The sequence below is a fragment of the Henckelia pumila genome, chromosome 3 (genome assembly GCF_033568475.1).
Source record: "Henckelia pumila isolate YLH828 chromosome 3, ASM3356847v2, whole genome shotgun sequence".
Taxonomy (NCBI): domain Eukaryota; kingdom Viridiplantae; phylum Streptophyta; class Magnoliopsida; order Lamiales; family Gesneriaceae; genus Henckelia; species Henckelia pumila.
The window spans coordinates 180,346,750-180,400,890 of NC_133122.1; the positions used below are offsets into that span (position 1 = coordinate 180,346,750).

Consider the following 54,141-nt stretch of genomic DNA (forward strand, 5'->3'; position numbering starts at 1 on the left):
AAAATTCATTGAGAGATCCAAATGTAAAAGTTAATAAAATAGACAATATAAATGTTCAAAATATTAAGACATTGTTTGGTTTGATGTATTATTAATCTATGTATAACTTATCCCAATTAACTTCGCATTATTTTCGTCATATTATTTATCTATTTATTAATTAATAATTTTACATCAATTAAATCAAATAAATTATAATATATTCATCAAATCAAATAATATATTAACAATTTTTTTTATTTATTTTTAATTTATATTATATTACTTATCTATAAATTATTTATTTTATCAAACAAACCAAACGATTAAGGATTCATTTAATCGATCGAGTCTCCCTATAAACGTGGCCGCGCAAGCAGTATTTGCCATTCTCAGGCCTTCCCTCTCCTACTACCATTCTTTGGTTTCATTTTCTCCTCTCCTGTTTTTTTGGATGATAGTTTTCTCTTTCAACTTCTCATACAGTCTTATTCAGCTTCTTTCTTGGCGCATGCGGTTTGTAATTTTTTTTTTTTTTTAAAACTTTGTACACAAAACTGATTATTTTCTTCTGGGATATTTTTACATGTATCTGGTTTGCGTAATCTTGTGCATTCATGGTTCTTCTTTAAACCTGATATAATGAATGAATTCTTTGTGAAATGAAATCACAAGAATGGGGGTTGTTGTATTGCTAGTACCAGTTAAGAAGAAATAAAAATTAAGTTGGAAAGTTTAGAAAATATTCAGGATGTATGTTGTTATTGTGGGATAGTTTTAACTTTCTGGGGTTGAAGAAAAAAACATTAAATGGCTGGGGGAAGTGACTCATCATCTTGTCAAGCTAAGTTAGAAAATGGGTTTTGCAAAGAAAATCAAAAGATGACAAATTTTGAAAAGAACAATCATGATGAAGGCAGCCAAGCCAAAGTAGCACTGCCACCTGTGATGAGGCATTGCATCAGCCATGAAACTTTGGCCAATACCATTTCATTGGTATGTAAGTACTTGATTTCGAAGGCAGATTTTTGTTTTGAAATGTGGGTTGTCTTTGTTATTTGGATTGATGTCGAAGAAAATAGATTTGGGATCTGATGGAATTCGCTTCTCGTTGGATTGCTTCTCAGTCATTGGGTTTGATATTTTCAATCAAATCCAATTGCAAGTATTATTTGCGACTAGGTTTCTTTTTTGGATTAATTATGATCTTGTATGATAATGTTAAAAAGTCTTTTTACTTCTACATACACAAGTAGATTTCGGTATATTTGGAGTTTAGATTAGCTGGATTATACTCTGTTTGAGATTAGGCTTGCTTGATTTGTTGTAAGATTTTATATGCTGAAGCATTTTTGTCCAGCATCACCAAATGGACTGAATTTTGATTTATTTGAATGTTTTTAGAAACAAACAACTGAAATTGGTTTAAAGTCACCACCAGGGAAGGCTTCTGTGTTTCTACCGATGTATCGTTCAGGAAGCTGCTCTGAGATAGGGCCAAAGACATTTATGGAGGATGAGTACATCTGTGTAGATAACCTACATGAACATCTTGGTACTGCTAATGGTTTTCCTTCGCCTGGAGCATTTTACGGGGTATGAACTTATTTTTAGCTTACATTAGTTCTTCATGTTAAATGGAGAAACCTTGTATAAATTCACTATAAATAATTCCTGAGGAATAACCAAAATCATTTTTGAACAAGTTCACCAAGCCCTATTCATATCTATCTCAATTTATTATGTCAACTTCAACAGTCTTGTTTATGCGTTCAATCACAAATGTTTAGGTGAAACGTTCCTTGATTGAAAAGAAAAGGGAGTGATCGACTCTTATAACATGGAGGAAAATAAGCTCAAAGAAAAACCACCAAATCCATGTCATATGATAATTATTACTTCAACAATTTTTACATCGTGGTTAGTTGATCTTCAGGTTTTTGATGGTCATGGCGGCGTTGGTGCTGCGTCTTTTGCTAGAAAAAACATTCTTAACTTCATCATGGAGGACTTACATTTCCCGGATGGGGTTGATAGAGCAATCAAGAATGCTTTTGTGAAAGCAGACAACGCATTGGCAGATGCCAATAACATTGATCGCTCATCCGGGACGACCGCTCTGACTGCTATTATGTTAGGAAGGTAATGAATCAAGCTTGTGTTACTGACATTGTCGTAGATCTAATTTGTTGCAACCTTAAAATATGACAGTATATTTTTAGCCATTCAAATGACTTGTCCACAAAATTGTATTGATCCTTGCACCTCCATTGTTTGTTCTGTCACAATCAGGACCATGGTAATTGCTAATGCTGGGGATTCTCGAGCAGTTCTTGGGAGAAGAGGGAGAGCAATAGAATTGTCGAAAGATCACAAGCCCAACTGTACATCCGAAAAACTTAGAATCGAAAAGCTAGGAGGAGTTATCTATGATGGCTATCTCAACGGCCAACTATCGGTGGCACGAGCTTTGGGTGACTGGCATATGAAAGGTGCTAAAGGTACAAAATGCCCCTTAAGCTCAGAACCGGAGATACAAGAGGTTAACTTAACCGAAGAAGACGAATTCTTGATAATTGGCTGTGACGGTCTATGGGACGTCATGAGTAGCCAATATGCTGTAACCGTGGTAAGGAAGGCGCTGATGATGCATAATGATCCTGGGAAGTGTTCCCGAGAACTTGTCTGTGAGGCACTCAATCGCAACACATGCGATAATCTCACGGTGGTTGTGGTCTGTTTCTCACCCGATCCACCACCTCGTATCGAGATTCCTAAATCTCAGAAGAGGAGGAGCATATCAGCTGAAGGGCTTGATCTTTTAAAGGGTGTACTGAATGATGTTTGAAACAAATGGAGGCACCACAGGTGAAAGAAATTTTGTTACATATGGTTTTATTTTTTAAAAAACTATTAGATTTGCAGAGTAGTAAGTACCATGCAGAGGCGGAGCCACCCCAAAGGCTGGGGTGGGCTCTAGCCCTGGCTTAATTTTTATTATTATTATTAAGTATAGTGATATTTAATGTTAGCAAAATTTGGTCCAGTCCACTTCAACATTTGGCCAACCCACTCCAAGCATTATATTAACACATACCAACTTTAATATTTGATCTAGCCTATTGCTCTTTTTTTATGTTTTTTTTTCTTCGGCCCACATATTGTTAGATTTTTTAATTATTGATGAAATCATAAAATATGCTATTGAAATTGAGATTTATTTAAATTACAAACTAAAGATTTAGATCTATAAAATCATCAATCAGAGCAGAATATGATAAGAAGATTCAATTAGTGAAATAAGAAAACTACATAAAATGTTAAAGTTATATAAAAACACCTGCATATTAATTATTTAGTACCCGATTGTGTATTCTGATTTTTAAAAGAAAAAAGCACGATATTGTTTTCAAGTTGTTCGATGAAATGTTTGAGATGTGAAATTGAGTATTTTTTAACTTTCACATAATCTCAATCCAAGTAAGCAAATTGTAATTAAGCTATGAATTTTTGAGTTACTAAAATATTTATCTCTTTCTCTCGCTAATTCCACATGAATGGTTGGATTCTAGAACATGGTAGATGTTGTATAAATTCTAAAAGTTTCTACATTAATCGTGTCATAGACATGTGTATAACTCTGTAGAATATACTTGTATATACATGTAACTTGTATAGAATTATGTAGAAGGAAGGATCTATAATCGTGTAGATTGTATGAAGCTCAACTATAAAAGGGTGCAAGCCCTCATTTGTAAACCACCAAATTTGAAAGCAATACACAAAATATTATTCAAGCTCTCTTGTGTTCTTACACAATTGACAACTAAATAACCATTTAGAGCTAGTTGGCTAGTCCCTATTAAATTTTGTACAGTAGTTGTGATTTTAGAGTAAAACAAAACTATGTTTTCATTTTTTTAAAACCAAAAGCTAGCACATCGATTTGTAAGAAATATTCTCCAAGTAATGATGAGATCTCAAACCATGATGAACACCCCGCTAAGTATCAAAGAGTGAAAGAGTTGATATTAATGTTAGTATTTATGTTCAACTAGATCCGGCAATGCGTACTCTAATATGACAATATCCTGTCAATGAAATAGATGCTATACATGTTTATCAGCCCAGGATAAAAAAAATTTCTGGCTACGCCCCTGGTACCATGAATCCCCATGTTGAAACCGGGGATTCAGTGTATACATGAGTAGATTGTTTAAATTCACAGCTAATAATGTATCATTCCATTAGTTGTAGTCTTTTCATCAGCTAAATCTTAAGCCAATTGTTTGCTCTGTAATTGTATCATACAATTGTAACAAATTCTTTTCCAACTAAAATAGGTTATTTTGTTGAAAAAATAAATTATTGAAGGACAAATTTATTAACGATTTTAATTAATAATCAATAATTATTAAAAATACACACACATACATGAGCTCTTATGATATCGTTTTACAGGAGTTTTTATTCGACTTAATCAATAAAAAAATATTAAATTTTATTATATAAATAGATTAAATCGATCACGATAAATATGCGTGGATAAAAGCTAAGAGAAGAAATAAAAAAAAATTCAAAAAAGGAAATAAAGTCCAAAACAAGGCCCAAAGATTGGAACCCATTCGGATAGTCTTTCACTGTGCCCGCTGGGATTCTGACGATGTCTACGCTGAAAGAGATTCTGACCCGGCGGCCGGTGGTGGCAACCATCCGACTCACCGTGCCCGCAGGCGGAGCAAAACCAGCTCCGCCAGTAGGGCCGGCGCTAGGTCAATACAGGCTGAATCTGATGTCCTTCTGCAAAGACTTCAATGCCAGGACCCAGAAATACAAGCCCGAAACTCCCATGGCCGTCACCATTACTGCTTTCCAAGACAACACTTTCGAGTTCACCGTCAAATCCCCCTCAGTCACGTGGTACCTGAAGAAGGCGGCTGGAATCGAAAGCGGCAGCAGCCGCCCCGGTCACGTGAGCGCCTCTACGATCACCCTGAAGCACGTATACGAGATCGCTAAGATCAAGCAGAGCGATCCCTACTGTCAGTACATGTCGCTGGAAGCAATTTCTAGGTCGATTATCGGGACTGCGAATTCCATGGGGATTAAAGTTCAGAAGGAGCTCGATTGATTTTCAATACGTGTTTCCAGTTATTTAGTTTTGCTTCTTATATTCTTAATTTGGCCCATTTTTTATAAATGACTATTGGTTAAGAATCTTGTTGGGATTTCAATTTTTGTTTCAGAATTAGCTAAAATGGGTGCCCAAAAAGATTTGAACTTTACTAGTTTTTTTGGTGTTTATGTGTGTGTGTGTTTCTTGCAGCGTGTAGGTTGTTTTCTTTGTATAGATTTTGCAGCCAAATCATGGATTCTGAAGTGGTGGAAAAGTAATTCTTTGGGGTTACAATGGGATAGGCATATTCAAAGAAAAATGATATAGATGCCAAAACAGGGATCATAGAATTAGCAAAACTGAAACTTTGTTCATTTGATAGTTTGTGTTAGTTATTCTGAAAGGCTATTCATCGTCATCCCTAAGACCACTATAAGCATCCCGCTTCCCATTTCTAAGACTTGTTTGTCTCCCGAATAAGCTATTCGATAATGGAATTCGGTTTTGTGGTCAGTTAGATTTTCTTCATAGAATGTTTTGATTTGAGATGAAAAACTTGCATCCCTTAGTTTGTTCGGTCATCAACGTGAACTTAATCTAAAGCCAAAGTGATCTCTTCTAAAAGTGTATGAAGCTGTTTGCTCAGTTTTGCGAAGAAAAAGCTGTGAAGCTTTTCCTAGAATTAATCTCAAACACTACTCCAATACAATACAAGGTTGCTTCTACTTTTTTCAAACTAGATTCAGGTAGTTTGGTTGGTTATAAGAATTGTACTGATATGATGTGCTTTTAAGATTCAGAGTGTACATTCTTCGCCTTGCTAGTCTTGTTTTGTTTCTATATGAATTTTTTGCCTTGTTCATGAAATACTCTGGCTTGATTACGCATTACGGGTTGTTGAAAGACTCGGAAAAATGGGTGATTTCCTTCTGTGGGTTCTGCCGGTTTCACTTGTTGCAGCCTTTGAATCCAGCTAAATTTTGAAGTGGAATACTAGGTTCCTGGTCATCTTTAGTTGCACATTCTTGTTTTTAAAGTGTCATTTATTACAGCTGAAGCCGCGCATTTGGATGAATCCTTGTTGATTTAAGATTTTTATGGCTCTGCAAATTATTGGGTTTGAATTTTATTCGAGTGCTCATGGATTGCGAGCAGGCTTCCTTGTAGAGAGAGGTTCTCATTAACGCTTGAGTTAATGAATTTCTCTAAGTTGTACTGAGAAAGTGTAGTAACGGACTGGGAAATCCTTCAAATGTGTCATTGTTGGAAAAGGTCCATCATTGTCAAAATTAAGGATCTTTTAGCAATTGTGACAAAAGTTAACTGTCAGAGAATAGTCACATGACATTCAAATATTGATGGATTATAAAAAGCTTTATATAATTATCATATCAGTATTATTATAACCATGAATTCTAACCTTTGTCTATTATAACCATGAATTCCTAATTGTCAAATTATTTAACCATTAACTAAATAACTTTTATTTGATCATGATTTTGAAATGCAACATTTTCAATTTCTTTCATTTGTTTAATCTTTGTATTATTATTATTATTATTTTTACTTTTGAACGAATGTCATAAATAAAAAAAACGGTTCCTATTGTCCTGGTCATTAAAGAAATTAAGCTCTAATAAAAATGATTAAATAAATGTGCTTCATGGATCCAGCAATGCTCACGCAACAGAGCAGAATTGATGAAAGGAAAATTGCAACCGAACCTTTGGGCAGCCGAACGGAAAAGAATATCTGAAACCAATCCGAGATTGCAACCCTCAAGTTTACTATACGAAATAAATACAGTAGCAGGAGTGAATGAACAAACCATCTCAAACACCAACATACAGAGGTCCCATCATAATGTCACACAAATTTTACAATCGAACAAGTTCATAATAATGAATAATATATTATACTATTTATCAACAAACGAAAAAATTATCCGAGGGAAAAAGAAACCAAGTGGTAAAAACATAGAAGGAAAAATGAACACAAATTGAAGAAGCAAACTGCCTCATCTGAAACAGTAATCCAAGAAACAAGCTCTAGAGGGGGAGGGGAAAGAACGACAAAATTGCAACACTAAAATGCTTTCCAACTATCTGAATCTTTCTTCGGTGTTTGACCCTCAAGAGATGTCCTAAAAGGCTCGTTAGACCCGAAAGGATCTGCAGCATCATCAAACGAAGGGAAACCGTGACCATAGTCAGAATCCCGAGTACTCCGCATGGAATCAAATCTAGTAAACGTGTCTCTTTGAGGTAACGAGCCAAAGTTATAATCAGAATCTGCCGTGCTCCGGAATGAATCAAATCTTGCGAAGGAGTTTTCTTGGGGTGGAAAGTATCCTTGATCAAAGTCAGAATCTCTAGTGCTTCGCATTGAATCAAATCTTGTCAAAGACTCACGAGAACCAAAAGGACCACTGTCGCTCATGTTGAAGGAATCGAATCTTGAGAAACTGTTGAATGAATATGGCTCTTCAGAAGCTTCGCTGAACCCTTTAGGAGAAGTGTTAAAATTGTACATTGGTGTGCTTGGAACTGAATCGGCAAATAGAGTATTCCTGGAAAACATGTCCCCGTGTGGGGAGCTTGCAGAATTATAGAGTGGTGTGCTCGGAACTGAATCAAAAAATGGACCCTGCTTTGGAGTGTCCATGCCTGTAGACCCAGTTCTAATTGGATTTAATATGCTGGCAGAGTTATAGAGTGGAGTGCTAGGAACAGAATCAAAGAATGGACCCTGAGTTGGAGTCGAGTCAACTGTCCTAGATCCAGTTCTTATTGGGTTTAATGCCCAGTCATCGGGACCAAATAAAGAACTTTCACTACGTCTCTCAAGGTCAGAATCCTGGATTGGAACAGTATGGAGACAAAGTTCAGTGAGCAGCAGCATTTGAATAAGGGAACTATTTAAAGAAAGACCAACTGGAAATCAAAGCACTTTTAATTGAATAAATACCTTGGGAGTGCCAGGGTTGAAATCCCATGCTGCAACAGTATCATAATGGGAATCAAAAGAACCCCAACCTGGCTCATCAAAACCTTTCTCCCCAGAAAGTACAGATTCAGCTCTACCATATCCACTGCAAGTATAGAAAAAATGCCCGCAACAGTTTTAGCAGATCAAAACAACTTTGTATAGAGTTCAGCTCTAGAAGGTCACTCAAAGTATTCAAGTAGAAATATGTAAAAAGCTGAAAAATCTACGTTAACTAGGAAAAACATTATGAGTTACCCTGGGGTGTCAAATCCATGTGGCGAGCCATTTATATTTACATCCTTCATCAGTTTCAGTTCTGGCAATTTGTGTGATGGGCTATCAAATGCACTTCCAGATGGACTGTCTGGTGGACTTCTTACTGGTTGCTCCAAGTTTTGATTGTTTGGCCTCTCACTCTGAGCTAATCTCTCCCCAGAATCATGCACGTCTGATTTTTTATCGTCTTTAGATGGTGACTTTGTGGAACCACTATTATCATATGGAGTAACTTTCTCTCTAATCAATGCAAATTTTGGTTTGGGAGGTGCAATCACATTTTCCACATCAAGCGTAAGCTCTTTGACATATTGGAATCCTGGATCAAAAAAGAAGGTTAGGTGACAAATGAATAAATGCCAAACTGCCACAGATATGTTTAACATGTTCAAAATATGACTGTATAGAGCACTAAAAGAGTACCTTCATCTTCAAACTTATCCCAGACATCATCCCAATCAGCAGCTGTTCCTTCAATGCCAGGTTGCCAACCTGTAAGAGAAATTCAACCGAGACAAGCATTAAACCAGAATCCATTGATAGCATCCTTCACAATATAAGCATTAAATCAGAATCTGTTGATAGAATCCTTCACAAGATATATTATCATTTCAATGGAATATACTATTCTTTGACTCCTGAATACTTTAATTTAGGATATCATAATAACCAGATAAACAGAAACGGTGTTACAGGATTCAACACATATTTCATCAACAACCTGATTAACACCTACGATTAGTGACACATGAAAAGTGGCACTCCTAATATTTCAATTATGACCGATGGTGGAGAAAATCAGATACGATCCAGTCTGCCCTTAACGAGACATACCAAATGGAAGCTCAACGAGTGAGGTTGGTTTTCCACGCAACCCATAAGTTTTGCACCGTTCATTCAAGGCTTTCACCAGTTCCTCGAGATCTGACTGGATTTGATTTACTCGTTCCTGTAGCCACACATTTCAGACTCTGAAAAAATTCATTCTCATTTTGATGAAACTAACAAAAGGTATATTACCTGAATACCATCAGCATTATCTTGTTCCAATTTGACAATTGTTCGGTATAGTTCCATTTTTTTATCCTACACACAGTTATCAAACTGACATTTTTAAATTAAACATTCAAAAAGCATGGAAAGCTTGCAAGACATAACATAAAGGGTCAAAAATACCTGAATATCACGAAATGTAGCTTCTTCAATGGTTAATTTAGATGCCACGTCACCAACCTGTTTGTATTTTTCTTCATATTTCCTTGCTAATGAGTCAGCCTAGAGAAAGGTTCAGTTAATTGGGTCCAACAAGTATCAGTCATCACAGGGAAAAGTACATCGTCTTTAAAAGCAATACCTCTTTTTTGTCAGCTACAACTTTCTCGGTGATCTCATTCAAACGATTATCGCATCTGCTTTTGTACAGTATCTAGCAGAAAATGGCAGCATTAAAAAAGCCCGTGTATGATGCATTTTCAATGGAAATTTTTCATCTTCCCAATGTATATAGCTAGTCACATCCTAGAAAAGAATTTTTGGCTTGAAAACTTGATTAACGTAACATGGTATATCTTATTTTTGAAACTCAAAATCAAGACAGGTATAAGAGAACTTGTAAATCTGACCAAGGTCATCAGAAGATTCAATAGTGGCTCCCTGCATCAGATTGAGCCAACATTATCATTGTGCAACTGATATTAAGAAAACTCACAAGTTCTTGCATCTTGGTTTGATAATACTGAATTTTCTGTTTAGCTTCTAAAATATCTTTTTCCAAATCTGCTACCTGCAATAAAAATGATGAAAAGAAACTGAATAAGCAAAGGTTCATGGAGACATGAAGAGAGTGATTTTTATTTCATTTTCTTCTCTTTAAACTAGTATAGGCATACGCCAAAACTGTAGGGATACGTAATCCTACTGGAAGATACAAACTGGATATTTTATCATCAGTTTAACAGCAGACATTTAACTCAACGTAAATTCATGGAACTACACAAATAAGAATTAACGATTAATTCAACTCAACATCCATAATAATGCACATAACCTATCAATACACAGACTGGACGAAGCAGGCCCAGAACAGGGTCACAAGGCCATTATCCAAATTGCGCTTTATAGTTTTCACCACGACAGATCTATAGTCCTGTCGGGTACAAAGAGTGGGAAAACCTTAGCATCAGCATCAAAATGAATTTTTATATCATTTGAGTCCAGGCATACCTTACTGCTTACAATAATACAGACAAAACGAAAGCACAAAATGATAGATAAGCTATACGCCTCCAAAACTCAGCCTTGAAAATGTTGATCATCCTCTACATTGACACCCAATAATTATGACCAAAGAAAGATCAACATGCAAGCGAAAGGAAAGTAAAAACACGACACAGCTTCTGAAAATAGACAATGAATTCTCTTCGCATTACTCTCGTGAGAATCAGCTACACTGGGCGACCTAAGAAATGTACAAACTAGTTATCCAAAACAACAGTACGAAGTTCAAAAATCAAGAATAAGATCATAAAATAAAACTTCAGACTGCGAGCCTATTCGTGTCTCTTAGTTTGTAGATCATTTGGTCTGATGGGACAAGTAAATTCAACTACTGGAAAGAAACTAATGCCTCGGATAGGAACTAAATGGATTAGATAATTAACTCAAGAACTAGTCTCGGAGCATCCTATGGTATAGCCTGTGAAAGATACAGATTTAAAGCCTAAATTCATGGAACGATGCATAGATAGAGCAATAGAGATATACTGCAAAAATCATCCTCGTGATAAAACACTCAAGGGACTAGTCTAACACTTCACGCCAAACATGCAATGTTTGAGTTTATTTTTGAAGGGCTACGGTTTGATTCCTCTGATTTTCTGAGTTTAATTCGAAAAGTGAATTCCATTTATCAAATATCTACATGATTCGCAATTGTGATATCAGAACTTGACAAAAGCTCTGTGATGAAGTCCTTACAGTCAGGTAAAGTTTATTACTGCAGTCAACTCAAAGACTAAGAGAAACAACTTGCAATCTAACTCAATGAGGCCACCAAGATGACAATACATCTCCAAGAGAAAAAAGTACCACGAGGTAATCATATTGATCTACTTCTGGAACATTAGTAAGAATTCACCATGGAAACGGGCAAAGACATGATGAGAACATATCCGCAAACAAGTATCATAAATTATTTACTTGACCAACATCCCACGCTACTTTCACAATCCAAGGAAAAGAAAAGAAAGATGGAAACACAACCACTATGACCACCGCCATATACTCGTAATGTATAATAACATGCATAGCATTTGCTTGATAAATTCAAAATTCCACTATCTTTCAAAGCTAACTAGCGGTTTCTTTCCCACAATGTTTTAACTATACTAGTAAAGCATGCATTTTGACAGTAAATCAATAACAGTCATAGATCATCAATCAAAAGGTTCTATAAATATACATATATCAGTATATCACATGACCTACAATGCCATATCTAGATTATAGATATACCAAAGTCCCAAAATCATCAAGTTGTAGAATCAAAGCCTGAAATCATGGTATGAATTGTCACTCAGTAGCTAAAAAGGGAGGAATGATAATGGAATGGCAAAGGAGAAAGCGAGTCCAGAATATCTGGAAGAAGTAACAATCACCTGTTTCTCTGCATTCTTTGCCTCCTCAAACTTTTTATTCAGGGAATCCTGCTCCTCTGTGCTGAGTTGATCTACAAGATGCTTCTCTAGATCGGGAACTTTGGGCTTTTGTTGGACTGGTGCATCAGGCTGGGGAACAGGACCTGGACGAGGAGGCCTGCCTCCACCAACAGAAGAAATTGGTCGTGCATTCCTAGCCCCTGGGGGTTGTTGGAAGCCTGATTATAGATGCCAGTTTATCAAGGGTTGTGAATAAGATTCATATATAAATGCTCAAGATTTGACGTGTAAAACATTAACCAGCAGGAGGTCTCCAAGATGTATTGCCATATGACGCAGCAGGTTGACTGGAGGCAGACAATGTCTCGTCAAATATAAGATTGGGGAGCGCTGCTGGAATAGGCCGCCCTTCCCTATACCGTTCCATCAAATAGAGAGCAATGCAGAATTCCCTCAAAGAAAGCATGCTATCATTGTCTTGGTCAGACAAGTCCCAGACCTGCTTTAAGACCTCTATTAAAACAAATAAAACAACAGAAGTAAGATAATGAAAAAGTGCGTCAATTAACAAAACAGAAAGTTTATAAGTGAAGAACCAGGATTGCACTCAGCCTCGTTGCTACCAGCAATAAAATTTAAATTTTAGCTTTCAAAATTTGAAATATAATAATCTTACATCGACACCATACAGAAGTAAATAACAGATTGAAAAGGATAGGACGAACATAGGGAATTTAAAAATTCATGTTATTTGAAACATTTTCTCCCTGAATTCTTCTCCTTTTCAAATAAAAGGGGTCAGGAGTGAAATGATGATGAATCTAATTCACATTAATTTGGAACTTAGGCAATAAAAATCATGATATTTGGAGAATAAATAGAGGAGTCAATTTTCCTTGTTACAAGCCCATTATTATTGTTACTGGTCTCACAATCTTGAACATCCATTTTTTCTACAATGTGCTATTGAACTATAATTCTGTCCGCTGCCAATTTTTTTTAAAGCTTTCAGCATGGCTAAATAAACTACAATCAGTGAATTAATTGCAACAACACTTGAGCATGCAGGTTGTAGCTTTTCACGAAAAAATTAGTTAATAGCATGACGAAGCTCATGTAGAAATATATAACTTCCTAACCAAAAATATACGCTACCAAAGTAGCAGGTAAACCAGGCCATTTTTACTCATTACAGCTTTGTCATCTTGCCCCAAAATAACCTCAGATGGACAAGTCTAAAATAATTTTTCGAATGATAAATATTTTGTTAAATTCCGCACTGATGGAGGTTCTTCCAAATAACAGACTAACATGTTTAAACAATTTGGTATATCATCTAATGAATGAGAAAGATGACAAATTTTCAGGAAAATTATTCTTATGAATTGATCAAAACATAAATCAAAGTATATAACACTTCAGAATCAATTTTATCAAAAACCAAACACTACTTTTTATTGAAAAGCATTTATTCTCCAGGTTCAATATCAACAGTTAACTTCACATAATGAAGAAACAGTCATGTGAAAAAGGTGTAACCCAGTCCAAAATCTAATCTAATCTAAACCAGAAAAAAGTCTAATCCAAATCATAGGACTTTGATGAAGCAGAGCATACCTCGTGGTAGCCTCCAACTCAGGAATAAGTTACGCGCCTGTTCACCAGTAATTTTCCCATCTCTGTCAGTGTCGACTTGCACAAATACCTTGCTGTACTTTTGAACATCTGATGGAGTAATCTTAGGCCATGGGGGCTGAGTTTGAACAGAAGTAAGATTTCCAGCTGGAACAGGAGGTACAGGGGGTTTTTTAGCAGAGATTTGTTGGTTTGCTTTCCCTGTGGACTGGAATTGTTGAGCTTGAATAGCTGGAGGCTGAGGAACAACAGTTTGCTTAGTAGGTAGAGTTCCAGCTGACGAGTCAGCCATGCTGCCAGCAGAATATGCAATAGCTGAGGGGTTCTGCTTTGGTTCAGAAGGTGTCACCGAGAACACATCCCCAAAAACTGAGTCCGGAGAGAAGCCGTTTCCAGAAGGTTTATGTTGTTTTGAGTCTTCCTTTCCAACCTGGGGGCCCAAGAAAACCGTATCATTTGGCTTGGATGAAGAAGTTTCCGCCAACCCAGTCATTTCTGAAGGTTTTGATTGTGCAGCAGATGACATAGGTCCAAATCCACCCTCTGTTGTGGAAGAACTTAGGTTTCTGTTAGAGACTTGAGAGGAAATTCCAGCAGAGTAAGCATTAGTACTACCAGAAAATGAATCAGAGGAGCTAGGGCGATGAGGAACAAAACTAGAACCTGACCCAGTCAATCCTTGGCTTGAAATGCCTGGTTGAGACTGGAAGCCATAACTAGGAGCTGGGGGCTGAGGTGGCCTCACGAATTGGCCTTGCTGAGATTGAAATCCACGTGGACCACTCACACCAATACCTTGATTAGAGATTGGAGTGGCACTCAGCTGCGTAGGAGATGCAACAGCCGTCAAATTTGACTGAGGACTAGGAGTAGCTGCAAGATTTATCTCCGGAGCAGGGATTTTAGCTGAAGCTGGACCATATAAAGCAGCTTTCACAATATCTGGGGTCAAATCTCGTTTACTTTGTGCCACCGTAACAAGTTTCAAAGCATTATAAAATTCCGAACGACCTAGGAAACCAGTTCTGTTTTGATCAGCATATGTCCATATCTGCACAAAACCCACTGAAGTAATGTTACGGAACAAACTACAGAAAATATACTCAAAAGGAAGACATCCAAAGAACCACAAGAAAATTTAATGAATCTAGGCCTAAATATTTCATTGTCACAGTTATGTTAAAGTTATAATAGCTCCACCACTCAAAAAATAGGCAAATCCCTGCTGTAGCTATGCAGGCATCCACCCGCGATCACAATTCATATGCCGCAGGAATAAAAGGATTACATAATAATCTATAGTAAATGTGTTCGCAAGAGCTAAAAGCCTAAAACCATTTTACTAATTCATTCAGTTGAACTATTGGTACGGCAGATGAAAAAATATGTTAGGCAACTGGCATCACATCAGAGAGTAAGGAATAGCTGTGGGGCAGTAAACCGCAACAGAATCTGGCAAAAACCAGGACTACATAATGAAAGACAATAAGCAGTGCCCTTTCAAATCATAAATTTGTGTTTGAAATCTCTCTCTGTCCCCAGGCATTATGGACAAACTATATAGCCCAAAGTTTGAGAATTATTTGACAACTTCAACTCACATGAAAAGATAAGAGGGTAATAGCTTTGTGTGGGAAGAAAGGGAACGGACATGGTTCCTTTCTTACAAGCACATCCTCCCTCCCTCTGTAAGTTGCAAAAGAAGTTCTCTCAATTAGAAGTTTGTGCTTTAACCCCAGTCAATTAACCCTTCAATACCTTCAACATTATGTATATTCCTTTTACATAACAGTTACAATTACAATTATCAACCTCCAATTCCTGGCTATTACCCTTATCTGTACAACTCCTAACGGGCCTAGAGTGATAAATAGAAAAAGATAGATAAAATGGGGACAGATGTTCATTAAAAAAAAACAGAAGCAGATGGGCATGATTCTCCAAAATCAATTCGTCCAGCTCCGAGTTCTAACTCAGATGGATGGCTGAAGTAAGGCAACATAAAGGAAGCAAACCCATCAGAATGAAACCACATTACTCACAGTCAAAGATATAACTTTGAGCTGATATGTAACAACTAACAATTTGAGATACGGGATTTCATTACAATACGAACAAAAGAGACCCCACATTTCACATAAAAGGCAACGCCAACCAACCTTTTCTACAAGCCTTGGTTCTCAAATTTGAATTAACCATAGTTTTCACAGTGGATAATTTACTAGCCCATCTACCTCAAATGGTAAATACAATTTCAGAAAATAGTTCCTCAAAAGTAACCAGAGATGAAAATGAAGATAAATGTCGTGGTTGACAAAATTCAGATAGCAGTAAGTCAGTGTGAATTTAAAATTACTAAAGCAGCAAGTAACAAGTAAACAGCGAACGATGAGATCAGAATCAATGAGGCGCCACGACTGTGATAGATTATTTCACAGAAATAAATGGCAAATGAACGGATGGACCTGTGCGAGAACTCGTTGGGGTAGATTGGATGCTTTGAAGAAGGCAACAGCCTCGTTTCCGCTAATCCGACCATCTCGATCCGTGTCCGCCATCTGAAAGTAAGCCTCGAATTTTTCCATGATTGCACAGCGGATCTGCGAAATGATCTCAGCTTCTCGTTTCCCCCGAGGAGTAATTCACAAAGTAACTAGGCGAAATTGAGAGGGATTACAAGAACCCTAACATAAATTTCAGAAAACAAATAGGGGTCAATCAATCAATCAAAATTCAAAACCACCCGGATTGCACCATTTACATACGGTCACATTTCAAGGAGCGCAGCGAATCGATTTGAACGGGAAGATTTTAGCAGCAAATCGGGTAATGAATGGGCAGATCGCGGAGGATTCAAAGGGCAAAGCAAGTCGATTCGTGTTTTCGGAGGATGACGTCAGAGCCGTGTGGGTGGTTTCTATGTTCGTGTTGGAAGCACAGCTCGGCACTGTGCATCGGCTTCGAGTTCGGGATGGATGTAATAGCATACTTTAATAATGATTTTTATTCTTTTTCGATTCCAAATAAAAATAAATAATAATAATATTTTACTTCAATTTTTTACATATACGAAAGTAAATTTGCTTGATTTAATATTAATTCACAGATAATTTTTATTGTGTTTCTTTGTGATTTTGTTTTTCTATTTTATTAAATTTTACTCGTGTATCTTTTCATTTCTTGTAATTTAGTTGATTTTCATTGAGAATGTTTATGAAACATTGACATGTATAGTTATATTAGCACAATATCAAATTGTTGCACGTGATGTCGAAATTGTCAAACAAATTAAATATAGCGTTGAAGATTAAAATTTAAAATAAAAGATCCAAAAAAAAATTAAAAAAAAACATATAAACAAAAATGACATCTTCAGATATTACTTTATTTTTAAGTTTAGTTATATATTAATATTAACATGACTACTTAACACTCTTCTCATTTAAGTGTTGTGTATGTATCGCCAATAAATTGATTTTAATATTGGATTGAATAGAAAATTTTACAGAGTGTGTTGGATTTTTTGTTCCGACGTGTGAGTGCAATTGCCCATATCAGACATTTATCATTATATGATGTTTAAATTGTTATATGGGTTGAAAGGTTTGATGTTTAGTTTCTTACACTATTTGAAAAGTTTGACATGTATTGCTATTGTAATAACTTGTATCTTATTTTAAGTCAATGAGATGTTGAACATGGTCAAGGGTGACTGACTAAACAAATCAAGGGATTTAGTGGAATTAAAATGTGAATTCTAGGCTTCGGAACCACCGAAGTGTAGTTCAAAGGCAGCGAAATAGACCTTTGGTATGATCGGATGTATGGCAAGTTCGGAAGGTCCGAACTCTCCTACTTCGAAAGCAACGAAGTATGCATGATTTGTTCGAAAGCTAAGGGACAGTTCGAAACCTCCGATCCCTACCAGACAAGTAAGCCGATGAGTTTATGATTATATGTAGGTCGTGTGGCAGATCGAAATGTTCGAAGTCCCGATCGGAGCTTCCGAAGCCAGTTGTCAGTTAGTTGTCCATGCATCGGTGACTCATCCATTGCATGCATAGTTCGGAACGTCCAAAAAGAGGAGTTCGGAGCATTCGAACTCGGACACTTAGATACATGTCAAGCATGCAGAGTTCGAAAGATCCGAACCCGAGTTCGTACCTAGAGTTGTCAGACGTACCGCCTCGCCCTGCGGCCCATTTAGGCCCGCCTTCAAACAGGTCACTAAAACCCCAACTCGTACCGCCGTGGGTTGCGGGTTAGGCGGGATAACCCGTCAATTTTTTTAAAAAATAAAATAATACAAAAATAAAAAAAAAACAACATTAATATTTGGAATTGAAAAAATATATCAATAATGTTACACAATAACAAATAATAAATGTCACAATCAAACAAATCATATAAAATTTTGATGTTAACTATTATATTTTTGATAAAAAATCATATACCCAAATAATATAAATAGATGGTAATAATACATCAAATATTAATTTTAAATTTAAAAAAAAAACAATATTTAAAAATAAGTGTTTTTATGCCAATAATTATAAAAAAGTGCAAATTTTATTTTTTACAAAAATTGTCGGGTCGGGCCTGCCCTCCCCTTCCCAACCCGTGGTCCGTTTGGGTTGGCTCATTTAGCCCACCTCCAAATGGGCCAATAAAACCATAATCCAACCCTTCAATTTTTCATGGGACAGGTTGGCCCGACGGAGCTGACCCATTTTGACAGCTCTATTCGTAGCGTCTGAACTCCATCTATAGATAAAGGTATGCAACTTCATTTCAAAGGCACATTTCTCTAAATTCTCTATTGATTCAATCTATCTAGTGGACTAGTCATACTATGAGGGTCCGACGATAGTGAGGTATTTCTGAAATAGCGGCAGAGTTGTGATTAGAATCAAGGACTATCGACATCAGCGGTCTAACGACAGACGAAGGTGTGATCCGAGAATCCTATTAAAAAATAGAAATATTTGTTAGCTTAGTAAAGACTTCTAAAACATGATTAGTGATATGATAATTACTTGACTATATGCTTTGAACCTAGACCCTGATTGTGCTCGAATTATCACGTAGAGGCACGTAAAGTACTGATCGAGATTTTCAGCTGATGCATACTTATATGTTGCATTTATGTGACATGATACATGTTTTACTGTTTTATATACATAATACATATTCACATACACATTAAGTCGTATCTCTTTCGAGATAGTCTTTCTCGTATGATCGCTCAGCCATACACCCATTATATTGTCTGACAGCGGGAGTTTCGAAGATGACACAGACTGATACTATGGTGATCTAGACGAGTGTGTGAGCCACCCCGTGATTGAATTCTCAGATGTTGCCATATACTTATTGGCGCATAGTCTGAGCAGGACTTGGTAGTTGGCCAATTACCTAGTCATCTCATGTTGAATGCATTATATTAGTTTTGTATACTCATACCTTTGTACTGAGTGATCGTCGCTCGCATCCTTGGTGTTACCTTGAACACCCCATTCCACAGCGCATGTCTCAGATTGGACGAAGCGGGAGATCGAGACAGAGTTAGCTGCAGGACTAGGGGCTGTTGGGAAGTTATCCGCATACAATTAGTTTTTATTAACACGGTTGTATGAATTTTTAGTATCGATTTTATTCCTTCGGTTTATATTATACTAAGTTTTAAGTTTCCGCAATAAACTCTGTTATTTAATTATTTTGGTTATTAAGCTAATTGCATATTTAAGACTGCTAGTTAGTAGTTGATTCGGACTGAGTCACTACAATTATAATCAGTTATAGTTTTCACAAATACTCATTTGATAATGTCTTTCGGTAATTTTATGATACAGATCTCGTATTCAACATGATTCATGAATAAAGTATTACTTTTAATGTCAAAGTGTTATAATTCATTATAGATATGAGTCGAGTCGACACGTTTCACGAAAATAATTATGTGAGACTGTCTCTGAGAAGACCTGCTCGATATTTTTTTTGCCTATAAATAATCTCTTGATGATAGTGTTACGGGAATGTACGTCTTTTCTCTTTATTACTTTTGTCACGTGTTTATTCATGTAACGCTTAAAAAAAAAAACACGCACACACACACACTTTTTAGTGTTTTTGTAAAATGAAATAAAGGTTTAACAAATATTTATAGTAAGATTCTTAAACTTGTATGTATATGTGTTTGTCTAAATCCGAAGTATAAATTGTATAATAAGAAATTTGTATCGAATGTTTTTTTTTTTTTTAGTTTCATGAATCTATTCATCATGGTATTTTCCAATTCTTTTATGACAAATGTGCTTGTGTCCACCTCTAATGCCAAGTATAGTAGTGGTTAACACATCACAATTGGATAACATATAATAGGAACATGACGAATATCAAGTATAAGACCTTGAGTAATTGGCCAATTCTTTCCCTCTTAGAAATCATTAGTTTATTCGAGTTTTTTTTTTAAAAGAAAGATATCATTTATTTTGTACAATCTATTATTCTATACCATATCATATCATTTCCTCCGTTCCACTGATATAAAACATAAGCAAAGTGTATCCACCGTTCTACTGATATAAGCACAATTTATTTCTCATACAGATTAAGAAAATATTTGAAAAAAAAAAAAATTTATAAAAAAATTTTCATTTTATTCTTATTTAATAAATATTTTAATATAATAAAATAATTTTAAAATTAGTTAATGATATTAGTTTAATAAGAATAAATTGGTAAAAGAGCATGAAATATAACATTAAATATGAAACTAGACTATATATTTATGACAAATGAAAAAAAAAAACGTAGTTTGTAGCCTAAATGAGGAGGAGATATATAGTATATTTGATAAAGAATATACCCCTTAAAATAATCTTCTCGTGTCTTATTTCTTTTAGTTTTCCTTTTATATCTTATCTTATAAAAAATTAAAAATTACTTTAAAAAATCACCTTTTGTTATATAATTATTAAATTACTTTACTTTACAAATTAAATAGTTATTTCTTTTATACGGTCAATGTTGGAAATAACCTACAAAAATAAGTTTCGTATAGTCTATAGACATATATTTTAAAAAGTTTTTAGTGTTTTACAATCGAAAAAACTTAGGCCATGATTCTAGAATGGAATAAGGCAAGAATGAAATCAATTTTGGAATGAAGTAAGAATAAGAATGAAATCATAGGTATATTTCATTCAAATTATCGGTACCAACAAAATGAAACAAGAATAAAATATAATTATCAAATAATTTCTTAAATAAAACTAAAATGAAATTATTATTAATTATCAAATAAATTCTTAAATAAAATTCAAAATAATAACGATTAAAATGTTATTGTTATTATTAAATAATTAAATTTATAGATATTAATACTTTATTAATTATCATACAATTATTAATATAAATTTTATTATTATTAGTATTTTTAAAAACATAATTTTATTTCATTAAAATATTATAATAATTATTATTTAACAACAATTTTTATTTTATTATTTAATTTTGTATTATTGTTACATGATTATTAGTTATAATTAAATATTATCATCATTATTCATTTATCATTACATTTTTATATTTATAAATGATAGTGATGTGTGATAATATTATTATTTTCGTGATTATTATTATTATTATAATAAAGATATAGATTTATATTGGTGAAACTAATAAAGAAAAGATTAAACATGGAAGTAGTGGGAGTGGGAATGAGCAGATAGATGTATGACTATTACCATGAATATGAGAATGATCATTTCCATGGGAATGTACATTCCCGTCCATTTTCCAAAAGAAAACCAAGTATTGATGTAATGAATGAGATGAGAATGTCTATTCTATTCATATCTCGCTCTCACCTATCAAGCATGTCCTTAATGTACACGTTTGAACAAAAATTTTATTTATAAAACGTTATTATAAAAGTGTTTTTTAAAAAATTTTTAGAAAATGTTTTTTTTAAGAATAAATATGTTTCTCGACAACTATTTTATAAATTTTTTTTTAACATTTCAAAAGTAATGTTCATCTTTGTCTTCCATAGTTACATTATAAAAACATATCTCAAGTGTTCTTTAAAAATTATACTTGGTGAACACTTTTTGAAAAATATATTTCAAAAGAATTTCACAAAAAAATAATCCAAACACATACTTTGAGTTTTTTAACTTATAAAACATTAAAAACGTTTTTAAAGTACACGTCCAAACGAAATCGAAATGTTAATATATTTTTATATAATAGTTATCCAAAGTCAAAACACATATTTATTATTAATAAAAACTTTTAAAACATTTTATAATTTTTTTAAAAACATTTTTTTTATATAAAAAACCGTTTTATAAACACTTGTTCAAACAGAGTCTAAGTATATATATATATATATATATATATATATATATATATATATATCTTATTGTCATTTGTAAAGTCTTTTTAATTAATTAATTTTCGAATAATTGGTAAAGTTTGAGATGAATTTATTATTCCTAATTTAATTCATAACAAAACCAAAATTATTGCGTAAATTAATCATTTTATATGATTTTCTTTTTTGTAACCTTTTGATATTTATCTTATTTATCAAAATGTTTACTTTCTGATCGTGCCCTTGATATTTTTTTGTTTTTTTTAAAATTTTACCATTTTTTTTTGTTTTCGATTAAAAAAAATACAAACACGTAAAACGTAGACAGAGGATCACTAGTTTAATATATGCATATACATAGACACATGAACAAGTTAGTTGCGTACAGATGATCACTTTGTTTAAAATAAATTAGTGATTGTGAAAACTAATTATTAATTTTAAAAGAATTATAAAGAGCAAAAGGTGGAGAGAGTCTCGTCCGGAAGGCCACCTTTCACCTCACTACTTCCAGAAATTATTAATTAATAATTAATTACTAATTATTATATGTGATGACAATTAATCGAACAGAAAACGCATTTAACGCAATAATTGTTATTCTTTTTAGCTCGCTCCTCCATTCCCACTTTTCCTCCCGATCTTCATCTACCATATCCAACCAAATTTAGGCATATTATATTTCAATTTTTGGATTGGGGATCCATCATCAAATCAGTAGAGAGGGATATTCGATCGCCTCGTTGTTGACTGGGGATTTGTTGATTCGCATTAGCTACGACCATGTCTGGTTGCTCCTCGTCGTCTTCAGGATCCGAAGAAGAGGATGAAGGAATCGATTCGTACAGAAAAGGTGGGTATCATGCGGTCAGAATCGGCGATTCATTCGCCGGTGGTCGATACATCGCCCAGAAGAAACTTGGATGGGGCCAGTTTTCCACCGTTTGGCTCGCCTACGATACTCAGTCGTCCGTGAGTGCTTCTTTTTAAGTTGCGGCCTTTTGGTCCCTGTTTTATCGGGATTGTTGATTTTCTGTCATCTTGCCTTTTGGATTTGTTTTTCCGAGTGATGCAGCTCGAATTCCTTTTCTGTTTATGGGTTGATTTTTTGTTAAATTAGCTCGGCCTATTAGCTTGACTTTCGATGTCAGATCGAATCTTGTTCTGGGTGGTGTTGTTGCCTCCAGTGATCCGTCCTTAATTTATGATAGAACGAGTGCGACCTAGAAAGTTGACTCTCTAGCATATTTGATGAGGTGGTGATTTTAGTTACTTCTGAGAAGGAAATGTGGCCACCTTCAAAGCATCAATGTAATATAGTGGCTATTTAAGTTCTTACCATAAATGTAGTTGAAAAGGTATTAGTTGGTGCCTCCTGTATGATCAATTGGGCACTTAATAACCACACCTTCATTGTAACATGTCATGTTTTGTACCAGCTCAGCAGATATGGTTTCCTATTCCTGCAAGAAACTTAGGGAAGTAATAGGAGGCCTCAATTTGTTTATTTATTTTATTTGTTTTTTTTTTTTGTGTAAATTTTTTCTTCACGAAATTAAATAGTACTAATGGAAGCATTGATGTTAATTTATTGTACAACATTTTAATCCCTCATTGGTTCTGCAAACTATCACGGCGTGGCTAAGGAGTTTGAGGCCTTAAGGAGGAATGACCTAGGAAAAATCTATTACGGATCAATGCTGGTAATATGGTAGTGTTTATACTTCTGGCTAGATCAAGGTCTATGCACTGAATGTTGAAAGGTGGATGAAAACTTTAAAAGTGGGTCGCATAATATTTTCAAGGAAATGCAATGGAAGCGTGTAGGGATGAGCTTGAGATCTCTCCTATTTAGGATGACCGACCTTTTGAATCTGGGTTCTCCTCTTAGACAGTTCGACTTATAGTCTGATTTATAACCAAGGACATTCATCCCACCAAAGAAGCTTGAAATCTGCAGAGAATTGTTGTGGCTTAGCCGCTTAGAATTGGATATGGTGAACAGTTTTTAAATTGTAACGATATTCGTCACTTCCTGATCAACTTAACATAATTTATCGTACTTCTGTATGATTTACAGTTCCAGTGGCATGTTTGAATGTTTGATGCCACACCTTTGTGAATTTTCTAAAGTTTTGTTTGTTTGGTTTCTTATAGAAATATGTCGCATTGAAGATACAGAAAAGTGCACCACAATTTGGTCAAGCTGCTCTTCACGAAATTGAAGTCCTTTCTGCTGTCTCTGCTGGTGATGGCGCAAATACTAAGTGTGTCGTCAACTTGGTGGACCACTTCAAGCATGCAGGCCCAAATGGCCAGCATTTATGTATGGTCCTGGAATTTCTTGGGGATAGTTTATTGCGCCTCATCAAGTATAACCGCTATAAAGGTCTTGAATTCAATAAAGTGAGGGAGATATGCAAGTGTATTTTGACTTCTCTTGATTACCTGCACAGAGAACTTGGACTTATACACACAGACTTGAAGCCTGAAAACATTCTTTTATATTCAACCATTAATCCTTCTAAAGATCCAATTAGGTCAGGAATGACTCCAATTCTTGAAAGGCCAGAGGGTAACCCCAACGGGGTAGTGTCCATAAATACTATTGAGAAAAAACTAAAACAAAGGGCAAGAAGAGCAGTTGCAAGGATATCAGAGAGGCGAGCTTCCATGGGAGGAGTAGGAGTGATGCCAAAACCTGCTAGAAGCTTAGAAGGGATCGACATAAGATGTAAGGTTGTAGATTTTGGAAATGCATGTTGGGCTGATAAGCCAATTGCTGAAGAAATCCAAACTAGGCAATACAGAGCTCCGGAAGTCATACTTCAATCTGGTTATTCGTTTCCTGCTGATATGTGGTCTTTTGCTTGCATTGCTTTTGAACTTGCCACGGGTGAGATGATGTTTACTCCCAAGACTGGACAAGGCTTCAGTGAGGATGAGGTACTGCATTTAGATTTGATTTGATTTGATTCTAAATTGCTATTGCGTGAATGAGATGTCGATCGAAAGAAACCCATATAGTTTGTGTAACTTACGAAGTTTGTAGTTATGTTTCTCTTTCAGAGATAATTAAAGAATTCTATGTTTTGATGGACAAAAGTATTCAACTGCATCTAGAACTCTTGATTCATTTGTAATTGCTATAAATGCTTTAAATTTTACTCTTGAACTTGCAGGTTAAATGTCATTTGTTGCCATTTTTGAAAAGTTGACTTGGCTAGTTTTATTGTCCCAGCACCTTACTTTAAGGAATAAACTGAACATTGTTTGCTAATTTCAAATCCTCACTGTCTTAGGCATTTCACGATGTTTCATCTTCAAGCCCCCAAAAAATTTGTTGATGAGCTACTTTTGAATCCTTAACATTACTTTAATTATTTATAAACTGGAACGACCATATGTGATCGCACTCAATTTCTTGTATGATACTGATGTGTGATGTTGCAGGATCACCTCGCTTTAATGATGGAGCTCCTTGGAAAGATGCCACGAAAGGTACATGCATATTGTTCTCTATACTAGTAAACTACGTTTTCGACAACTGTTGCTCAGTCTGGATTCCTACTGCTGAAACTTTAGATTGCCACATGTGGAGCACGGTCCAAAGATTACTTTGACAGATATGGCGATCTGAAGAGGATCAGAAGGCTAAAATACTTGACGCTTGATCGACAACTTGTTGAAAAATTTAAAATATGTGGCGACGATGCTCGTGAATTTGCTGATTTTCTCTGCCCCATTCTTGATTTTGAGCCTGAGAAGCGACCAAGTGCACAACAATGTCTGCAGCACCCGTGGCTCTGTGCCAACAAGCAGAAGAACAATGAGGTGAAGAGTGAATCTAGAGTTGAAAAGCTTAATATTTGAATGACCCACACCTCCTAATTAATTTCGCTAGCGATGTCGGAAACAGATGGTTTGCCACATGTATGAGTTTCTTATCGTTTATTTTTGGATGTTGCCAACAAAATCTTGATTGTATTTGATTTATTTACTAGCTACGAGGTAATACAGCATATGATTTGAAAATGATTACACGTTAAAAACAGACAAAGAAACTGATTTTCAGTTCGAATATGATACAAGATTTGTATACATACATGATCCATACCTCTGTTCTTAGAGGTTAAATTTGGTTTTGCCCTTTCATAACGGGAGAATACGATAGATTGAGGTTTAGCATAAGGGTGAAAAAAACAAAAGAGTTATGACCTTATGATTTTTCCTAAAATCTAAAAATTTTACCAAACTTTTGTAAGGACTCGTTTCGATTTTTTGTATCCAGAGTATCGACCAAGCCTCATCGCAAACGTTTTAAATGGGTTTATACACTCGAATGATTTAACCAGAGGATTTAAATAGAGGGTAAACTTGTGTTAACTCTCCAAATTCAATACTTAAGCTTGTATGAGAAAAATATATCTTTACATGTTCACAAAAATATGTTTTTGCACTCCTTATCATAACATATTTTTTTCACGAGTGAAATAAATACAAATCATTGAAAAAAACAGTATTAATATATGATATTTTTTAAATATCAACTACTTTAGAGATGTTTGGATGAGCTTATTAGCTCTCCAAAATAGCTTATAAGCTGTTTATGAGCTTATAAGCTCTCCAAAACTGTTTGGTAATTTTTTTTAGAAACAACTTATAAGCTGTCAAAATAAGTTGTTTGATAGCTTATAAATTTTTTTTAAAAAAAGTAGATACACTCTTACGTTTTAAGAAAAAATCTTTTTTTAATATTTTATTTCCCACTATTATCCTTTTATATTTTCATTTATCTCCAACATGTCCTTCGCATATGATTTTTTTTATATTTTTATACGATATATTGATGTAATTAACCTAAATAATATAATTGGGCATAATGTTGAAAATTAATAGCACGTGGACATAATTATTACGATGCAATTATTGAGTAATTTTAAAAATATTATAACTTTAAATATTTTTAAAAACAAATTCAAAGCATAGATTTTTATAAATTAAAATATAAAATAGTATATATATAATTTAAATAATGTTTTGTTGATCATTTTCTTATAATTTTTAAAAAAACTAAACTATTAAAATATTATTATTGAGTAATTTTAAAAATATTACATATTTTAAAAAAATATTTAGCGTACGATTTTTATAAATTAAAATATAAAATGGTTTTTATTTAATTTTAACATTTATCATAAAATTTTAAAATTATTTTCGTATATATATATAATATTTACATCACCTTCATATTATTATACCATTTTGGTAATTTTGACAATAAAAAGATCTTATAAAACCAAACACATCAACATATTTAAGTTGTTTAAAATAATTTCATCCAAACACTTTAACAACTTATTTTTAAATTAGAGGGTGTTTGGGAGAGCTTATAAGTTGTTTCAGAGCTTATAAGCTATTTAAGTTTGTTTGGTAAATTTTTTGTCAAACAACTTAAAGGCTGTCAAAATAAGCGGTTTTTAAAAAAGTAAGGGGAATGTACTTTTTTCAAAAAAGATCTTATTTTGATATTTTACTTCACCATATTATTCTTATATATTTTATTAAATTCTCACAACGCCCTCTGTCTATTTTTTATACATAATTTATCAATTTTTTTTCTAAATTAAAATTAAAATTAGTTTTATTTTTGTAATATATGTTTAATATTTATAATAAATTTAAAAGTATTTTTAAATGTATGTTACTATTTAAATTATTTTTATAGTATGTTACCTATTTTGATAATTTCAACAATAAAAAGATCTTATAATACAAAACACATCCACATCTTTAAGTTGTTTAAAATAAGTTCATTCAAACACTTTAACAATTTATTTTTAAAATAAGACCTGACAGCTTATAAGCTGTTTTTAATAAGTTTAGACCTAACAACTTATAAGCTCCTAAAACAGCATATAAGCTCATACAGCTTATAAACTGTTTTTAATAAGCTTAACAAAACACTCATAGTACAAAAGACAAGATGAGGCGAAAATCGATTAAAAAAACATTGAAAATTAAATTTTACCATGAATAAGTAATATTATAACATTTTTGTCTTCCTTTTTTTTAATAATAATTATTTAGGATTATTAAAAAAATAATTATTATTTAGGACAAATGAAAAATTTACCCTAAATACAATTTGATGGATCTTTCCCCTTACCATTTGTGGATACCACATCATCATTTCAATATTTTATCTTTCAAATATCCTATATTTCACAATCAAATATCCGACCAACCAAATATTTATGGATCAGATCCCACAATAACTTTATTATTATTCATTTATTTTTTATTTAAATAAAATGATTTATAAGTTCTAATTATTTCTTTAATTAATTTCATTTATACCCAACTTCCCCAATAACTTTGTCATTAATATTTTTTATTTAATATTGATTTTTTTAATTTTTTTTGAAAATTATATAATATAATTAATTTAATATTAATTATTAAAAAAACTAGGATAGTACAACATGGCAGTAAAAAAAATTGACAAATTACAAATTTTAATACACCAGTGAGGACACCATTTTTTATACCATTTTTACGCTCATTCACGTTTGCTTCAGATTTCTTATTTCTCATGATCCACCCACTCACCCACTCCACGTTTCACAGAAACTACTTTTTTTTTTCAAACCAAGAGAAATAACATTAAACCAAATCCTGCAAAATTACAGAGGAAATAAAAGTAGGAGAGGGCGTAGCCCTTCCTAACAGACCAGACATGGAAATCGCTTCCCTAGCCAAAACATGGGCAGCCTGGTTCGCTGATCTATACACAAAAACAAATTGACAAGACGAGAAATCCCTAGCAAGGATTTTACAATCATCCACTATTAAGCTTAATCTAAAAGAATCAGACTCTGAAGAATTATTTAACGCTTCAATGACCAACAGAGCATCAGATTCAACAATGATATGAGAAAAGTATAAACTTTTAAGCCAACTAAGAGCTTCTCGTATACTCAAGGCTTCTGCTACCGTGGCGTTAATGTGTCCCTGCAATCTACCATGAGTAGCAGCTACCACTACCCATAAGTATTACGAAGAACGCAACCATAGCCAAAATGAGAATAATTATCTATCACAGCAGCATCAACATTACACTTCAAAACATTTTCAGGAGGCTTTATCCACCTTCGAAACCCAAGCTGTGAAGTAGAAGAAGAGGGTTGAGCACCCACCTTAACCATTAACCATTGAGAGTGGATATTAAAAGCCGATTGGAAAATAACAGTAGCTAACTTGCACCTCCCATTCCAAACCACGTCATTTCTATTTTGCCAAACACACCACAAAATAGTTGCTGCTAAACCAATCTTGTTAAACTCACAATTGATAGCTAATTGATTCCACCAATCTGAAAAAAAACAACATAGAAGAAAGATTGCTACCTATTGGAGAAATGCTCCAGACATTTTTTGCAAAAGGACACGACAACAAAGCATGAAAATCGTCCTCTGTTTCATCATGACAAAGTGGGCACCACTCTGCCACCTCCACCCTACGACGCTGCAACGCTTTCAAAGTCGGCAAGCAAGAAGAAAGAATACTCCAAATGAAGTTTTTGATTTTTGCCGACACATTCAGTTTCCAAACCACCTTTCAATTGATACTGTAGTGGCCCGTAACCAAATGAAGAGATTAAGGAACTAATCGTATTTACTTAAGTTAAGTTCGGAGGCTCCATTGGTGAGTTCGGACGGTCCGAAGTTCGAGTTCGGATCCGAAGAGTGGTTCGGACGCTCTGAACGTGCTGCCAACAGTTGTCATGGATGACGTCATTGTGCTAACGTAAGCAATGACGTATTATCGGGTTCGGACGACCCGAAGTCAGGATCGGACGATCCGATCGTGTTCGGACGCTTCGAAGTCCAGTTCGGACGATCCGAACTCCGTCTATAAATAGGAAGGCCGAGATTCAGTTTTGAGCACACCGATCACCTCTTCTCTCTCGTTTCTTCAGTCTTCCAGCTTAGATCTAGGGCATTCTAGGCGTCCCGTTGGGAATCTGAAAGTGGCATAGCAGTCCAGGTGTTGTAGCGAAGTTGTGGCCTAGTTTTGAGGCATTCGACAGCAAAGGGCTAACGACGAACGAAGGTATAGCTTTTGCTTCCTAAAAATATTTAGGAGTATGCTTTAGCTTAGTTACGGCTTTTAGAGCGCTATAATTATAGTAGTATCATTTGGCAGTGTAGCGCGGATTGTAGGCGTAGACCTAGAGCTGGTAGAGCGCGCCTAGCATTTGAGGTACGAAAGTACTGCTCGAGATATCCTGACTGATTATGCATGTATTATGTGACTGCATGATTTATATGTCATTGATTTATGCTGCATTCATTTGCATATTGAGCTATCTCGTTCGAGATGCCTATAGTAGGGTTTTACCCTATCCTGTTAGTGGTTGGACTTCCATCGATTTGGGTCCGGCATATCCACTGGTATTTTGGTATGGGAGCCACCTCCTGCAGCGACGGCACAACGTGCTACATACCAGGGCACGGTCTGTCTCTGTTATCTGATCCTTGACCTCGAGTTTTTAGGAAGTTCACTTTGCATGCATGTATACTCATACTCTCGTGCTGAGCGTTTTATGCTCATGTCTCGTACTCTGTGATTCTGGACACCCTATTCCATGGGGCAGGTTTGCGATTGGACGAGGCGGGTGGATCCAAGAGGGGCTAGGCAATGGTTGATCAGCTGGAGCTTCGTTTAGGTTTTTATTATGTTGTTTTGGGTTTATACAGCTATTCGATTTGGTTGTATATTATTTTGGATATTTACAGATTTCTTTCCTTGGGATTGTATAAATGTTATGGTTTCCGTAGTTGAATTCCGATTTCTATTTAATTAAGTTAATTGCATGCCTAAGTTCTGTTTAGTAGGTGATCCGGATAAGGGTCACTACATTTATGGTATCAGAGCATGCATAATATTCTTGGGATTTAGATTCTGCATAAGGTAACCGTGAGGTACTTTTGTAGATGGCGAACTACGATGACCAGAGTAGCCATGGTAGTGGAGGTGGACGTTGGGGAGATGACGATCGTGAGCGCCGTCGGGACCGTCATCATCGTCGTCGTGATGAGGAACGTTTTAGCATGCGCCGATTCTTATAGATGGCACCTAAGCCCTTGGTTAGAGGTGAGTCTTCGGAGGATGTGGAGAACTGGTTAGACTGCATGGAGACGACTTTTCAGACTTTCCACTGCACCGAGGAGCAGAAGATGGAGACCCTTGGCTATCTTCTGGATGGGCGAGCTCGTAGGTGGTGGAGGTTTACTTCTGCACCCTTTGTTACGGCGAGAGGAGTGGCCACCTGGGCCGAGTTCCGCACAGCTTTTCAGAAGCCGTATTTTCCTCCTGCACTCCGTCAGTTGAAGGCGGGCGAGCTACCGAGTCTGCGACAGGGAGACATGTCTATTGACGAGTATCAGCAGAAGTTCTTTGATCTGCAATCCTATTGCCCCGAGATTGCTGACAGCTCTGAGATGAAGTATAATCTGTTCCTTCAGGGCCTTAACCCTGAGATCCATGATCATGTGACGGTCGGTGATGACATGTCCTACGAGGGTTTGGTGAGCCGTTGTCACCAGGAAGAGGACAACATTTGGCGGAACAGGTCTTTCTCTCAGTCGAAGCCTGCTAGTTCTTTGGGTCCCCGTGCCCAATCTTTCAAGAAGTCCGGATCTACTTCTTCCTCTGGTTCTGAAGGTGTTGTTCGCTTTGGGAAGAAGGACAAGTGCGAACATTGCGGAAAGAACCATCCGTCAGACAAGTGCCATAGAGCTTCTGGAGCTTGTTTCCGATGTGGAGAGGTTGGTCATATCCGGAGGGATTGTCCACTATCTGGGGGAGGCGATTCTGGTTCAGGATCAGGTTCTCAGGCCACCGTTCAGCAGAGGTCGCAGGGACAGCCTGCTGGGAGTTCTCATTTGAGGCCGCGGGCTTCTGGTCAGGTGTTTGCCTTGAGGCATGATCATGCTGTGGAGGAGAATGAGAAGGTCATCGCAGGTACATTTCTACTTTATGGTATACCTGCTATCGTACTTATTGATACTGGTGCATCTCATTCCTTCATTTCTGCACGTTTTGTTAAGAGGCATAAGTTACCATGCATTGCACTAGATGTAGTAGTTTCTGTTTCTACTCCGACGGGTCAATCTGCTTTGGCCAAGAGTTTAGTGATGGGTTGCCCTTTAGAGTTCGAAGGGAACATTTTGTTGGCGAATCTCATGGTCCTTGCGATGGACGATTTCGATTGTATTCTGGGGATAGACATGCTGACTATCTATCGAGCTTCAGTGGACTTCTATCAGAGATTAGTACGCTTTCATCCGGATGAGAGTGATAGCCGGTTTTTCTATGGTGAGGGAGCGCGACCCCCGATGCCTTTGGTACCAGCTGTGAGAGCCTGTCGAGCTCTAGAGTCTGGCGGGGAAGGCTACCTTATCTATGCAGTTGATTTGTCCGCTGAGAGTATTGTGATAGAGAGTATTCCTGTTGTGGATGAATTCCCAGATGCATTTTCAGATGAGATTCCGGGTTTTCCTCCTGCTAGGGAAGTCGAGTTTGGCATAGAGTTGATGCCGGATACTTATCCTATTTCTCGAGCACCGTATCATCTGGCTCCGTCAGAGATGCGTGAGTTGAAGAATCAGTTACAAGATCTTTTGGACAAGGGGTACATTCGTCCTAGTGTATCTCTTTGGGGAGCTCCTGTTCTTTTTGTAAAGAATAAGGATGAGTCTATGCGGTTATGCATTGACTATCGGCAGCTAAATCGAGTTACTGTGAAGAACAAGTATCCTTTGCCTCGTATTGATGACTTGTTTGATCAGCTGCAGGGTACTTCGGTTTACTCCAAGATTGATTTGAGATCTGAGTATCATCAGTTGAGAGTCCGAGATCAGGATATAGCCAAGACTGCATTCCGTACTCGCAGCTACCACTACCCAGAATACAATCGAAATCGTCCATCGCAAGGACCATGAGATTCGCCAACAAAATGTTCCCTTCGAACTCTAAAGGGCAACCCATCACTAAACGCTTGGCCAAAGCAGATTGACCCGTCGGAGTAGAAACAGAAACTACTACGTTTAGTGTAATGCATGGTAACTTATGCCTCTTAACAAAACATGCAGAAATGAAGGAATGAGATGCACCAGTGTCAATAAGTACGATAGCAGGTATACCATAAAGTAGAAATGTACCTGCGATGACCTTCTCATTCTCCTCTACAGCCTGATTATGCCTCAAGGCAAACACCTGACCAGAAGCCCGCGACCTCAAATGAGAACTCCCAGCAGGCTATCCCTGCGACCTCTGCTGAACGGTGGCCTGAGAACCTGATCCTGAACCAGAATCGTCCCGCCTAATGGTGGGTTGCGGGTTGGCCCGCCAAAACCCACCAATTTACATGTAAGCCCGCAGGGTTAGCCCGTCCCGCCACTTAAAAATGTCGCAGATCTGTGTTTACTCCGGCAATGTTGAAGATCTGCATTGACGTGGGTTGAAGCGAATTGTCTATCTTTGTGCTCAAAGTGAAATTTTCACAGATTTGCAGGTTAGATTTAAGTTTTGAAATCTTTTAAATTTTGGGCGAATAAATTATTGTCATAGCTTGATGTATGTCTTACAAATTTAAAAGGTTGAATTGATGGAATTATTTGAGATTTTTTATGATTATAGAGGTGGTGTTGAGTTTTTGTGCATTGGGTTAGTTTTACAGATTAGCGTATGAATATCAATTTTTTCGTCTGTTGTTGGGAATGCAGTTCATTTGATCAACATTTGTGATAGATTAGCTGATATTTCGTATTGTTCTCGATTATAATGTTTTAATTCTTAATTTGGGGGTTTTAGTGCTGTATTATTACTGTGTTTGAAATTATTAGAATTAAAATCTAGTACTCTAAATTTGTTATTTTGTATTGTTTGTGTGTAATATATTAAGAAAGAATGTATTATGCTTCAATTTACTGTATTGAAAAGCATTTTTCTTTTGTAGTTTGAGAATGAAATCTGAAAGTGGTCCTTGCAATCTTTTGTTTTTGGGTTGCTGTAAATTCAAGCAACAGTTGTTTGTCATCTCAATCTTCAGTGGTTGTAGCTTGATAGATGTTTTTGCGAGTCTGAGCAAAAAATGTGCAAAAATATATCCGGAATCCATTATTCTTCAATATGTAGCTCCATTGCATAAGATGCTTGTGTCTTTGAATGATGATGATGATATCCTTAATATGATTTATCTTCATATATGTGTAAAGCTTACGACGATTGAATTGAGGGCAGAGAATAAAAATGAACACTTCAACAACTTGAATGATGGGAGGTAAAATACATTTACTATTATTTCCCGTATTTTCATTCTCCTATTTTGATTTGTTTAGTAACATGTTTAATAAAAAAATTAAAGGTAAAATATTGTAGATTGCTTTGTATAAATTATCAATTAGCTGTTTTAAACCAAGATTAATTTTTAAAAATTTTGAAATTTGTTTTTGTGGTTATTGTTCTTTTTTATCTTATTAATTGTATATTAAACTGGTAAGGGTTGATGAGGAAGACACGCAGTCGAAGAATGACAACGAGGTTGAACAGCCCCCTTGCGCCAATACTATAGATGCCTGGATTAATTGTATTCGTGGTGTAGGACAAACATTCAAGGGTGCTGGTGAATTTAGGAATTATTTGAAAAACTTTTCTGTTGGCACAAGACGTTCATTTATATAATTTAAAAATAACAGCGAGAAGATTATTGTGATTTGTAGTGAAAAGAGCTGCGATTGGAGAATTTATGCTTCAAAACATAAAAGAGACAATCTTTTTGCCATCAGAAAATGTAAACTGCAACATAATTGTGGTGAGAATAATCTACGTAGCCGAGGGCATCCTAGAGCCGATGCTCATTGGATAGCGAATGTTGTGAAAGGAAAATTGAGAGGAGAACCCTCTTATCGTCCGTGTACAATGCAGATGGACTTGCAAAGAGATTTTGGGGTAGAGTTAAAATATCGCAAAGTGTGGAAGGGTAAAGAGTTGGCGATGCATGATATTCATGGCACAGATTAAGGATACTATGATAAATTAAGATGGTACTGTGCTGCTGTTAAAAATACTAATTCTGGTAGTATTGTAGAGTGTGAGATTGAACATTTGACTAAAAAATTCAGACGTTTGTTCATTTGTTTTCATGCATGTGCCGTCGTTTTTGTTAGTGGTTGTAGGCCATTGATATTTTTGGATGGTACTCATATAAAAAATAAGTATAAAGGATGCATCTTAATTGCTGTGTCGAAAGATGCGAACGATGATCTTTTCACAATTGCTTATGCCATAGTAGATGCGAAGAATGATGCGAGCTGGGACTGGTTTTGTTATCATTTGAGTCGTGTGCTTCTTTATTATCAATGCATTCCATTCGACGAGTTCACATTTTTCTCGGAAAGACATCCCAGTATCATCAAGGCAGTGAATCAAGTATTTGTTGGGAGTCACCATGCTTATTGTTTGAGACATTTAGTGGATAATTTTGTTAAGCAGGTAAATTCAAAATTACGTATCCTTGAGCAATTTTACTTTAATGTTTTCATATTATTTAATCATTTTAAGCTCAATCTAAATTTTTATTAATTTTTTTTGGTGTTGAGAAGTTATCCCAGGCATAACAAAAAGCATTGGTCTTCGATATTCAAGAAAGTTGCGTATGCTCCGTCTTTTCAAGAGTACGAGCAATATATAAACAATATATTAAAGTCAATTCCACTTGCCAGAGGGTTTATTGTAAATTCTGATCAACAGAGTTGGGCCAATGCATTGTTTGTTGGCAATAGATGAGGTGTTATAAATAACAATATAGCCGAGTGTTGGAATAGTTGGGTTAGGCCAGCTCGTCATATGCCTATTGTTTATGGTTGATCACATACGCATGCATATAATGAAAATGATGCACCGACGACGTGAATCCACTTTACTCATGACCAAGGAATTAAGTCCAAGAAAAGATAAGTCTGTTGTAAGCGCATATATGGAATCCCGAACATTAAGAGTTCAGCGTTCGTGTGATTGAAAGTTTGAGGTTGTTGATAGTAAAAAGTCATTTGCCGTGGATTCAGTGGATATGACTTGTTCATTTAGAGTTTGACAGATCAATAAGATTCCGTGCAAGCATGCTTGCTCTGCCATTGAGGCTAAATCTATGTCTGTTTATGATTTTTGTGATAACTATTTCAAAATCGAAGTGTATCGCGCTGCGTACAAAGGACATATTAATCTTATCCCAACCTTTGACATCAATGAGTCATGTGTTGCTGAATCCGATATAATCCAAGCTCCTTCTGTGCGTAGTCAGCCCGGTCGTAGAAGGACGAAGAGAATATCATCGCAAGTTAATACACATGTCTCAACATATGGTTGTTGTCATGCGAGAGGACACAATAGACGCATTTGCAAAGAACCTATAGATTAGCTGTAATTGGTTAAAAATATGATGTTTCAATTATTTTTTATTTTCATAACTTTTTTAACAGAAATTATTCAGAAATTAATCTTGACTGTTCAAAAAATATGCAGGAAAAAGCGATTACTGGAAGGTGGTTCGAGCATGAAATTTCCCTTGAAAAGGCACACACGTTCGAGTGGAAGCATTGCTGGATTGCGCTTGGTTTGAGGCTTTTGTGGAACCATCTGCTGTCATATTTTAACTTGAGCTGGGTCGTAGTGTAGTTACGTGTATTGTGTTGTCTTAAGTTCTTCTGAAACCAACTCTGTTTATGGTAAACAAATATGTAATGTTTGAATTTGAGAAATGATCTTTGTCATTACTGTTTCAGTGAACGATGTCTTCTCAGTTAACTAATCAAATAAGTCGTTGCTTTAAATTTTCAAATGGCAGGTGCTAACTGATATGAATTTCGTACAACTTGTATTTAATATGGAATAAAGCTGCATAAATTTGGAACTTAATGTCTGATTATTACAATAAACAATGCTACAAGTAATATTAGCACAAGAACAAAACATGTGCAACCAAAACAACAGCATATTTCTATAACATGGTCGTGCACTGGTGCACTAGTAGGCTGGTTGTGTAGCGCTTCAGAGGACGAAAAATCATTACGCTTGTAATTCAACTGTTCCGTTGAATCATGGATGGAGGAGGATGCAGATTGTTGAGGCATTGAATACACGCAGCTCTCTTTACCTTACTTACTAGTGTTTGGTTTCAACTTTGACGATTTTTGAAGAGATTCACCGTGATAATCATCGTACCAGAAAAAGCGATTTTGATGTTGCAGCTCACGAGGACAGAGGTAATACAACTCTCCCGGGCCGGTCGAACGTGGTCCGACTCTTCGTAATATCATTTCTCCAAAACCACATAGACATTGTGGTGCAATCTTCATTTCCATTGTGCGCGATCTTAAAAACTGAAATTTTATTTTGAAAAGAAAAACCCTAACTAATCTGGAACCAAGAAGCGAATGGAAGAGATTATGTGTACCGACAAAGCTTAATAATGAGGGGTAGGTGGTGGTCAAAGTCTTTAATTGGTCAATGTCCACTAAAATAGTGTGCTGCTCGTGGCCCACAATGTATGTCCTACAATAGGAACAAATTGTTCTCGATTAAATGACCTTTATCCCATCCACTCGTGCTAGTTGTGCTCGATCTCGCGGTTATTTGTTCCTAAATTTGAGTGAAATTAAAGTAAATTATAGTCCTCAAATTGTTATCGTAGACGAGAAACAATCATATGAAGCATCTTGAAATATCCTTTTCAATTGTGTCATGCATAGTATTGTACAATCTTGGAGCATGTTCACAAGGACATGTAATCTTGTGCCGTAATTCAAGAAGATTGTTCCAAATTAGTAAAGTATTGTTCTACATAATTGAAATTTTGATCCAAAGCCACTTCCACTAGGGGAGTGTGATCTTCATGTCCCATAATATTTGTCCTACAATCGGAACACATTGTTCTCGATTGCATGATATTTATCCCATCGTTTTTTACTAGTTGTGCTCGATCTCTCGGTCACATGTTCTTAAATTTGAGTAGAATTAGAGTAAATTTCAGCCCTCAAATTGCTGAATTAGACGAGATAAAATCATATGAAACATCTCGCGGGTTTGGAATTTGGTAAATATACCACTATAGTATACATTGGTTGTTAGTGGACATCCACAAATGGTGCCCTGCTTGGGTCATTATCAATGTCTTCCTCCTACACCTTAGACAAAGTGGGGCACAAGACATTACAAGACAAACACTTGGGTGATGGTTCCACCATTCTCTAGAGATTGAAATATCCTCTTCAATTGTGTCATGCATCGTATTGTACAATCTTGGAGCATGTTCATAAGGACATGTCATCTTGTGCCGTAATTCAAGAAGATTGTTCCAAATTAGTAAAGGATTGTTCTACATAACTGAAATTTTGATCCAAAGCCACTTCCGCTAGGGGAGTGTGATCTTCATGTCCCACAATGTTTGTCCTACAATCGGAACACATTGTTCTCGATTGAATGACATTTATCCCATCATTCTTTACTAGTTGTGCTCGATCTCTCGGTCACATGTTCTTAAATTTGAGTGAAATTAGAGTAAATTTCATCCCTCAAATTGCTGAATTAGACGAGATAAAATCATATGAAACATCTCGCGGGTTTGGAATTTGGTAAATATACCACTATAGTATACATTGGTTGTTAGTGGACATCCACAAATGGTGTCCTCCTTGGGTCATCATCAATGTCTTCCTCCTACACCTTAGACAAAGTGGGGTACAAAACATTACAAGACAAACAATTGGGTGATGGTTCCACCATTCTCTAGAGATTGAAATATCCTCTTCAATTGTGTCATGCATCGTATTGTACAATCTTGGAGAATGTTCACAAGGACATGTCATCTTGTGCCGTAATTCAAGAAGATTGTTCCAAATTAGTAAATGATTGTTCTACATAACTGAAATTTTGATCCAAAGCCACTTCCACTAGGGGAGTGTGATCTTCATGTGCCACAATGTTTGTCTTACAATCGGAACACATTGTTCTCGGTTGAATGACATTTATCCCATCGTTCTTTACTAGTTGTGCTCGATCTTTCGGTCACTTGTTCTTAAATTTGAGTGGAATTAGAGTAAACGTCAGTCCTCAAATTGCTGAATTAGACGAGATAAAATCATATGAAACATCTCGCGGGTTTGGAATTTGGTTTAGACTAAATATGAAACAACTCACGTGTTTAGACTAAATATGAAACAACTCACGGGTTATCCACAAATGTTTCTCTATCACTGCAATCGCACCACACAAGAGAGATTATTCCATTTGTTTAGGATAATATTCTTAATATGTGATAATATATTCCTGAATTCAATTGTACAAAATATGAGGCTACTCGAACTTGTTTCTTCCCAAATGGAGTTTTACAAAATAATATAAACAGACTTACGTACTATAGATTATTCCATCAATCACAAAAGCTTACAAAGACAGTTGATCACAATTGTTTTTGAGCAATCCCCTTTCTTGAGATAAAATACTTGCAGTCAGTCGAGCACGATATGTGTCCATCTTCACTGTATTATGATATTCCCACATCTCAGCCGAGTCACAAGCTAGACACTCTACCCACATGCATGCAAAAACACCACAATCAAGCGATTCACCTTGATGACGCGTACGTTCTCTCAACACATTAGAGTCGGGTATGACAAAATTTGAATTATGGCGAACCCAACCAACCAGAAAACGTGCCTTCAAAGATAAAGATTATTAAAAAACATTCAGACAAATCACATGACATGACACAATAAAGACTCACCAAAGTTTTACACGACCCTAAGCTGAAAGAATCGGGAAGTGAATTCCACATTTTGAATATCCCCTCTTTTGCGTGAAATACTAGCAGAAACCAATGCACTTTGCTATTAATTGGAAAAATGAGGTATTTGCATCTCTTGAACATATCTCCGTTACTTTTCTGCAAACAAAACTTAGAGGCAGCGGAGAGTCCCGCAAAAAAGGAGTCGTAGTCATTGTTCTGGACCTTCATTTTTTTTTCCGACTCTTCCAAGGAGATTAAACACTTCTCTCTACGTTACACAAAATAAAATAACATTAAAAACCAGAAACTAACTCAAATGTATACTAACTCACCGATCACGCTTTTATATTTCTACTAACCTGCACCAAAGTATCCATGCAAAATATTTCATTTCTTTTATCCACACTGTATTTTTCCATCATGCGCATTTGAACATTGATAATTTCACGGCTAACAAGCTTACCAAACAAGAAACCACAGAACACGAACGCTGACATATGAACAATTTCATCTTGCCAAACATCGAGACTACAAAAATAAATGAATTCTGTTGTATTAAAAATGATTCTAAAAAAAGTGATAAAAAAATAGAGCGAGCTTTCAGTGAGAAAATTCATACGTGATGTCATCCCTAGAAAGATAATCCGTCAACAAATTTTTTTCTTTGGCAGTGGCTTCTTCATGTCCACAGAAATCTGTTCTACCTTGATATTGACTAGTCCACTGGTTACTCAAATCATTATTTTCTTCAAGTTCAACATCAATTATTTTTCCTCCATACGACAGAATACACAAACATGGTCAACATCAGTAACACGAAGTAAAATATAGGACCTCAAAATCAAATAACCAAGGTTTAAGTTGGTTTCGAGCAAAGTCAAACCTTTTTCCTGCCCTTCCTCTTGGGTGTGGTACTAGGTGGAGTAACAAACATTGATGGCTTTATTTTCTTCACTCGATCACCCCTCGTTTGAACATTATCGACGATGGAAGATTGGAAATTAGTTTTTTGCAACCTTCTTCAAATTATCATCACTCTCGTCGATCCCACCACTTTTTTCAGAGGTATAGTCACCAGTATCCATTTCAAACACATTGGTTAATGCATGTGTTGAAATATCAACCTCAGAAACATTATTTTCCTTAACGACTTTTGATACAAGATTATCCAAAAATTGATCAATCTCATTCAGATCCTCAGTACAAGAATTATGTCCATCGACTTCGGTACTTTTCGTTCCCACGTGACCACTTTCTGCATTTTTTTCACCCTCAGGCTCAACACCAACAACACTTTTTTCATTTCCAATATCCAATCCATCATCACATGCATCTTCACCTATCTTCAATTCACCAATATCTGAAACATTGGTCTTATCCAATTCACCAACAACACTTTTTCCCTTCACCGAGTAATCAACACAATTTTTGACAGACACATCAACAAAATCATATAACTTACCACCTAGGTCATGACTCACACTCAACTCCTCTTCCTCATTGGTTTCATTGATTCCATCAGCAGCTTCATCAACACTCAGATCATTATCAACTACAATATCCTTGCCTTTGCGATTTCGAGCAACTTCTTTCTCCAAAACCAGATTTTGTTTCAAATCAACCAGCTTCCTTTTAGCTCCAACTCTCACACGTTTCAACTGCGCACAAATTTTTTTCAACATTTTAATCTCAGCCATTTGTTTATTCACAGTTTTTTCTAGTTCACAATTATCTCTCTTGCCTCCTTGTTCCTTCGAAATCGGCAGCAACAACTACAACAATAAAGAATTTAATGAAGAATATTTCTCTTTTCTAAAACATGAAATAAAGGATGCTACTCAAATTAACTTGTTCTCCAACAACATTTCCTCCTCAGGAAAGGGATGTATTGACAAAACCTGATCCAAAAATAAATATATATAATGCAAAGCTCCAGCATTCGAAATATGATTAGTAAATAAGAAGATACCTTGGTTGACGATATGACATCAAAAGCCACTTCAACTTTCACATCATCCAACTGGATCTTGCTTCTTCCGAAACGAAACAGGCGGGGGCAGATATGAACACTACGTGGTACGACTAATGACGACACTCTCTCATAGAACCAAGCCTAAGCAAAAACTCATATAAGTAAACAAATTCAAAAAATTAATAGCACAATAACTGAGTTAATTATATACTCACCATCAATCCAACAGTGCAACCATCCAAATACAGTTTACTCTCTTGATTGTCTAATTCTCGGTATAAAAACCGAAACGCAGCATCTCCCCAACCAAACTCAAAAAAAGTGCTCAGTTCATCAATATAAGGAAAGATAAAAGCAGGAGTCATGTAATTATCAGTCGAGAATATTACAGAATTAAATATGAACAAAATGAACATTCGAACAAAATCATCAATGTCAGCTTCAACAGTACTACTCGCAAGTGAATCAAGCTTTTTTTTTTATAACAATCCTGTGAGTGTTGCTTATTTTTCCTCCGAAGTGTCGAGACAGAAAGCTTGATTCAAGCTTGAGGTCCAAATCAACTTGTTGACCTCTCTAATGCAAACCAAGCACGATGAAGAAGTCTCTTGTAGTGAAAGGAATTGAAATATCACCACCAACAACGAACGAGCATGAAAGACTATCAAATCTTTTAAACAGATAGTCTACACTGCCACTACTCACAGGTAGAACAGACATGTCTATCCATTTACCCACTGGAGTTTCTTTTATTCTGCTCATTTGTTCATTTCCTATGACCAGCTTCAACTCCTCCATAATTTTTTTACAATAGGCAGGGGAACATCGAGTAAATATAACCTTGCCACTTTTGATCGACTCAAAATCATCACATATTTCCTCTTCATCAGCCATTTCTAATATTTCAAAATCATTACAAAATTTATTCATTATAAAAATAACAAAATGAAATATTGCATAGAAAAGAACAAAAACTTCAAATTTGGGAACAATTGGGAATTCTGTACCGAAATTTATCGATTGTCCTCAACAATATAACATTATTGAATAGATATTCAATAAATCAAAAACATCGTAACAACATAACAATATAACATTTATTTACCAAGATATACTTCAAAAATAATTTCAAGAACAAAACCCTAAAAATTGGGGATAAATAATTTAAACCGAGGAACTGTCAAAATTAAATACGAAAATTAGGAATAATGATGCGAATGCTTCGACAAATATATGCAAACAAGAACGGTAACAACACATTTGAGCCACAAAACCTTAAAAATAGTGAAAACACATAAATATTAAATATTCATACAATGAGGAGCAAAATAATTCCTCTAAACGAACAATTTTCTCAATTACTCGAGACAAATCATATATAGCGGCCGATTTAAAAAATTAAAAATAGGGTTTACCTATTTTTGATTTCTTCGACTTCTTCACAGTGCTCGATTTCTTCTCCTTCCTCACTCCATAAGCTCCTTCAACTGACTTATCTTTTGAGTGTCTGCTTCGTCTCGTCGTCGATGCCATTTTTTGAGCTCAAAACCTTGTCGCAAAAGATCACTGCTTTCCTGCGAGAAGAATCAGTTGGAAGAGGGAGGGAAACTACCGATCGTCCCTGTTTTCTGGTTTTTTTTTTTTTGAAAATTAAAGTGAGGGGTAGTGTTGGGTGCTTAAATGATTTTAGGGGCATTTTGGTAAACTGACTGAAATAGGGAGTTGTAACAAACAACAGACTTGTGTCAGAGATTTAGAACAAATAATTCCTGAAACGGGGATAAGGAAAAATTCATGTTTTCTTTTGAGAATTTATCACAAATTTCCCTTTATAAAAACTTCATTGTTTCATATTAAAATATATTTTAAACTTTAATAATCTGCGTGTGCCTGGTAACGAGTAATTAATAATAATCATACATGGGTCCCACTCGCGAGCGTAACGCACTCGCGAGGATTTGCTCTGGCCGTGTATTACACGCTGCCAATCGCAAAGCCAACACTATCCTTTTTTAATAAAAATAAAATTTGTTTGGGAAATCCGCTTCATCACGAATGTTCATCACAAACAACATCGATTCCCACTCCAATTTCATTTCCAAGGAAAGCCGGCTCAAAAACAGTCAACAGCAGATCACCTGTTTCCCACTATGCCGAAATCACTGTGTAGTCCCGCCATTTTCGTCTCGCTGTTGCTATTACCAGTGCTTTCGATTTTGCTGTACCAGCTCGATTCTTTCGACCCGGCTGACTACCCAGACAAAGAGTTCACCCGGAGAGACCCCATGTTTGTTCCCTACCGGAACACGCACATGCTGACGGGTTCGGAAAGACTCGGGGAAGGTCGATTGCTGGCGCCGGAGGACGTAGCTTTCGATCCCAAGACTGGGGTCCTGTACACTGGCTGTGAGGATGGATGGGTTCACAGGGTTAGTTTGAATGGCTCGGTGGTGGAGAGATGGGTCAACACGGCGGGGAGGCCGCTGGGGATCGTCCATGGACTCCACGGTGAGGTTATTGTTGCAGATGCTGTCAAGGTGAGATTTTTCCAGTCTTGTTTAAAGACTACCCGATTATTTGAATTTGAAATTCATACTGTTTGTGGTTGGAAGGTTTGTTTTTGCATTTGTGATTTGCTGATGCATATTGATCTTGATTTTGTGGGGTCATCAGATTAACGAAAAGTGAGTGTATTTGTTGCATAAAAGGGGAATCTTGCCCATTCAACAGTTTAAAAAATATGGTTTTTGAGTTTACAAATATAGGATAAGAACCGGGCATTTGCTATGTACAACCGGTGGATCTTGGACCATTCATTGGGCATGGAACCCCACAAAATGTGTGGCCCTATGCCCAATGCATCAGGTGCAAACCACCCGGTGAGCTTAGCATTTGCCTAAGGCATTTGCTATGATCCACCGGTGGATCTTGACCATTCATTGGGCCCGGGGAGAACTGTGTGATCAGCAATGGCCAATCATGGCTATTAACTGAAGTAACAAGACTAGGAGCACAACCTCTCAACTACATCCGCCTCCCCCTCCCCCGTGTACTTGATGCCCTGTTTAGGAATATGAACATTTTTATTTAGGTGTGTAGTGATTCTTCTAAAGTCTTGGGTTTAATCATACACAGTCAGCAGTATTAAAAATAAAATTTTTATTTTATCAAAAAAAATAAAATAAAAATTTTATGCATCAATGTTATATGCGTGTATATGGCATTAGACCTATTAATCCTAACTACGCGATTCTAGCCGGGCTCGCTCGTCTAACCTTTCCTTGTTAAGAATAAATCGATTGCAGGCTAGCTGCCTCGTGTTTCCTCTAGAAGTTTCTTGGTGAATACATTCACTATTAAGGTAGAATAATTATCAGGTGTTTTTGCCTGTGAGACTCAAACTTCTATTGATATGTGAGGATAACCCACATCGCCCTGTAGATTTCATTTCGTTTCTGTTTCCAAATTGATCGATTGTAGCAGCAAATATACTATTCTAAGCAGTTAATAGTTTAATCAACGTGACGATATATAAATAGTAGCTGGCTAAGCATATTCTGATAGCAGAGGATATCTGTGGCAGGGATTATTGAACATAAGCAATGATGGCTCAATAGAAGTACTAACAGATGAGGCTGAGGGTCTAAAATTCAAATTAACAGATGCCGTCGATATCAGCCAAGATGGCACACTCTACTTCACCGATGCTTCGTATAAATACGGTATGCATGAGCATATCTTGGACATTTTAGAAGGTAGGCCCTATGGAAGATTCTTGAGCTATAATCCATCAACCAAAGAAACAAGAGTCCTGGCTCGGGATCTGTATTTTGCAAATGGCGTCGCTGTCTCCCCTGATCAGAGTTTTGTTATCTTTTGTGAAACTGTCTTGTAAGATTTACTCCAGAATGTTGTTTTCTAATGCTTCTCATAGTCTATAGACATGGATTCTTGATTTTGATCATTGATGGCGTGTTAAATCGCAGGAGAAGATGTCAAAGGTACTACATAGAAGGTCGTAGAAAAGGATCCACAGATGTGTTTATTGATAACTTGCCTGGGGTTCCTGACAACATACGTTACGACGGCGAAGGTCTATATTGGATTGCTTTAAGCACGGTACTGCATTCTGTTTTATATATACTCTGTAATCAATTCCCAGTAATTTCTAACCCCTCATATGGGAAAAAAAAATGAAAGTCTGTTATTTATTTAAAATTTGGGGGTCCAACTTGTAGTCATATCCTTTTATAACTAGTCGTCTTATACCAGTTCTTGACAAAACCTGACAGGGGATTTCATATCCTGTGGATCTGCTTCAAAGATATCCCTTCATTCGAAAAGTTTTTGCAATCATGATGAGGTACATAGGTCGTCTGAATATGGAGAAAAATGGCGGGGTTATAGCAGTCGACTCGGATGGAAAGCCGACTGCACTGTATCAAGATCGTGATATCTCATCAATGACTAGTGCTATCAAAATCGGGGATCACTTGTATTGTGGTTCTGTATCATCTTCATACATGCTACGCCTCAATGTGGATCGATATCCTGCTACGCCCGTGGCCGTGTGATCAAGCATCCTCGTATCGAACTTGTTTGTTTAATGTAACCTTTGTGGTGTTGTATCAAGCTCCAGGCCACTGTTGGAACAGATTAAAAGGTAAAAGAAGTCTTATTTATTTGGCCTGTTCGATTTTGATGAAAGTTATCGAATCAATTAAGCTAATCTTGCTGAATCACAACTTTGTCGGATTGATTGGTTCGAGTGAAATTGAAAGGTGGGCGATTGGATTAAGTTCTTGGGAACTACATACATAAACTTCTACAATTCTAACAGCACGGTTGGGTCAAATTATTGTGAACTGTATATATAAACTTGTACATTTCTAACAGCACGGTTGGAATAAATTATGGGGAATTGCATATATAAACTCGGACAATTGTAACAGCAAGGTGTTTCATCAGTAGCTCAAAACAACTATCTTCTGACTTCTAGGCTAAAATCACATTCAAGAAACATAATTTATTCCACAAAAAGGTAAAAGTGATCATCATCATCATGTAAATTTACTCCCGAGTTGTCAATGATCATCAAAAGAAACATAGTGCTACCTTCAAGAAACAAAATCCAAGTCGAGTTAAGTTACTTCAATTAATATTTATCCGAATGGGGGTTCGGACAGACAGTGCCATCATCACATTTGATTTACTGGACTTGTGTTGTAACAAAATCCCGGCCAAAACCTCTGACAATTCGAGACATTCAGTTGTTTCCAGCAGTTTGTTTCGCGCCAACCGCAAAGAATTCAGTTATAACTTCAAGAGGCATCCCTTTTGTCTCGGGGACTTTAATGAACACGAAAAACCAAGAAATGGTGCAGACAATAGCGTAAATGCCAAAGACACCAGCAAGTCCAATGGAGTTGAGCATGACTGGGAGAGAATACGTGACTATGATGTCCCCAATCCAAAATGTGAGAGCACATATCGCAATACAGAGTCCACGAACACGAGTGGGGAAGATTTCTGCACAGAGGATGTTAGGGATCGGTCCAAAGCCCATGACGAAGACGCAGAAGTAGACTATCACGCTGACAGTCGAGATAATTGCGTGCACGACACTGCCCAGATTGATGACATTTCCGAGGACCAAGAAGATGAGCGACACCAATAGAACAGGTAAAGTAGAGAGTAGCAGCCACCTGGATTCAAGAAAAAATGTCTATCTGTTATTAAAAACATACCAAAGATCGTTTCTGCTTTAATTAATCGAAAGACAGTATGATAACATGTCTCTTGAATCAATAGGAAATTAATCAAAATCATGGAACAGAAATAGCGCAGATTACACCGGGCTAAATTACAGAGTTATGGCTCCCTTTAGATTGACCGATTACAGGATCACCTCCCAACATTTGGATAATTTCCACCTACTGAGGTTTTATTAACGTTAACATAGCACATCTTGAGATTCAGTTAACGATATAGTACTTGCACTCTTACAATACGAGGGGCATTTCGAGGGGAGGGGTGCATATGTTAGGACAGCTTTACCATTATCTGTTAGAACTAGGAAAGAAAGATTCATGAGCTTAAAATTACTTATGAAGAAATTATCCATCACAATTCATGATTGATTGGGAGGAATCACCCACCAATCCATCCATCACCCACCTGTAAGAAATCTTTGATTTGCTCATTTGGAAGGGTTATCAATGCAAGGTTAGTCGAAGCTTGAGTTGTGCACTATAATACTTGAAATTTTAGGTGGGGAATTTACTTGGAAGAGTATTTTACCTTCTGCCAGCAATATCCATAAGTCTCATAGCAACACCAATGCTGGGAAGCATCAACAATGTTGTGAGAGCACTTATAAGAAAAGATGCAGAGTCCGAACGAAGGCCCAAATTCGAAAGGAGAACTCCCACTCCCGCTTGTTCCAGAATTTGAGGAGTGTAGTAGAGAACTCCATTGATACCCGAAAACTATATTCCAATACGTTCATCAGCAAACATTACGATATCATATCTAAGAGTATATGCGGCTTAAAATAGTTTAAAATGGTAGTAGTACATTCTTCAGTTGGCAGAGCAAAATTTACCTGTTGAAGAATTTGAATTCCGACACCTACTACCAATGCATGTTTAACTCCTGGCTCAAAAAGTTCCTTCCAGCTCGGTCTTTTTGCAGCAGACTCAGAATGTTTATCCATAGCGACGCTAATTTGATGCTGGCTAGTGAGGTCGCCTGGACGAAGAACAGACTGGCTAACCAAAGCAGCTGCATGAATAAACTCACCATCAGCAGGAGTTTCTTCCCCTGAAAGAGAAAGAACCGAGCCACGCCTCGATCCGGGACCACCCTCTTGATGCAAGTAAATCCTCTTGACGCCTCCAGGAATTTTCTCGTCTTTTCGATAAGCCAGCTGCCAACCACCACCAATCCCCATGCCACTAACTTGATCATCAGCATTCTCCTTTTCAGCATTTGTATCCTGACGGGAAAGCAAGGGACTCCTCAAATTGTCATCAGATTCATCCCCAGAAGCATTTGATTCATGTTCACCATCCCTTTTTGGGCTTTCCTCATCCCATTGCTCGGTCTTACCATTATTCTCAGCAACATTGAACATGCTTCCGAAATTTGGAAATAGCATGCTTCTCATGCTTCCCGATTCTGGGAGCTTCTCATGAACACTTCCGAAGAGAGTAACCATTGGATCCATAAAAGACATACTTTGGTTAGATACGCTCCCGTGACGGGAGACCATACCCAAAGTACTCTGCCCTTGGACAGGTTTGGCTATCCAAGATTGTCCCTCTTCGGCACCATATAATTTGATGCGGTCCTTCTCTAAGGCATGCTCTTGGTCATCAGCAAGATCATTGTCTGGACCAATTATATACTCTTCTATGGATGTCTCACCTCCGACATTCAGACCTTCCACTAATAAAGCCATTTCACCTGTGGAAGAGAAGAGCCAAAGCAAAAGAAAATCAGACGAGGTATGCCTACCTCAAACTATATTTCATCATTCACCGGGGAAATATAACCAAAACAGACAAATTCTTGCATAATTGTCAATCTTGTAGGTCTCCGAACTTAAAACGATCTCAAATCTTATCTATTTTGTGAAATTAATCATAAATATGGATGAAATTTTCAGTTTAAACAAATTAAGCAATGAATAAAAAAGATACTGTGTTTGATTCTTTGGCCAAAATAAACCAGGGAGAATACCTGATACATCTTCCCTTCCACGTAACATCTGTAAAACTTGCTTTGCCTCTTTCATCTTCCCTTTACTCACAAGCCATCTTGGAGATTCAGGCAAGAAAAACGCAGCCAGAGCAAAATAAATAATGGAAGGAATCGATAGTACCCCAAGCATCAATCTCCAACTAGGGGAATCCATCAATGACATACCGAAAACCATACAATACGACAGGAACATGCCAGCAGAACCCGTGAACTGTGGAAGTGTATTTAGTAATCCTCTTATTTCTGCTGGGGCGGTCTCAGAGATATAGAGAGGAACAAGAGTAACAGCAAGACCGATCCCGAAACCATCTAAAAGCCTTGCCAAAAGAAGCACATACACGTTTGGAGCCCATAACATCACTATTCCACTAAGAAAATACAAAATAGATGAGATTAATAGCATCGGGCGACGCCCGAGAGAATCGGACACGGGTCCGGAAAATGTTGTGATGACTGTTGCTCCAATAAGGGACATTGCAACGATGAGCCCTTCTATGGTTGGCTGGCTCTGCAAATGAAATTCCTTTTTGATGTAAAGCACGGATCCTGATCAAGAATTTTGACATACACCTCTGAGATGATTCAACATATGTAATAATATGACGAGAAAAAAACATAAAAATCTACGATTTATAATTCTCCCATAGAATTGATGACAAAGGGCTACAGTAAACACGTGATGAACAATACAATGAATCTCACAACAGATTTGATGCACATAACAAAGAACTCTTTTTTGTTTTGGCAAGATAACAAGAAACGAGATAAAACACGCACCTGCTATGGTAGCATTGTCCCATCCTTGCAAGAAGTTGCCGATGGCGGCGGCAATGGCGACTAGCACCGCACCTCTCATCCTTGATATGAAAAAAGTAGAGGCCTTTTCTACCAATCAAAGGAGGTAAAAGGGAGAAGATTCACGAAACCTTTTTGATCTTTTTCCCCAGTATTCGTTCACGGTTTTTGTTGGTGGGCCTACGGATGCAAAGTATCAGAAATTTAATCAAGATCCTCTCTTTCAAAGATCAGACCAAAAAGCCCAGACACACGGAGAGAAGAAGAAGATATACCCTTTCAGTTGCATGAATTAAAAGAAACCAATAAATAAGAGAAGATGACAAGATATTTAAATCAGCAAGACAAGATACCTCGAAAACAAAAAAGGCTCCCACTTTATTCTAAAAAAAACTCTCGAAACTACCGATCGATGGTCTACAGGAGCCCACATAGCACATGCAACGACGTCATCATATACGACAGATGTCAAGCCTGGGTGGGATTCAGAGGTAAGAAAAAGAACAAAACCAACCCTCAAATCTTTTGAATATAATGGTGGTGACGAAGCAATTGTGATGCGGACAGGGGATGGCTGAGAGCTGGCAGAACGTGAGAGAGATGCGTGAATGGTTCCACGGATCGAAAAACCAGTTCAAAAGATGAGTTGTCGTTTCAAGAACGTGCTTCGCTAATCTGTTCTTGGTTTTTTTCTCTTTTATATATATATATATTTTACTGCGGTGTCCAATAATTATGCCCAATTATAAGCTGTTTGAAAGAGCTTTTAAGCTCTGAAAATGTGTTTGGTAAATTTTTTTAAAAACAACTTATAAGCTGTCAAAATAAGCTGTTTGACAGCTTATAAGCTGTTTTTAAAAAGTAAGGGGAGGTACTTTTTTAAAAAAGATCTTATTTTAATATTTCACATCTCTAAAATATTCTTGAATATTTTAATAAATCTCTATCTTATACTCCACTTATTAAATATTATTTAAAAAAAATTACAAATCACATAAATTTTTCTAAAAATAAAATATTAAAACAATTTTATTTTTTTTAATATAAGTTTATTCTAAAACTATTTTCGTATGAGTATAACTCAAAATATTATTTTCATAGAATTATACTTTTTTGGTAATTTTGACAATAAAAAGATTTTATAATACCAAACATATCAACATCTTTAAGTTATTTAAAATAAATTTACCCAAACACTATAACAGCTTATTTTTAAAATAAGTTTTAACAGCTTATAAGCTCGTAAAACAGCTTTTAACCTTTAAGAGCTTATAAACTCTTTTTAATAAGCTTAGCCAAACACCCTCTAAGTCAATTCACCTATTGTAATGGTCAACTCACTTATTGTACATGGCGACATGGAGTTAGACATAGTTATTGGACAGCGTAACAAAACTCTGTATATATAACAAAACTCTATATATATATATATTTTACTTTACTATTTTTGACTGTAGAGAGAAGGGAAAAGATTCGTGGGTCGTCTTTGTTTTGCCAGCAATGCATCGTATAAATATTATATTCTTGTTCAAAACCAACGATATATATATATGATCAAGCGTGCCAGGTGGGGGAGGTAACACGATTTTCTTATATATAATATATGCGATTTTAAATTATTTTTGTCACTGTGATCTGGCACATTGGATGTGAATTAACTAACTAGTGCTAGAACATTCGTGATTGTTTTTTATGGAAGGAAAAATACAAAATACTTGTGGGGGAAAGAATGGCTTTTATTATCATGGGTAAGTGGACAGATAATCTTGGTTAGATTTTTTTTTTTCTAAAATTTTTCGATGTAATAATGAGTTATTATAGCGTCTGATGTGTGTGTATATATTAATAATTAATTTTTATGTTACTTTCAAGTTAATTAAATATTCAAAAGTGTTGATTAAGAACAAAGAATATTTAATAATTTAAAATTTTAAAGAGATAATATGATAATTATTACAAACACAAAAAATTCATGACTCTTTCTCATTAATCAATTTTGCATGATAAATCTCTTATTTGATTTGAAATAAGATAAATATATGTTAAGTTGACCATCTCATGGCCATGAATATTATGTCCTTTAAAAATAAAAAATAAAATAATATTTAATAATTATAATTTTTTAAAACAAATATGATAATTTTAAGTAAATTAAAAATAAGTCAGTCATAAGGCTGTTATCGAGCCGAGTCGATCTCGAGTAGCAGAGTCGATCTCGAGTAGCACACTACTCTAGCTCGATCTCGACTCATATTTTACTGCTCGAGCTCGAGCTCGATCTCGATCGAGTAGTAAAATATGTGCTCGAGCTCGAGCTCGAGCTTGAAAATTATATATATATAAATTAAAAATATATGATTAAATAAATAAATATAATATTATATATATTATAAAATAAATAAATATATAAATATAATAAATAAATAAAATATATAAATATTATAAATAAATAAATAAATATATAAATATTATATATAAATATATAAATATAATATTATATATTATATATATAATATTATATATTATATATATAATATTATATTTATATATATTTATTTATATTATTTTTTTATATATGCGGCTTATCGAGTAGCTCGCAAGCTACTCGATCACATAGTTTCAAAACTCGACTCGAGCTCGATTGTATGCTCGAGCTATTCGAGCTCGAGCTCGAGCTCGAGCTCGGTCAAATCGAGCTCGAGTCGAGCTTTTACCGAACTACTCACGAGCTGCTCACAAATAGCTCGGCTCGTTTACACCTTACTCAGTCATATTCTGTTAGTTTTGTACATGCCGCACCTTGTTAGTTTTGTACATGCCGCCCGCAGGGTACTATCCTGCGGGTGACGTGTAACCCCATGATTGGTTAAAATTAGTGGGTTCCATAATAATATTTTTTTTAACTTTAACATGATAATATTGTATAGTCGATGGTATAATTGTAATTTTTATTTAAATTAGTCGTATTGATTGAATATATATTAGCTAGTATGAGTTGCATATTTTTAATTAAATACTAGTCGCGTCTGCACATGCGTTGTGTGTGTGATTAAAATATAAATATTATTTATTGTGTATATATATATTGTATTTTGGTTTTAAATCAATTTAAATTTAAAAATAAAATCAAGGCACACAAATAAAGAAAATCATGGACAGATGAAGTTTAAAATATAGATAGAGATAGAGATTGAGACATAGATAGAGATAGATATTTTGTTCTTTTTTGAAGAGTATTTTAGATATTTCGTTTTAGGTTTCACCAAATTAATTTTAATTCGGTTAATAAGTGATGCTCTTTTTTAATAATATAGTAAGATATACTAGCGATCAAGATATACATGATGCATGTATAATATATAAAAAAATCACGTAAATAAAAAATTGAGAAAATAAGAAATATATGAAGCAAAATAAGTTGATAAATTTATCCTATAATTTTTAAATTATAGATGTGAAGTCAGTAGTTTTCATTTCGACTTATTTGTTTTTTAACAATATAAATGAATGTGTATTATTAAATGTCATATATATTTGACGCAACGCCACATCAACTGACAAAATTAGTTATTATAGGTGCCTCAAGTTTTATATATAGGTATTGTTTGGTACAAATGAGATATGATAAGTGAGATACATAATACAAGGATAACTAAGGGATAATTAAGATTGTAGGATCAAATATATAGATTGTACAACTGATTATATAATTGTAATTTTGATTTTTTA

The 54,141-nt window shown here is 35.8% G+C and overlaps 6 protein-coding genes across 8 annotated transcripts; 4 read left to right on the forward strand and 2 right to left on the reverse strand.

Annotated features, from left to right (window-relative positions):
• The first annotated feature begins 413 nt into the window (after nt 1–413).
• On the forward strand, nt 414–2,925 carry LOC140892700 (probable protein phosphatase 2C 47). The gene is made up of 4 exons (XM_073301662.1): nt 414–495; nt 1,384–1,575; nt 1,916–2,121; nt 2,272–2,925. Exons 2-4 carry the CDS (start codon nt 1,444–1,446, stop codon nt 2,825–2,827), a joined length of 894 nt encoding a protein of 297 aa, XP_073157763.1. The 5' UTR covers nt 414–495; nt 1,384–1,443; the 3' UTR covers nt 2,828–2,925.
• Nucleotides 2,926–4,568: 1,643 nt separating this feature from the next.
• LOC140892795 (uncharacterized) lies at nt 4,569–5,264 on the forward strand. The gene has a single exon (XM_073301798.1). The coding sequence runs from the start codon at nt 4,643–4,645 to the stop codon at nt 5,108–5,110; it is 468 nt and encodes a 155-aa protein (XP_073157899.1). The 5' UTR covers nt 4,569–4,642; the 3' UTR covers nt 5,111–5,264.
• Nucleotides 5,265–6,846: 1,582 nt separating this feature from the next.
• LOC140886420 (uncharacterized) lies at nt 6,847–16,614 on the reverse strand. The gene is made up of 14 exons (XM_073292998.1): nt 16,416–16,614; nt 16,116–16,334; nt 13,633–14,701; nt 12,316–12,528; nt 12,016–12,233; nt 10,068–10,142; nt 9,714–9,785; nt 9,536–9,634; nt 9,380–9,445; nt 9,194–9,308; nt 8,783–8,851; nt 8,339–8,678; nt 8,063–8,186; nt 6,847–7,951 (listed from the first exon to the last, which is right to left on the reverse strand). Exons 2-14 carry the CDS (start codon nt 16,233–16,235, stop codon nt 7,181–7,183), a joined length of 3,351 nt encoding a protein of 1,116 aa, XP_073149099.1. The 5' UTR covers nt 16,236–16,334; nt 16,416–16,614; the 3' UTR covers nt 6,847–7,180.
• Nucleotides 16,615–22,610: 5,996 nt separating this feature from the next.
• LOC140887570 (uncharacterized) lies at nt 22,611–26,033 on the forward strand. The gene is made up of 4 exons (XM_073294895.1): nt 22,611–23,002; nt 24,188–24,976; nt 25,484–25,531; nt 25,616–26,033. The coding sequence occupies exons 1-4, from the start codon at nt 22,814–22,816 to the stop codon at nt 25,901–25,903; spliced, it is 1,314 nt and encodes a 437-aa protein (XP_073150996.1). The 5' UTR covers nt 22,611–22,813; the 3' UTR covers nt 25,904–26,033.
• Nucleotides 26,034–43,898: 17,865 nt separating this feature from the next.
• Nucleotides 43,899–46,542, forward strand: LOC140887058 (protein STRICTOSIDINE SYNTHASE-LIKE 5-like). The gene is made up of 4 exons (XM_073294077.1): nt 43,899–44,390; nt 45,437–45,744; nt 45,840–45,972; nt 46,146–46,542. The coding sequence occupies exons 1-4, from the start codon at nt 44,004–44,006 to the stop codon at nt 46,425–46,427; spliced, it is 1,110 nt and encodes a 369-aa protein (XP_073150178.1). The 5' UTR covers nt 43,899–44,003; the 3' UTR covers nt 46,428–46,542.
• Nucleotides 46,543–46,679: 137 nt separating this feature from the next.
• LOC140887057 (monosaccharide-sensing protein 2-like) lies at nt 46,680–50,945 on the reverse strand. Of its 3 annotated transcripts, none has more exons than XM_073294075.1 (6): nt 50,766–50,945; nt 50,395–50,592; nt 49,597–50,163; nt 48,458–49,320; nt 48,154–48,341; nt 46,680–47,558 (listed from the first exon to the last, which is right to left on the reverse strand). In XM_073294075.1, exons 2-6 carry the CDS (start codon nt 50,471–50,473, stop codon nt 47,120–47,122), a joined length of 2,136 nt encoding a protein of 711 aa, XP_073150176.1. In that variant the 5' UTR covers nt 50,474–50,592; nt 50,766–50,945; the 3' UTR covers nt 46,680–47,119. The 3 variants fall into 3 exon arrangements, with proteins under 3 accessions (XP_073150176.1, XP_073150177.1, XP_073150175.1); XM_073294076.1 differs by lacking the exon at nt 50,766–50,945 and adding an exon at nt 50,688–50,728; XM_073294074.1 differs by lacking the exon at nt 50,766–50,945 and having other exon boundaries at nt 50,395–50,729.
• Between the last annotated feature and the right edge of the window lie 3,196 nt (nt 50,946–54,141).

What these genes read in the sequence shown, in the direction of transcription:
- LOC140887058 (XM_073294077.1), top strand. Translation starts at nt 44,004, where the DNA reads ATGCCGAAATCACTGTGTAGTCCCGCCATTTTCGTCTCGCTGTTGCTA. An exon ending in TTGTTGCAGATGCTGTCAAG is followed by an intron (nt 44,391 to 45,436) that starts GTGAGATTTTTC and finishes TATCTGTGGCAG; the next exon opens with GGATTATTGAACATAAGCAA. An exon ending in ATTGGATTGCTTTAAGCACG is followed by an intron (nt 45,973 to 46,145) that starts GTACTGCATTCT and finishes AAAACCTGACAG; the next exon opens with GGGATTTCATATCCTGTGGA.
- LOC140892700 (XM_073301662.1), top strand. Translation starts at nt 1,444, where the DNA reads ATGTATCGTTCAGGAAGCTGCTCTGAGATAGGGCCAAAGACATTTATG. An exon ending in CGCCTGGAGCATTTTACGGG is followed by an intron (nt 1,576 to 1,915) that starts GTATGAACTTAT and finishes GTTGATCTTCAG; the next exon opens with GTTTTTGATGGTCATGGCGG. An exon ending in ACTGCTATTATGTTAGGAAG is followed by an intron (nt 2,122 to 2,271) that starts GTAATGAATCAA and finishes TGTCACAATCAG; the next exon opens with GACCATGGTAATTGCTAATG.
- LOC140887570 (XM_073294895.1), top strand. Translation starts at nt 22,814, where the DNA reads ATGTCTGGTTGCTCCTCGTCGTCTTCAGGATCCGAAGAAGAGGATGAA. An exon ending in CCTACGATACTCAGTCGTCC is followed by an intron (nt 23,003 to 24,187) that starts GTGAGTGCTTCT and finishes GGTTTCTTATAG; the next exon opens with AAATATGTCGCATTGAAGAT. An exon ending in TTGGAAAGATGCCACGAAAG is followed by an intron (nt 25,532 to 25,615) that starts GTACATGCATAT and finishes CTGAAACTTTAG; the next exon opens with ATTGCCACATGTGGAGCACG.
- LOC140886420 (XM_073292998.1), bottom strand. Translation starts at nt 16,235, where the DNA reads ATGGAAAAATTCGAGGCTTACTTTCAGATGGCGGACACGGATCGAGAT. An exon ending in CTACATTTCGTGATATTCAG is followed by an intron (nt 9,446 to 9,535) that starts GTATTTTTGACC and finishes AACTGTGTGTAG; the next exon opens with GATAAAAAAATGGAACTATA. An exon ending in ACTCGTTGAGCTTCCATTTG is followed by an intron (nt 8,852 to 9,193) that starts GTATGTCTCGTT and finishes TTTCTCTTACAG; the next exon opens with GTTGGCAACCTGGCATTGAA.
- LOC140892795 (XM_073301798.1), top strand. Translation starts at nt 4,643, where the DNA reads ATGTCTACGCTGAAAGAGATTCTGACCCGGCGGCCGGTGGTGGCAACC.
- LOC140887057 (XM_073294075.1), bottom strand. Translation starts at nt 50,473, where the DNA reads ATGAGAGGTGCGGTGCTAGTCGCCATTGCCGCCGCCATCGGCAACTTC. An exon ending in GGACAATGCTACCATAGCAG is followed by an intron (nt 50,164 to 50,394) that starts GTGCGTGTTTTA and finishes ATTCTTGATCAG; the next exon opens with GATCCGTGCTTTACATCAAA. An exon ending in ATGGATATTGCTGGCAGAAG is followed by an intron (nt 47,559 to 48,153) that starts GTAAAATACTCT and finishes TCTTGAATCCAG; the next exon opens with GTGGCTGCTACTCTCTACTT.